This window comes from Jaculus jaculus, chromosome 3, assembly GCF_020740685.1.
Source record: "Jaculus jaculus isolate mJacJac1 chromosome 3, mJacJac1.mat.Y.cur, whole genome shotgun sequence".
In the NCBI taxonomy this organism is placed as follows: Eukaryota; Metazoa; Chordata; class Mammalia; order Rodentia; family Dipodidae; genus Jaculus; species Jaculus jaculus.
The window spans coordinates 172,079,447-172,151,256 of record NC_059104.1 but is presented as its reverse complement, the minus strand read 5'-3'; the positions used below and the strand labels follow the sequence as shown (position 1 = coordinate 172,151,256).

Genomic DNA, 71,810 nt, shown 5'->3' with positions numbered 1-71,810 from the left:
TGCTTAGGCAACAAGAAGACAGGATTCCTTCCAAGAATCTCACATTCACTTATGCTTAACGCCTAAAAGAGACTTGCAGTATAGAGTAGAGACCACAGGGGGGCAGCAAAGTTGTACTTCCTCTAGTTCCAACTACCCCACACACAGCCCTGAGCACTCACTACACTACACTGTAGGGTTTTCATTGATGGTTGTGAATAAAGGGATAAACTGATGATAAGAATGATAGATGATGATGAGATAGATAGATAGATAGATAGGCAGATGTTAAAAGTAAGCCCTGTTTTTTTTAATCATCTCTGTTCCTTCTTTAAAAAAACTTGTTGAAGATCTGAAATACTTGAAAAGTTAATTTATTACTCCTTAAGTGAGATTCTGATGTCAAAGCAGGCAGAAGACATGAAAACAATTTCTGACCCATCATGCTTTGTAAATGGCAGGTCTAAGAGGTTTCATTAGTGTGACGGCAGAACATAGGCAATAATGTCTTCTCTTTTCCCCACATTTGACACCCAAGCTTCTCCATCCTTAGATCCTACTCTCAATATAACAGACCTTGAAAGCAAACAGGGTATTTAAACTTGGCCAATGAGAGAGAAGAGTGTCAACCTCCAACAGTGGAGATCAAAACTTCTCAAGTCTTCAGTTCTGAAGGAAAGCATTGGGTACAGAGCTTTTCTGCTAAGAAGACGGTGATTCTTGGGATGAAATTTACCACCAAGTTGAGTCCACTAGTGCTGCGCAGGACTTCCACGTGGGGGACAGCTGGGCAGTATCCACAGGGCTCTGACCATGTAGTCTCTGCCAAGTCCCACAGTGGGAAAGACCCAAGAATGGTCATCAGATAAGCAAAGCAAAGACATAGAGTGTCTTTTTTCTTTTTGGTTGTGAAAATTAAATTTGGACTACCATTCAACCCATTTCCTAGTCACACTTCTGATATATGAATATTGTGTGATCCACAGTATAATTCCACTCAAGGTGTGCAGGAAATAGCCAATGAAATACTGCAAAGTAGTCATTCATTTAATTAGTTAGTTTAAAAACTGTATTTATTTGAAGAGAGAGAGAGAGGAAATCAGGACCCTCTACTTCTGCAAATGAACTCCAGAAGCATGTGCCACTTTGTGCATTTGGCTTAATAGGCATGAAGGCTTTGCAAGCAAGCATCTTTAATCACTGAACCATTATCCAGTGCTAATTATTTTTTAATATTTCATATTTATTTATTTATTTGACAGAGAAAGAGGGAGAAAGGGAGAGGGAGAGAGAGAGCAAGAGAGAGACAGAGACAATAGGCATGCCAGGGTCTCCAGCCACTACAAATGAACTCCGGATGCTTGTGCCCCCCTTGTGCATCTGGCTGACGTGGGTCCAGGGTAATCGAGCCTGGGTCCTTTGGCTTTGCAAGCAAATGCCTTAACCTCTAGCCTCAGCACTATTTCTTTATTGTTATTTTGAAAATTTCATACACGTACACAATGGATTTTGATTCCACTTCCTCTTTCATCTACCTCCCTTTCCTAGTAACAACCCTCTTCCCAATTAGGCTCCAAATCATATTTTCATTATTTTTTTTTCTTTTTTTTTTTTTGATCCACTGAGTTAATTTAGGGTCACTGGTATGGTCACTGGTGCAAGATTAATGGGCATCCCAGCAGAGGTGAATGAGTGAAGAACATGACTTCATCTCTCCCAGCAATCATCAGCTATTACTGGCTATCTGGAAGATGTGTAACAGGTGAAGTTACCAAGAACAAGCACGGATTGTTGTCTCAGTCATAACCATGACACATCAACTATCCCCCCTGAGGCTTAGATAACTTCTTCAATGAGGAGACAGAAAGGACCTAACAGCATGGAAATAGGGGGCCACAGAATGCTGTCCTTTGGATAAGACATGCCCCTTTCACTCACGAACTCCCAGTGGATATGGTTTCTTGCACAAGATTTTGCCTGTGTACATTTTTTCACTGATGAGATTACAAGATCCCAACCTCCTTTGATTTTTCTAGTATGTATCATGTAGAGGACTGGGCACCTTTTTTCTGTTTTAGGTTTTCCAAGGTAGGGTCTCACTGTAGCCCAGGCTGACCTGGAATTCACTATGTAGTTTCAGGGTGGCCTTGAACTCACTGTGATCCTCCTACCTCTGCCTCCAGAGTGCTAGGATTAAAGGCATGCGCCACCATGCCCGGCTGACTGGGTACTTTATATACAGACTTCATTCACAACCATTGGATTGATTTTATGTTGTTTTAAAAAATATTTTCTAGAAAGTGGAGGCTTGGAGATTATATCTGTTATTCTCTTGATTTGTAATGTTGTTGGATTTTCTTCCCCATAATATGATTTCACAGGGAAATAATTATTAAGTACTGGGGACATATACACATGTATACAAGTTGCTGTGAAATCAAGTCTGTTGTTAATTTTAGGGGTAAAGAGCATAGAAACAGTTAAGTGCTTGCCTGTGAAGCCTAAGGAACCCTGTTCAAGGCTCAATTCCCCAGGACCCACCTTAGGCAGTTGCACAAGGGGGCGCAAACGTCTGGAGTTCGTTTGCAGTGGCTGTAGGCCCTGGCAAGCCCATTTTATCTCTGTCTCTGCCTCTTTCTCTGTCACTTTCAAATAAATAAATTTAAAAAAAAAAAACTAAAAAAAAGAAGAGCATACACTTTCTCCACTGAGCCCTTAAGGGAGGGAAGAAGAACAGGACAAGATTGAAAGAAAACTTTGAAAAAACTTCTTTGTTACAATGTAAAGACAAGTATAAGGAGAAGGGCTATTATTCATACGTGGCATATTTGGGAAGACGAGGTTTTTGGGTACAAGGATATTCAGTGAAGTGACCTAGCCATCACTTTTGTGAGCGAGGGGAGATGGTGTACCAGACTGCCCAGTGTTGTTCTTTTTCTTAGAATAGCCACGTCCTTCATTAGTGGATCATGAGCCCTTTGCTCTGTCTCCTATTCAGCAGCCAGGTCACAATGAGATGGCTTTCCCTGCCACATTGCTTGGCCAACTCCCACCAAGCCACAGCCATGGGAGGGGGCCCTGGCATGCCTCTGATAACATTTATCTGCTATGAGCAGAACCTGGGAGGCGTGGCTCCAGAGCCTTCCTCTCCCCGCCCCTATTAGGCCCCATCATATTTTCATTATTTTTCTTTCTTTCTTTTTTGATCCACTGAATTACATTAGGGTCACTTGTATGGTCATAGGTGTGAGATTTTTAGTAGGCCCCTATTTATACATTTGAATTGAATATTTATTTTGAAAAGCAATAATCAGAAGCCCACTAAGCCCTGGTGGTGCAAGGAGAGTCCTGTGTGATTTCTAGCAGAGTGAGAAGAGTTAGAGGCAGGCGCTCTATACAAGTACACAAGCCAGCAGGTTATAAGATTTTACTCCTTGCCCAGGGATTCACCTGCTCTATCCAGTCATACTAATAAAGTCCTCAATCTTCTGTGAACCTTGGTTTCCTGGTTAAAATATAACAGGCAGAAGTAAATTATTCCCAATGGTCCTTCCTTTAACACAAGTATTCCATCAGTCAAATGTGTGAACTCCCTTAATTTCTAGACTAGGGAGGTCACTAAACTTGACACGTCTTTTCTTCAAGCAGGCCCACTGGGCACCATATGTGTGGCTGATGTCTCTCAGGCAGAAGAAAGAGGCTGCCCCCTCTCATTTCTATTGTTATGTATTTCAAAGAAAAAAACTTGGCATCCTTCCCACATAGCCCTCTCCAATAGGTTATTTCAAGGGTTTAAATTCTTTGCTTCTTAGAACTTAAAAAAAAAAATTTGTTGTTGTTGTTTATCCTTATTTGAGAGTGACATGGAGAGACAGAGGCAGAGAGAGAAAGAGAGAGAGAGAATGGATGCACCAGGGTCTTCAGTCACTGCAAACGAACTCCAGACTCGTGCACCCCCTTGTTCATCTGGTTAATGTGGGTCCTGGGGAATCGAGCCTCGAACTGGGGTCCATAGGCTTCACAGGCAAGCGCTTAACCAGTAAACCATCTTTCCAGCCTCTTAGAACTTTTATGTAGTATAAAACAATAAACGAGATTACAGATTCTGGGGCTGGTCAGACTGCTTGAGTTGTCGTGGAAGACTTAGCATCTCCTCTTAGCTGTGAGTCTCAGTTCTCTGGTCTGTTAAAAGAGCTTTTAGCACTCTCTCCTGCAGGTCATTGGAGTTAATTACGCCCAATTTAAAGCTGAGCCTGGTATAGGTCAATGCTCTAGAAATGCTTGCTGTTGGCATTTGGCCTGGAAGTATTCTCATTCCAGCTACAAACTATTTTGTTCTTTACCTTACCCCAGTTTTTTTTTAATTGTTTAACTCCCCCTTTTAAAATATAAAAAGCTAAATAAATATAGTGTGCAGGGGCAGGGCCTCTTTCTGTTACAAACAAATGCTAGATGCATGCACCACTTTTATGCACCCTGCTTTACATTAGTGCTGGGAAATTGAATCAGAGCTTACAAGGTTTGCAACAAAGCACCTTTAACCACTGTGCAATCTCCCTAACCCCTAGCTTGTTTTTGAACCTAATGAAGGGTAAAGCTAACATTTATTGAAGGCTTGTTATTTGTTGGACAGTATAGTAAGTGTTTTACATAAATTATCTCACTGAATAATTTTGGAATTATTTTAAGTATGTCTTGTTTATATCACCATTTTTTTTTTTTTTTTTGGTTTTTCGAGGTAGGGTCTCACTGTGGTCCAGGCTGACCTAGAATTAACTCTGGCATCTCAGGGTGGCCTTGAACTCATGGCAATCCTCCTACCTCTACCTCCTGAGTGCTGGGATTAAAGGTGTGCGCCACCACGCCCAGCTTATATCACCATTTTATAACAGTTGGTAAAATTGCTTGTTTGTTTATTTATTCAGTTGCAAATAGAGAGAGACAGAGAGAAGAGAGATGAAGAGAGAGAAAAGGGGTGCATCAGGGTCTCTAGCTGTTACAAATGAACTCCAGATGCATGTACCATTTTTTAATTTGTTTATTTGAGAGAGAGGGGGAAGAGAGAGAGAGAGAGAGAGGATGATAATGGGCATGCCAGAGTCTGCAGCCATGCAAATGAACACTCTAGAGGTAGGTACCACCTGTGCACCTGGATTACGTGGGTTGTTGGGAATTGAACCTGAGTCCTTAGGCTTTGCAGGCAAGTGCTTTAACTGCTGAGCCATCTCTCCATCCCAAATACCTTTTTGTTAAGGGTAAGTTAAGCAAGACCTATCTTAATAAAGAAAGTAAAGCAGAATGCTCCTGAGCTGGGATGTGTCTGGAGAAATTGTTTTGATTTTCCCTGGCACACACATAGACTTACACACATGCAAACTTGCCTGAACAAATGGCGGAATTTGAATTTGACCCTAAGCAAATCTTGCCTTATTTTTCTGTGGCTGTTTATTGAAATTGGCTTCATGTTATTCTCTGTGCAGGATTCTGGAATTTAAATATAAGATCCAAATCCCTGCTTTCAAGGTGCTCCTAGACCAAGGCATTCATGGACTATTTTAAACTCTCATCATCCTATTGTCTCAAATTATTATAGAATTACACCATGTTCATCCACAATTTGTTATTCCAACCTAAGCTTAACACCCTGTGGTCAGGAAAGACTGCACAGAGAAGAGAAGTTGTGCTTGTTATGAACTACTGTATTCAGTTAACTTTGTGAATCCAATGACCGTGACTCTCTGGTTCATTGTTAGGTTTCCAGCACTTGCTATGATGCATACTTTTGTGTCTAATGCATGCTGATGCATACTTTTGTGTTTAATGCATGCTTATTTCGATTTATGAAGGTAATCATTCAAGGAACTGAGTTACACTATGTAACATAGAATTAGAAGATTCCCATTTGTGTAAGAAATTATATAAATATTAAGTTGTTTGACAAAAATAAAGGGTCAGTGGAAAATTTATGAGCCTGTCCCCATGTTTGAAGGTATTTCATGCAAGGTGGTATGAAAGCTCCAAGGGTCTGGTCTTGATGACTGCCTACATTTCTACAGCCGGAGAAGGCTCATGCCATATCCTTCATCTTCTCTGTCTTGATATGCACAATGAGGAATATGGGCCTTGGCCTTGGAGAGGGAAGCAATACATGCCACACTGAGGAACATGGTCTAGGAGCAGGAACAGGCTCTTCCCACACTTTTTGATGAGATGAACCAGATTAAGTCGATATTTGAGTCTAATGGAGAAGTTGGATCAGAAATTGTTCTGAATGAAGTGGAAACTGCCATTCTTTCTCCCTGGTCAGGGTCTCTAGCAAATAAGAATTCAGGGCTTGTTGAAGCCTGACCTAAAATCAGAGGCCCTATGCAATGTGAAGAAGAAAGAGACTCAGAACCTACAGCAAGCATTTCTTCTCCCCCAAACAGGTTTCTTTCCTGCCCCAGACTTCCAGAGACCCTCTTCTTCTCAGCCTATCCTATTGGGATTGAACTCCCTCCATAAAGAAATTGTTCATCCACAGTCTTGGGCCTTTTTTGCAGTGAACACAGAGCTTCTCTGGGCACCTACAGGTCTGTGCTGATTGCTAATTTCAGTTCGGGGTGTCCTTGGGTCCAGGTTCCCAATGTTTCCCCTCTAGCTGCTGCCTTTGACCTTGATCCTCTCCAATCTTCCTGAACCTTGGTGAGATGTTCCTTGTGGTGAGTATGGTTTAATCACTAAAGACTTCACTTGTAAATGGCTTACAACTAACTCAACCTTAGTTTTTGGAATGGCTATAAGAAAAGAGCAATACAAGTGATAGCATAGGTAAGTAAGAATGAAAGTTTGTAAAATGATGGAGGGTGAGTAAGGTAGTTGGGAGAAATGAGAAAGAAGATGAACAGATCAGATCAATTGTTTATTGAACCCAATCAATTTAGCCTCTATAAATAGATGCCATAACTGTTTCTATTTTTGTGTGAAAAGACAGCTCAGAAGAGTCATGACAATTGCCCAAGATCAGAATGTCAAAGGCAAGGTCAGATGCAGCTCATAGTAAACCTGGTGCTTGGGAGCCTTTTGTGTACAGGTGTGGATGAGGAAGATTCAGTGGATGGGCTTGAGAAGCTGGGAACCTGGCTGCACATGAAGGCGGCAGCAGCTGAGGCCTGTGATACAACTTCCAGGGTGCAGGACTCTGAGAGCTTTGGATTTCAGGGAACTTTGACTCAGCAAACCTGAGGGCCCCAAGGAGCTTTGAAAACTGATGTGGAAAATGTGTCTATCAGAGGTCACACAGAAGGCAGGGCTAAGGTTTTCTGCTAGCTATCAAAATCCAGGCCTATAGGCCTGCTGGCTCCGATAGGTGGCCAGCTCTGGTTTTCAGCTCTGGGTGGAGTCCACGACTTGCAGGGAAGATATACTATAGACACCAGCACAGCATGAGATAGGGTGGGGGAGCCAGGCCTTGCGGCACTTTTTGTTGTATTACACTAGACTCTCATTCTATAAGCTAGGCACCAAGCAAGCAAACAGAAACCAAATAAACAACTAAACTTTGATTTATATGACATTAGGCCCATCATTACAAAAGTAGAGATGATATTTGTGCATATCCTATGGTATTATTATGAGGATCAAGGAAAACATAAATTCTCTAAAACAGTGGCCAATAACTCAGCACTGAATTATAATCTCCCTCGGTGCTGGCAGTGTCAACATAGCAGGCGTGTTCTAGAAAGTAGCACCAGCACCTCTGAGTTATAGTGACAGCCTCAAAGCCTAATGTTTGCATTATCAATGGATTGCGATGCTATACAAACAGGAGTTACACCTAGCCATTTCAGGACCACCAAACCAGGAGTTTAGTCCAAAGCTACAGGACAAGGTGAGGACCACTGATGGAAACTGTACCAAGAACAGCTCTTGCACAGGGAATATGTAAATGTAAGATTCTAAAGCATGATTCTCAGGAGCCTGAGTGGAAATGGAGAGGAACCCAGCATGATGAAGGATGAAGCCACACGTGGGGTGTTTGAGAAAGAGAGCAATCCTACTAGAGGAAAGGAAAGAGATTAGCACTCAACTGAAATCTTTCTGGATGCCAAATGTTATTCTCTGCTATTTTTTGTTGTACTTTTTTTTTTTTCAAGATAGGGTCTCACTTTAGCTCAGGCTGACCTGGAATTTACTATGTAGCCTCAGGTGGCCTCGAACTCCCGGCGATCCTCCTACCTCTGCCTCCTGAGTGCTGGGATTAAAGGTGTGTGCCACCATGCCCGGCTATTCTATGCTATTTTAAGACTCTCAGGTTAATATTGCAGTTTTGTGAAATTACTGTGATTGATATAATATAGCACCTATCAAATACATAAATGATAAAATTTAAATAAGTCAACTGTACATGTGTGTGTGTGTATGTAGTGCATGTGCCCATGCGATACCTCACACAGGGTATGCTTGTGTATGTGTGTGTGTGTGTATGTGTGTGTGAGTGTGTGTGTGTGTGTGTGTGTATGTGGTATATGTGTGAGTGGTGTATGTGTGTAGGTGTGTGTGTGAGTGTGTGTGAGCAGTGTATGTGTGTGTGCATGTGTGTGTGTGTGTGTGTGTGTGTGTGTGGTGTATGTGCCCACGCGATACCTCACGCAGGGTATGCTTGCCTGTGGTGGCCAAGGCAGAGCCAAGTTGTTCTTGTTTTTCAGCAGGATCCCTTACTGATGCTGGAGCTCGTCGTTTTGTCATGAGCTTCGGGTATTCTCGAGGCTCTGTTCTCTTTTGGGGCTGGGATTCCAGACGTCCTGGGCCATGCCTGGCTGTTACGTGGGTCCTAGAGCTGAACTTTGGGGGTCTCTCAGGGCTATGGCCTGAGAAGAGCCACCTCCGCCGCCCCATGCTTATTGTACTAACACCAACTCTCGGAATTATGCTGCTCTCTCCCTTGGTGTTGAGGAACACAAGGCACCTGAGTGAATTTCTTGAAAGCATAGATAATGTACAGATAATGGTGATTTGAACGCAGATGGACTGTGTTCCTGTACTGTCTGCACTGTATTCAGTCTTACTAAATCTGGAGAAATGAGACCTAAGAGATGATGTTATCTGCCAAAAGTTCCAGAGACCACAAGCAGTGAGACTAGGATAAAGGCTATTTCTGATCCTGCCAAAGAGTACTTTTTTTTCTCAAACAAAAAACCCCAAAAAAACATCTACTCTGAGCTCAAGGAAGTCGAAAAAGGCACTCCTGTTTCCTGATCCCTACTCTTCACTTTAACCTCATGGAGTAAAAGACTGGAGGTCAACCAACACACAATTCAGATCATACCTCCTTAATCATGGCTGCATGTCACAGGAAAAAAAAAAATAAGGAAGAATTAAAGGAATATTTGAAAATTGATTCAGAAGAGAAAGGGACCATGTTGGTTTGATTACAGATATATTCACATAATAAATTATAGGTATATTCATGAGAAACACTGGAGGCCCATGTCTGCCTAAATTGTTTCTTGAACTCTTGGTTAAGCTGCAAGTTTTGTTAAGGATACAGTGAGCATGTATTTTATTCTTTAGTCAATCCTCTGTCCTAACAACTGGCTTTTCATTGGTAGTAAATCGAGGACACGTTGTCTCTAAAATCACATGGATATATCCATTTGGTGTGTGTGTGTGTGTGTATATGTGTGACATTCCACCTAGTATCAAGGCAGATAATTCCAATCCAGGCAAGCCACCAAACTATACTGATGGAATAGGATGGCTCAGCTTGGGAAGCAATGCTGAAAGGCTGTACTTTTTGCAGGGTCTGGCAGTAGAATAGTTCCATGACTTACCAGTATAAATCCTTACTCCATATGCCCATGATTTAAATCATTTTTGTGCTTCATAGTGTCTTTCTGAGAAGGAAAGAACTCAGAAACCTGTAGATGCCCCAGTATCCTTTGTCAGGATGGAGTTCTCAGCTGTTCTCTCTAAAATCAGCTTTCACTGTTTTTCTTCTATGCCATAGCTTACAAACATCACACTGCTTTAGGAAATGCTAATTGGCTGGGGAAGATTAGGGAGACAAGAACTATGAAAGGGCTACATAGCAAAGGAAATGTGTGAATGGAAGAGTAAGAAATAAGAAGGAAGGAAGACCAGCAAATGCAGTATGTTGGTCTATAATTACATATCTCCTCTGAAATTATTTTAGGAGACTGACATAACATTTTAAAATAAACTGAATCTGGGCTGGAGAGATGGCTTAGCAGTTACGCACTTGCCTGTGAAGCCTAAGGACCCAGGTTCAAGGCTCTATTCTCCAGGACCCACGTTAGCCAGATGCACAAGGGGACGCATGCGTTTGGAGTTCGTTTGCAGTGGCTGGAGGCACTGGTGCGCCCATTCTCTCTCTCTCTCTCTCTCTCTCTCTGCCTCTTTCTCTCTGTCTGTCACTCTCAAATAAATAAACAACAACAATAAAATTAAAAAAAAAATAAAATAAACTGGATCTACTTAAATTTTAGAGTTAAGAAATACCTCAAATAGTGCCACCAGCTGGACATCAACAACCCAAGTACTTGATCCTGGAGGGCATGTAATTTACATTTAAGCTATAAAACTCACACTCTCCATTGTATAGCAGAGAATACTGAAGAGGGAAATTGTACATTCGCACTATAACACACACCTCCACATTTTATAGAAGAGAGGACTAGAGGGGCACATTTTGCTTGCAAACGATAGCATACGCTCTCCACTTTACAGGAGAGAACCTGAAGGCTTGAGGAATGAAGTGTGGTCTTTCAGGATCAATGCCTTGAACATGCTGAAACCAAACCTGGGGATTGCAGGTTAATTTTGAAGCCAATGAAATCCTAGCCTTTCTCCTGACCTGTGAAGCTTTAATAACATAATGGAACCTGTGAAGTTTTAATAACATAATGTAATTAAACATACATTTGCAATATATATGCCAATATGTGTCCTCTTCAAAGAGGCACAATATGATGCATATATGCATTTCAAATAAAAAGCTTCAGTTTTGTACATTTTAATAAATACTTTAAAATAAAAACATTTCTAATTATTATTTTAAAGTAATTTGACCTAAGTAGCCATATGTAACTTAGGATAATATTGTAATATATGACATTTACGAATCATATGCTGTGTTCCTAGCTCTGTGCACAAGAAATTGATTGAATCCTTACAACCGTTTCATCTAAACATTTTATCATTCTATATTGCACAGTCAGAAGCTAAGCATCTTGTTCAAGAGTGCATGGGAAGTAAGTGGCAGTCTCAGGATCACTTGCTCTGCACCAATTGTCATGGCAGCATTTACCTAAATTCATAAGGAATGGGATTATACCCATTGTAGACTTTACCTGGCATCCTATTCTCTCAAGTGATCTGCTTGAACTGGGTATGCTTGTGAAATGTGTGGTCCAGCAGAGAAAGGGAGAGCTTGTTGTGCTGAGTGAAGAAGATGCCTTGTCTGTCCCTACCAGTCTCCTGCTAGTAATAAACCACTGAAGTGTCTCAACCTGTTCCACATACCTTACCTGAACAGAGACAGAGCACAGGTATGCTCTAAAGAAAATCCATCCTCATCTCTCAAGGTCCAGCATATAACCCTTATTTTCTAAAAAAAAACCTACACTGAGAAAGGCATTATTACTCTCATTTGTCTCTACTAAGTATGGAAGATATTGCGATGTACTCTTATTCACTGTTAATTTTGGCTAGGACTCCTGACAGACAAGATATCTGTCTTAGTCTTACCTACTCCTCAAGCATTGAGATTAGTGTTCAGCACATAGCTGGTATTCCACAAACAGTTCTTGAATGACTGTTGTGCTTTCTACAAACCCAGGAGCCTCTATTTCCTCCAGCCTTCTCGTCTATGATTTAAACAAATCCCAGTTTTATCTTAGTCCACTATATTTCTATAGGTCTTAATTGTTGGATTCCCGTAGTCCTGATGTGGGCAGGGCTTACTGGGCTCTGCTGAGTCAGTGTGTGGCCCTCACCTCTGGGTGTGTGTGGCCTCCTGGGCCAGCCATCTGTCCTGAGCACAGCAGTGCTGAGTCATGCTGAGTCACGCCGAGGCTTAGGGTGTGTGGCCAGATGTTTTTCAGCCTTGAGTGATGACTGCTATCTGGGCCCCCAGCAAGAAGCTTACAGGGAAGATGGTGAGAAATGGAGAAGCTGACTGACTTAAACTGCCACTACCAGCACTATGAAGAAAATGGGGCCGAGAGACAGAAAGTGACATATCCTTCAATATATTATTCTCTGATTAAAACTTATCTCTCATCATTCTTGTGAGATACCATATAACGATCAGTCATTGAGAATCAAATGTTCATTCTTCAGCTTTCCTCCTCCCATGCCGAGGAGCAACAAAAATCATACTTTTTCAGTATGTGTGCATGAGATTTTAGTTCATAAATATTGTTAATTTCCATCAAAGTAATTAGAAGTAAGTAGAAGTTATGTCAGTGAGTTCTTTGATAAATTCCCATGTACCCTATATTCCAGGGAAGAACCTTAGCTTCTTCCTCGACATAAAAATGTGGCTGGGCTGGATGGCTAAAGCATCTCCCTAGCTCACCTCTTTGTAATCCACAGGCTCTGTCTACTTTGCATAGAATCCTGGCAACAGGGCTTAATGCAAGTGGATAGAAGAGAAAGGCACCAAAAGGGGAAGTGGAGAATATTGCTCACTTTTAGTGTGCCCCTAGCTAGCTCTGTGACCAAGGGCCTGTGCTCTCAGAAGGCACTGACTGGGTAAGATCTGATTGGGGATACCAGTGGAGGTCATTAGTTAAGAATACACCTTAGAATCAGGGTACAAGGGAGATTCATGAAGCTCCACTGGTAGAGTGTTTGCCTAGCAGGTACAAAGCCCTAGGTTCAATCCTCAGCAGTACATAAACTCGGCACAGGAATACCTGTCTGTAATACCAGCACTTAGGTAGTGGAGGAGGGTGGAATAGAAGTTGAAGATTATTCCCTGGCTGCATAGTAACTTTGAGGCCAGTCTGAGCTACCTGAGGCCCTATCTTAACTACTACTGCTGCACTACTAACGCTAATAGCAATGCCACTATTATCATTGCTACTATGGCAACAAAACACAAATATACACATCTCAGGCTACCACTAAAGAAGATGCATGTAATCTTAAACCCAGTAAGGAAGAAGTTTTGGAGGCAGGCTTCACATATGTGGATCAAGTTCTATGTGAGTTGAAAACTTATGACAGGTATGGAGAATTCTTAGGGCAAGAAAAAGGCAAAACAAAGCAAGTAAACACACACACACACACACACACACACACACACACACACATACATGCACCCAAATAAGTTAAAGGGACAGAGAAAGCCTCTAGAAGAATGAGATTAATTAGCTTCTGAAGAGCTAATTGTTACCACAAAGTATTTCAACATTTTTCAGTGACTTGAGGATTTATTCAACAAGAGAAATATAAAGTGAGAGATCACTAATATTCAGCCAGCTCACGGTTAATTTTCAATTTTCAAGTGAATCACTTTTTATTTCATAAGCTTCATGAGGTCATAAACTGTGATGGCTTGGGATGCCCAGAGTATCCTGTGAATAATTAGCATATTTTCCACATTCACTGGCAAATTAATGACCTTCCAGTCTACGGGGCTTTGATAGGAGTACTGGGGAATGAATTAGTGATGCTAAAATTTCCTTCTTGGGTCCAGTATATGTCCATTATCATGATAAAGGCTGGCCACAATATTCACACATAGCATAAATTATAGACATTAACAGGATGGATACATTGCTTAGTAGTTAAGGCACTTGCCTATAATGCTTAATGACCTGGGTTTGATTCCCTAATATCCATTTAAAGTCAGATGCACAAAGTGACACATGTGCCTGGAGTTCGTTTGCAGTGCTTAGAGGACCTGGTGAGCCCATTCTCTCTCTCTCCTCGAAAATAAATAAATAAAATATTTAAGGAAGGAAGTATACGTGCAATGTTTAGAAAGACAATGATAAGAGTGAGATCTATGCATGTACTGGCTGCCAAACCTGGAATACAGTGATTTTTAAATTAGTGAGGGGAAACATCTGGGGATGTATCTAGAAATAGTAGTCCAGTCTGGGAGGAAAAATGGTTAATAGGTGTTATCAGAGTGAACTTAAATTCTATAACTAAAAGACAGAATTATTATTTCATAGCATAAGAAGTAGATACAGTCTAAAGGCCTTTGAACTGGTGTGACAGTTTTCTTGTTGCTGACGTGACATTCTTTTGTTTTTGTTTTTGTTTTTATGAGGTAGAGTCTCACTCTAGCCCAGACTGACCGGGAATTCATTATGTAGTGTTAGGCTAACTCAAATTCATAGCTATCCTCCTACCTCAGGTTCCTGAGTGCATGTGCCACCATTATATGACATTACTAATTTTTTTTTTTTTTTTGCACAATGGGGCTACACATTTTTTATTTTTAGCTCTTACAAAGAGTTTTGATAAGTATATAAACAAAGTTTCAGTCAAGAAAGGGGACATTTCCATCTTTCCAGTTAATTTGCTGTACCTTTGGCAATGGGTCACTTTTCTCCTAATCAAAACAAACTCTGTTATGATTTCTGTGCACATCAGTTAGGTTCCAAAGGCTATGTACTTGATCCCAAGAAAAAGGTTACCACTTGCCTGCTTTTTTATTTAAAATAATCATCAGCACAATTCCTACGACATAGTAAGTACTTGTAACTGCTCATTTAATGGATTTTATCCTTCTTACACTATTCTGCAAATAGAGAATTACTCATCAGGGATGTGGTGCACCGCCCCCTCTGTGGGGGGAAGCAGTCGACATTCTGGATTATGAACAGGCATCTGGAGGGAGCAGAGGCTCACCTGGTGCTCCTTTCTTAGTGCAGATGCCACACTCTCTGCATTAAAATCCTTCATTGCATAGGAATATTTCCTCTGATTATTGTGACACCCACAGTTTTCTTTCTTTAAAAGAAGTGAGCTTTCTTTGGCATGCAGGTTGTGGATCCTAAGACACTGATCAGCACCCAAGGAGATATTGCCTGATTATTATTTTTTAAATTTATTTATTTGAGAGTGACAGAGAGAGAAAGAGGCAGATAGATAGATAGAGAGAGAGAGAGATAGAGAGATAGATAGATAGAGAATGGGCATGCCAGGGCCTCTAGTTGCTGCAAAGGAACTCCAGATGAGTGCGCCCCTTGTGCATCTGGCTAACGTGGGTCCTGGGGCGTTGAGCCTTGAACTGGGGTCCTTATGCCTGACAGGCAAGCGCTTAACCGCTAAGCCATCTCTCCAGCCCCTGATTATTTTTTAGCTGAAGGTCTGATATGTAGACAAACTTCAAAGATGACCTTTGATGTCTCTGTCTACAGTAGAACTGCCCTGGCAATATGAGATCAGGTTGTGATGAGCAAAGTTAAGCAAGGAACTCAACCTAAACACTTTATTCAGTTCACAGTTCTTCACACTGACACATACATACACAGATATAAGAGTAAACATACTCATGCACCAAATTCCGTGCCCCATCTCTGAAGCAACACCTCAAAACACACCCAGAGTCCAATACCTTGCATCACCCTTATGTTAATGTTATCACTTGGTCTCAAATTATAGCTCTAGTCTCACAAGTGGTCTCTGCCAAGCCAAGCAATTTCTTTAAAACACAGCAGTGAAAACAATCTTTCAAAGCACAAGGCAATATGGTTATTTCTTTTTATTATCATTGTATACTAATCGTGTAGATTATGGGCTTCACTGTGACATTATCACATATGCGTAGGACACACTTTGATCAGATCTACTCCCTGGCCGCCATTCCTTCTGATCCCCTCCTTCCTCTGTAAGAGTCTCTCTCTCTCTTATTGTCTGTCTTTCTAAGAGTAAACATTTGTGAGGAATCATGATGCTTTCTTTCTGAGTTTGGCTTAATTAGCTCTTTTCCTGCAAATGACGTGATTTTTGTTCTTTATGGCTGAATAATAACCCCATCGTGTAAGCATTTATGCACCAGCATAAAGCGCTGTGGTGCGGGTAGGTGTTCCCCAACTAGACCGACTTGTTTTACAGACTGCCCTTTGCTCTTAAAAGTTTATTTGGGGCAAAATTAGAGTCAAACGATTAAGATATCAACCAGGATCTGTATTTACATTTACTGTGCATAGAGGCGTACTCATGAATACGTGAACAGTAGGTTCGCTCCTTTTATCAGTGAGGCCGAAGAAACAAGACGTGGATATGTCAAGGCAGGCGTAGTGCATTTGTGTCCCTGAGGTCCACTTCATGCTGATGGCCCATAAGCAGCATATTCATCTTTCTTTAGGGGAGGGGTAGCCAGGGCCTTGGCGTCATGTTTTGTGAGATTCAATCAATCCTAGAGTTTAAGCCTCTGGTGTTGCTCATTGACCATTTCTCTAGTTACTAATGAATGTTTCATATCCATCAGAATTCGGTATGATTGTCGTGAAACATTTCTGGACCAAAGGTCATTTTTAACTCCTTCATAAATCTTTCTTTGGCTCATGTGTTTTGTGTTATTCTTGTTTTTTTTTTTTATTTTTGTTAAATTTATATTTCAGTTGAACTGAAGAATTCAGTCCATTTTTTGCTGGCTTGCTGGGATTTGTAAGTCATATAAGCACTATATCTTTTCCACATTTTGATAATAGCCATATATTTATAACCACACATGAATATATATGACAGAACATAGTTATTAGGCTATTCCAAGCAATTAACCATGCCATATCCTCATACACTGGCCTGTAGTTATTTCTCTCTTCTAGTTTTGAAGGACAACGTTGGGGATGCAGAAGCCAGGGGTCAGAGCACGCCGAACCTCCAGTCATCAGGGCATGGGCCTTTACGCAGCTCTGTGAGCTCTGGGCAGCTCTGGCTCTTATCTGCAGCACTCACAGTCTCTGACCCCACCCAGCCTTGATCAGCTGAAGTTTCCAGAAGAGGAAAACACCAGATCCACCTACCTCTGTTTATTAAAAACAACACAAAATAAACTCCAAGCCCCCAAACCCATGAACAACACATATAGTGATGGAGGGGGAGGGAGAGGAGAAGGGGAAGAATAAAGCAGGTGTAGTGAGAGACTGGTGACCTGGGCCTGAGGGCAGGGAAGGTCTCCCTCAGCACTTCCCGGTAGGTACCTGGGAAAGCCATGCTTCTTCCTTCCCAGACTCCTCCAACTCAATCAGCAGCAGGTTGAGATGACTTCCTCTTAGGGAAGTTCTTCTGGGTCATGAATTTTGGAGAAAGAGACAGAGAGCAATCATTAAGGAACCCCATCCTTGGTCACACCAAAGGGTCATGATTCCCATTGACAGATGTTCTTTCTAATGGGAACTAGCCACTGTCACTGGTTTATCATGAAAGCCCTGCTTCCTTGGCCAGGGCTCAATGTCATCTTTTCCTAGAGAGAAGCCACTTTATACTGTTGCAGTTATCCTATGTGACATTATCAATACAGAATACTCAATATATGGAAGATACATGACTAGGTGAGAAATGATCTTTTTTCCTAACTTTCCTTAGATTTCAAACATCACCCAAGTCAAAGACTTGTCCTATTTATAGTTCTTAAAGATATTATCCAAATCAAAAACTTTTGCCTTTTCTAGCTAGCAGTAGAGAAGGACACTTTGACCCTAGAGGGTTTTTTCCTTCAAAGATCTTCATATAAAATTCTAAGTTCTTTTTTTATCATATAAGAGCAGTATGTGAATCAGCTATATGCAGAAAATATTCAAATATTTATATAATGTATATTTTAGAGATTCTCCATTTGAATAAAATTTTCAGGTTATTATTTAACTGAAGTCTTGGCTAAGAATAGTGAGATTTAGTAATGTGGCATATGCTACATACAGCAGTAAACTGAAAATAATTCACAAAATACTCCAATAATATTGGAAGTCTTTCTGATATGTCAGATTATTTTTATTTCTATGTGGTTCTTAATTCCTAGAATACATTAATATTCTATGAAATTCTATAGAGTAATATTCTTTAACATAAAAGTCAAGAATTTTCCATAAGTTTGAATATGAAAATAGATATCCTTATTTATTCAAAAACCCAGGTGGAAAACATGTAAAAGAAACCAAGAAAGCAAAACCACATGTTGAGGAAAACAGGACATTTGTCACTTTTTTTAAGTTACAAGATTCAAGTTTTATGAAAAGCTCTGGCTTTTCATCTGTCCTCTCAATAAAAACCTTCCCATGGTTAACTAACAGCTGCCTAAACCTCTGGCCATGCTTTGGTCAGCATCACCCCAGGGGTCAACCTACAAGGGTCTGTGCTTAGCTGCCAGGGGAGAGATGTCACTATCAGAATGAGACATGACTGTCTCACCTTCCTCTACAGCCTTGTGAAGCTTAAGATACATCCTTGGGTTGAAGACAAAGTAGGGTCTCATCCTGACCACTCGGCAGTGATGTGGGGTGAAGTTCAGAGGCTTCTCAGAGAGTGGCCACCAGGAGCTCTTGATACTAAAAGTATCCACGTCATTCCTGGCTAGGGCAACTGCTCAGTCCCTTCTATGTCTGTTATGAGACTGTAAGTGTGAACGGATGACTAGAGCAGAATAATTAAGAATGGTAAGGAGCTTTTCTTCCAGTTCAGTATTTCACTACCTTTGCTCACAATTGGTCTCTTTTAAAATTAGTTATAGTAAAGAACACTCATAAAAGGCAGTATTTCTTCTCAGATACTATAAAAAACACATACCCAAGGGTTTATTGGACCATAGAACTTCCTCCGAAACCCAGGGCCTTGGGCATGCTGGGCAAGCACTGGACCACTGAACTTCCTCCAAAACATTGTTTATTTTTATTTATTTATTTTTTAAATTTTTTATTTATTTATTTGAGAGTGACAGACATAGAGAGAAAGACAGATAGAGGGAGAGAGAGAGAATGGGCGCGCCAGGGCTTCCAGCCTCTGCAAACGAACTCCAGACGCGTGCGCCCCCTTGTGCATCTGGCTAACGTGGGACCTGGGGAACCGAGCCTCGAACCGGGGTCCTTAGGCTTCACAGGCAAGCGCTTAACCGCTAAGCCATCTCTCCAGCCCTATTTTTATTTTTTTGTTTTTTGTTTTTCTGTTTGTGTCTTTGGAGAGACACAATAGGCTATCATAGGCTGACCTTAAGCTTATAAGCCTCCCTCTTCTGCTTCCAAAGTGCTGGTGGAATACAGGAATGTGCTAGCATGGCTGGCAATATTTGATTCCTTCAATTAAATACATGTTATAAATTAGGGAAAATATTTAAAGAAACATTAGCTCTTTCCCTGTTAAAAGCGGTGTACTTCTTAAAACCTAGCCCATGTAGGTGTGGTGGCTTATTCCTTGATCTGCCATGAATTTTAGGCCATCTTGGGCCACAGAGTGAAACCCTGTTGAAAAATGAAACAAGCAAAAAATACAGCCTAGAGATATAAAAAGTACAAAGGGAACAATAACTCTGAGGAGTAGAGTTAATGTTTGTTGACCTCTAGAATCTCATTTTAAGTCTTTTTATTTAGATGTCTTGAAACTTATAGAGTTTTTAATTTTATTACTTTATTTTTATTTTTGTAGTCAGTGAATACAGTCAAGTTGGCACCATTGTTAGCCTCCTCCCTGTCCTCCCCCCTCCACAGGGATCCTCCTTGTTGGGGCATATGGGTCATGCATTGTGGGGTTAGTCTTTTGTTTGGGGTAGGAGGAAATGTCTCTGTGTGTCATGACCCATACATGCATGCTCTTATTGATTCTTTTGCTGTAGCCATTTCATTTTTCTCATATATCTTGAGTAGCTTAATTTTACAAATGTTGGTCTTTTCATTAAGAATAGGGAGGGAATGATCACTCATGCAGTTTTATAAGAAAAAGTAGTAATTTTTTTTTTTAAAAAACACTTGGGATAGATAGTCAACAAATAATAAGCAGTAATGAGAATGACCTCAGCCTACCTGAGTAGTCATGCTGCCTTTCAGTGCTATGTCTTTTCTTGCAATCCTTCCCATAGCCGTTAGCAATGAGAAGAGAGCACAGATGGACCAGGCACTTGGATGCAGGCCAGGTCTGGCTGTGTAGACCATGAGCAGAAGAAGAGATTAGATACTGGTAATTAGGTCTGGTGAAGAAGGAGGGCCAACCTCATACTCTGAATCTAAGGGAAGACCAATGTTCATGCTGGGCTGGGAGGAAGTAAGGATGGAATGTTCCCAGAAGGCTTATTTCAGGGGGAAGTCAGTTTCTTCAGTTCTTGGAGTTGAGTGGACTGGTTTGGGCAGTCTTTGATTCCCACACCAGAGTTCCGATGAGAACGCCAACCATTATTGTGTGCATCTGTAGAAAACGGGCCTTTGACTACAGATTTAACTTCATTATTTACCCGAGTTGATGGCTGCTTCCTGTGTGCTCTTCTCCCTGACCGTCAAATGTCCTCCCTCTCCACCTGGGAGCCCATCTGTCTATTCTGTACACTCTAGGCCAGGAAGCCAAACTGGGACCACAGGTGGTCACAGTTTTCATATTTCACTTGAATTGCTGCAGGCATCTTTAACATGAAGGTGCATCCCTGGGTGTTCCAGTCATGATGGGCCCACCACTAGAACTAATACATTCATCGAGAAATGCATATAACACGATACCCAAATTCGGCAATTGATAAAGAAATTGTAATATAATTGATATGCTTGAGAATTTCGTGTATGCAATTTTATGAATAAAAACACATTATTAGTCAGCAGTTTGCTCAACTCATCTATAGCACAACAACATAAAGCTAGGACTTCCTAGTTATGTCAAGGTCAGCCATTGCTCATAATATGCGCACTTGGGAGGCAGAGGTAGGAGGATCATCGTGAGTTAGAGGCCACCCTGAGACTACATAGTGAATTCCTGGTGAGCCTACTGGCCTAGAGTGAAACCTTACCTCAAAAAAAAAAAAAAAAAAAAAAAAAAAAAAAAGCAGGATGTGGTGGCACACACCTTTAATCCCAGCACTAGGGAGGCAGAGGTAGGAGGATTGCCTTGAGTTCAAAGCCACCCTGAGACTCCATAGTGAATTCCAGGTCAGCCTGTACTAGAGTGAGACCCTACCTCGAAAAAGCAAAATAAATAAATAAATAAAAATAAACCAAAATAAATGAATATAAATAAAACTAGAGTTGGAGTTCATTGTTTTGGATGATTTCTAGTTTGGAAACAATCATTAAATTAGATAAGATAATCTAAAATCACTGGCAATGTTTGTGTTATACCAACAGGAAATGACCATGAAAACCAAGTCAGGCTAAAACCACCTGGGGAAACTTGGAATACAGAGACTTGAGAAATAAAATCTGCTCTGACAAGTGACCGCTTAGACATCAGAATGCAAACAGAGCAAAACATGAACTATGCGGAGAAGCACTCGTGTATGTCAGGAACAAAGAGATTGATAGAAGACAGGGAGCGCTGAAACGGACGCAGAACTGGCTGAGCAGCAGGAACTGGGTGAGGCAACCAGAATCCAGCAATTCCAGGAAAGTTCTGCAAGTCCAAGTCTGGAATTTGTGCCAAGCTGCTTGCCCTTCTCCTTCCATTATCAGTTTTGTCATCTTGCCAGTTATGTCACTTCTGTGACCTTATTCATTTATTTAAATAAATGTAGATAATTAAAATTATGTGGCTATATGCAAATTCAGTAAAACAAAATAGATTGTCCTTTATGCATAAGGATGGAATTGAATGTAAGCTTCCACATCCTTAAGTCCCAACATGGAAAGAGCTAAAAATTCACCCCAAGAGGTCCATAAAAGCTAAAACAACCAGACAAACAAACAAGAAGAAATTTGAACCTAACTTTCCTTAAATCCCCAGTTTGACTAACACTTCAATTCACTTTTCTTCAGTTGGATGAGAAGAAGGACGCTTGTTCTGTCTTCTCTGACCTTGATGCTGTCCTTTGCAATTGAGGTTTTGGTTCCTGTGTTCAGCCCTGACTACTGCATTCAGCTCATAGAAGCAACCATGTGTATCCCTTGTCTCCCTGGAAAACAAAGATTTTAGAGGTCTAGTTACAACAATCCATCCACTTCTCACTAGACAATGATGAGAGCTGGGGGTTAGGTAGGTGGCTTAGTGATTAAGGCTCATACTTGCAAAGCCTGATGGCTAAGGTTCAAATCTCACTACTCACATAAAGCCAGATGCCTAACGTGGCACTACGTATTTGGAGTTCACTTGCGGTAGCAGGAGGTTCCAGAATGCCCATTTTCTCCCTCTCTTTCATCATTGCTCTCTCTTTCTTTGCTTACAAATAAAGAAGTAAATAAAAAAAATGAGAGCTTGATGAAGTTTTATGTTTTCATTCTTTTTCTCTTTGGCTTTGTTCTTATCACTCTAGTTATTCTTTACCCAAAAGTTAAACTTTTTTTGTACTAATATTTCTTTTTTCTATTAGGCTTAGAAAGTCTCTGTATGCCTTGTTTGGAAGTAAAAGACATGGTTGTATTTTGGAAGATTACATAAAGAGAGAAGAGAATGAAAGAATATGTAAAAATGTGTTATGTTTGACGGAGGAGCAGGAAAGTAAGGCGATCTCATTATCTTACGTATGGTATCATGAACCCAGTGTACATTCTTCTCTGCTGACCCTTCCTTACCCGGCTCCACCCATGAGGGACACAGCTCAGCTTGACCAATGGCTTGCAAGTACTGTAGAGAACAAGGGGCCGTATCTCCACCCACCCAGGAAGAATAAAAAGCCTCCGCTTGTAGCAGTAGCTCACACCTGCTTCTGAAACTTCTGTGGTCACCAAGAAGTTCCCAGACCTGTCAACATGGTGCACTTTACTGCGGAGGAGAAGGCCATCATCACTAACATTTGGAGTAAAGTGAACGTTGAAGAGACCGGAGGCGAAGCCTTGGGAAGGTAAGTATTGATACCCTATTCACAGGGGAGAAAGGAGTATGGGATCTTTCTAAAGATTTATGAAACCTCTGATTTCCCATTGAATTTTTTTTTTTTTAATCCCAACTCATAGGCTCCTCGTCGTCTACCCCTGGACTCAGAGGTTCTTTGACAGTTTTGGAAACCTGTCGTCTCCTTGTGCCATCATGGGCAACCCCAGGGTCAAAGCCCATGGCAAGAAGGTTCTCACCTCCTTTGGAGAAGCTGTTAAGAACATGGACCACCTCAAAGAGGCCTTCGCCAAGCTGAGCGAGCTGCACTGTGACAAACTTCACGTGGACCCCGAGAACTTCAGGGTGAGTGCTGGAGATGCTCCTGACTTAGAGTTGGGCACAATAACGGAAGTTGAGAGTTTGATTTGAAATGCCAACACAGATCTCAGAATTCAGTGGTCCAGAATGGGTAACAGTTAATGTTCAAACTAAGCCTAGCTTGGCTCATGTCTAACTATTCAAAAGACTGTCAAAATAGAATTTTAGATTTTTTATGGTATTTGATCTAAAAAAAAACAATATATCTATAACAGAAGAAATGGAATTTGGAAACGAATATTAAAAACAATATATGAGATCTTGACATTTAGGAAAACAATTGAGAGAAAATTTAAAGAGAGTTTTTTTCCTAAATAATGCGAAAAACTCTCTACTATTAATTTCCCATTGAGGATTGTTACAAATAGAGGCCTGTTCCTATATTGGTTGGAGACTTTAAACTCCACTGAGCTTGTAGTATTGAACTCTTGTGTTTATAGAAATTAGGAAATTGGTGAGTGATATATGAATGAAGATAGGCAAATAAAAATGGTGGAATGAGTAAAGAGTGTGAAGATACAGGCAGAGGAAAGTTGGATGGGAAGGGGAGATCATAACATGAAATTGAAGCTGAGCCCATCAGAGACAACTGGTAAACATTCAATGTGAGGGCAGTTGTCCAGCAGTAAGGTCCAGAGCCTTATTGCCTCATTCATATTCTGTGCGCAACACTTCTTAACATGCCTGTGCGTCTTTTTCTCTTTCATTCCACAGCTCTTGGGCAATGTGCTGGTGATAGTTCTGGCTATGCACTTTGGCAAGGAATTCACTCCTGAAGTGCAGGGTGCCTGGCAGAAGCTAGTGTCTGCTGTTGCCATGGCTCTGGCCCACAAATATCACTGAACCCTCTTTGCAGTCGGCCAGCGCTTCTGGGCTTCCCCTGTAATTCCCCTCTGCACAAGAGTCCCAGAATGGGCCCTGAAATCCCAGCTTCTGTTTAATAAAGTCCATTGTCTTCAGTAATCAACAATTGGTACTTTGTCTTCTGTTTTTCATATTTGCCTTAACAAAGAAATGTTGATGGGTTGAGGGGAGAGCAGAGACATGGGAATAAACCAGAAATTCTGTGTAAAATGTTTGGGTGTTCATAATCGGAAGACAGGTATTATGGGAGGACTCTGTAGGAGAAGAGAGGAAGAGACAATGGGGAAGAAGTTTCACTTACAGGGATTAAATTAAATAAACTAGCATGTGTGCCATAAAACTTATTCTAGGCCCCAGCTGAAACTAAGGAAAATTGGCAAAACAAGCAAGGGTGCTGTTTTCCTAATGAACCAGATACCAGCAAAAGGGGGAAGGAGACCAACACAGAGAAAAATAAACTCCTACCAAATCAGAGAACCAGAGCCTCTGAGGCCCCCAACACCTCATCACTGAAGCAGACCAAAAATGAACCCAACATGGCTCAGGGCAATTTTGTGGAAGAGGGTTCAGAAAGTCAGAGCCACATGTTGGGTCATGATATGCAGAGACATTTATCATACCAATAACTGTGGGCTAACTCCACAATGCACGACCCATATACCTCAACAAGGAGGGGCCAATGGGGAGGGAGTAGGTCACGGATGAGTCTAATAATGGCACCAAACTGCCTGTATTTGCTGAATAGAAAACTAATAAAAAAATAAAATAAAATAAACTTATTCTAAGAAGGGAAAAAGGAGGTCAAAGTAGAACCTGAAAATATAATTGTGATATATATCAAAGGTCTATTTGAAAAGTCTCCATAGAGATCTAAGATGTAGGCTAGAATTATTATTTTAATTTAATTGAGCATACACTTTTAGACAACTAGATGATCAGGCATGTGGTGTGAGTTATTTTAAAATCAAAGGAGGAGTTGAGTGATATCTGGGAACATTACAGAAAAAAGTTCCTGTTAGTGATAGCTGCACTTAAAAAAATTCTTTTAAAAAATATTTACTTGTTCCAATGAGGAAGCAAAGCAAATCCATACCATCACTGTGCAATATATTTGTTTAGAATGTAATGCAACAGAATGGAAATAGAATTAGTATATCAGTGGTTTTTTGCAATGGGGATGATCAAGACTGCATATAAATGAATTATAAAAGTCTTATAGTTTGGAGCTGGAGAGATGGCTTAGCAGTTGAGCGCTGGCCTGTGAAGCCTAAGGGCCCCAGTTCGAGGCTTGATTCCCTAGGACCCACGCTAGCCAGATGCATAAGGGGGTGCATGCATCTGGAGTTCGTTTGCAGAGGCTGGAGGCCCTGGTGCGCCCTTTGTCTCTCTCTCTGCCTCTTTCTCTCTCTGTCACTCTCAAATAAAAAATATTTCAAAGAAAATTCTTATAGTTTGAAATTAGTGACTTATGCCTTGGTGATTTACATGAAAATGAGCCTCTCAAACAATAGGGCAGCTTAAATATAGGCATAATATTTGCAAAGATAAGATGTAACACTATCTTGCTACTAAAATATTTTTTTAAATTAAGAACATACTTTTTATGGATAGATTAATTGTTAGAACCGTCTTTTCCCTCCTCCCTGCTCCCACTCTTCAGGATGCCCTCCTCAGTGGGGTTGCTGGTATTCCCCATGGGATTGTGGGCTATGCACTTCGGGAGCAGCAGTCAGTTATTGGGGGGGGGGAGGCAATGTCTCTGGGCATGACATCCCTGTCTGTAGCTCTTACAATCTTTCCAAGCCCTCTTCTGCAAAATTCCCTGAGCCTTGGTGGGTATGTTTTAAGTCTACTTCAGCAATGAGCTCTTAGGAGCCTCTGAATTTCTGTTTTGGTAGGTGTTGAGTATCCTCACTGTCTGTCTCCTTCACCCTGGCGCAGGTTGTCAGGCTCACCATGGAAGCAGCACTCTTGCTCATCTCCCTTCTTCGTCTGGGGTTTCACCTGGGCCTTGACGAAGATGTGAAGGGTGGTTTATCTCCTCAGGCCTCACCACCTTTTGCAAAAGAAAGACAGATTCTCCAGTGGAGAGTGAAAACAGCATAGTTTAAACTGGATAAGCATTACTAATTTAGGGAGAGTTTGATGGATGTAGCCCTTCTTTTAGTCAAAAACTAGTGGGAGCTTGATACTAGAGAGCATGATCTTTGTCTTCATAGGATTCAGACCAGGTTCTCAGTTCCCGATACAGGTCCCTTTCCACTGAGAAGATCTCTTAGTCCATCAGAAAGTCATTGGTTACCCACCAAAGCTGTGTGCCAGGCCTGGTAGCACACATCTATAATTCCAGCTACTCAGAAGACTAAGCAAAAACGTTAAAGACCTGCCTGGGCTACTACATGAGTTTCGTGCCAGCCTGAATAACTTAGTGAGATGCTATCTCAAAAACTAAAACCTGGGTTGAGGATGTTACACACTATAGAGTACTTCTCTGCTATGTAGAATATCTTTGGCTCAAGCCTCAGTACCACAATTTTTTTTTTTTTTCGAGATAGGCTCTCACTCTAGCCCAGGCTGACCTGGAATTCACTATGGAGCCTCAGGGTGGCCTTGAACTCATGGCCTTGATCCTCCTACCTCTGCCTCCTGAGTGCTGGGATTAAAGGCATGCACCACCACACCAGGTTATAATTTTTTTTAAGAATGTAAATTTATAGTTAAAAATGAATATAACAGGGAAAATTGATTGTAGAAATATGATTATTGGGAAAAGGAATTTCATTTCCTTATCCATACCCAATATATTCCAATTTGAGAAACTGGGCATCAAAATAATATAGCGATTTAAACTGCAGTGATGAGATGACACACTCAAGTGAAGGATGAGCCAAGGTAGAACAATGAAGGCATGCTGACTGATTACTGGAGTGAAGGAGAAGACAGAGCAGGCACGGGGGGTTGAAAATCACCCAAAGGCCATGCTATGATCTGGATACCTCCATGCAGGTGAATTCTGCTTGAAACACTACCAGGCTGCTCAAGGTTTCTTTGACCTTCAAGTTCTGAGACAAATTTCCTATCAAAGCTGGAGATCTTTCAACATTACAATTTACAGTACCATATTAATATTATTTATTTCTTTGCAAGCATAGATAGATAAAGAGAAGAGAGATAGAGACAATGGGCATGCCAGGGACTCTAGCCACTGCAAATGAACTCCAGATACATGTGCCACCTTGTGCATCTGGCTGATGTGGGTTCTGGGGAACTGATCCTGGGTTTTTGGGCTTCATAGGCAAACAAACACTTTAACCACTAAGCTATCTTTCCAACCCCAAGTTACAGCTCATTTGTTGGCAGTCATACTTGTACTAATAACTTCCTTTTCCCCATATATTGGTCAGGATTGTGAATTCTATTCTAATTTGTGTCTGTCTCCACAAGAAGGAAAGGGGGAGAGGGTCTAATGATTCTTGTAGTTTCAGACTATTAGCACACTGGTCTTTCTGAGCCTTCTGGCCTTTCAGTATAACTAAGCAGAAGGAAACAGACTTTCCTCATGACAGTCATTTGTTAACCTAGTAAGTATATCAATACAAGATAATAACTTTTATTTATTTTTATTTATTTAATTATTTTTTTTTGGTTTTTCGAGGTAGGGTCTCACTCTGGTCCAGGCTGACATGGAATTAACTCTGTCATCTCAGGGTGGCCTTGAACTCATGGCAATCCTCCTACCTCTGCCTCCCGAGTGCTGGGATTAAAGGCGTGCACCACCACACCCAGCATAACTTTTATTTTTAATAAATTTATTTTTTTCTTCCTCTAACTCTACTGTTATCCTGGCTAGGTATATAAGGGCATCAAGGATGGTGATGATAGAGTGGTAGGCAGAAAGTGTCCTCTACTCTTTAAGTAGCTAGGCCTTCCTTTGCAAACCCAAAGTCCAAGAGAATATAACTGAGAACTAATTCATAAGTTATACACACATAGTCCTAGAAGACTCAATGTTTTTAAAAAGTGATGAAATTCCTTTAATAGTCATTATAAGCTGCCTGAATAATATAGTGCTTAGATAAGCAGTGTATACTTAAGTAGTATTTAAAGAGTACAAAGGTTTAGAGTTTAAGTAATTTCTAGGATTAAATTTTGTGAGAACTTCTCATCCTATACTGAAGATAAATTCTATGTTATTAGGCTTAAAATTCTTTCTCAAAAATATGTCCTGCTATCTTCTATAATTTATGTATCCATCTCACTGGTACAATATTAATCTTTCTATTGGACCAGGAGTTTTTGTCCTGCTTCAGAATGTTGAATTTATTATTCTAACTTTTAGTTATTTTCCCCAATAGCTTCTCATGGCAGCTTACTTCTAGTCATTCTAATACCAACTAAGATCTAATAGATCTTATTAATAATCAACTAATAGAGAGGCTGATCCTAATGTAAACATCCCCCATTCTTATCAAGACCAGACACTAATTTTCTTCCTAGTAAATAATATTTGTCATTTTATTGATTGATTTTCTCCGTCATTTCCTCTATCTCCCATCCTTGAATCTATAATCCTTCAAATTAACTTTTTATTCTGTATGTCATTTATCATAAACTTCTGTGACCGACAGCCAGTCATTCAATGAATAGTTGTTGAATGAATGCTTGGAAAGCACATGGGATAGTTGTGTCAGAGACACTGCTTCATAAATGAGGGTGTGAGCAGTGCCAGAGCAGTGGCCTGAGACATGGGAAGTACAATAACTCTGGGGATAGTGTAACTACCAAACATTTGCAAAATACTACCACAAGCATAAGAGGGAATTAATGTTTAGAAATGACATCTACCTCACCATGTAGGTTTCAGGAAAAATGGGGATGTTGTCACGTAGACACGTAGCACTGCAAATAAACTTAATCTGAGGCACAGTCAGTAAGACTGCATAGACTGCATTTTTTCTATTGTAGGAAGCTCAAACATCAGTCTCTCAGTTATTGTTCAAGGCAGATCCTGTTAACTGAACCCAGTAAAATTATTAGATCTCTATAGAGTGCAGCCATTTCACAGATTTCCTACCATAACTAGAATCTACTCTAGGTTCCTGTACTCTAAACTGGCTCTATACTGTAAAACTTCACACCAATAAAACATTATCTACCAGCCCCTATGTCAAGAAACATCAAAAATTATTATAACTCTCAGTACAAAATCTATGCTGATATCTTTATTTATTTACTTGAGAGAAAGAGAGAGAGAGAGCGAGAGAGAGAGAGCGAGAGAGAGAGAGAGAGAGAGAGAGAGAGAGAGAGAGAGAGAAAGAATGGGCACACCAGGGCCTCCAGCCACTGCAAACAAACTCCAGGTATATGTGCCCCTTTGTGCATCTGGCTTATGTGGGTCCTGGGGAATCGAACCAGGGTCTTTTGGCTTTGCAGGCAAACACCTTAACCACTAAGCAATCTCTCCAGCCCTGTGCTAATATCTTAACATCTCATTTTACTTGGTAGTTTAAGTATGACCAAGTGTGAAAAATTTTAAATTTTATAATATGTATTAAAGACAGATAATTTAACTACATTATTATAATCTATACATTATTTATTAATTATATAATCATTTATACATTATTATTATGATGATGATGTTTCCTGAGTCTGGGTCTCATGTAGCTCAGGTTAACCTTGAATTCACTATGTAGCTGAGGATAACTTGAGCTCCTAATAATCTTGCCTCCACCCCCCAACTGCTGGGATTAAAGGTATGTGCCACCAAATCAGGCATAACTAGCATTATTAATTTTAGATATTTTAAAAAGTTAGTCCATAAACGAATTTGATTTTAAATTTATAACTAAATTCATAGATAATTTTCCCGTGTCTTTTTTTAAATTAACACAATGTTCTTTTAACTTTTATTTCAGAGAGAGAATGTTAGCGACACAGGTAGAGAGAGAATGGACATGTCAAGGCCTTAGCCACTGAAAATGAACTACAGACACTTGTGTCATCCTGTGCATCTGGGTTGACATGGGCACTGGGAATTGATCATGGGCCCTTTGGGACTTTGTAAGCAAGTACTTAAACTGCTGAGCCATCTATCCAGCACTCAAGAGTCTTAATGTAATTTATCATTTCTGGAAATAAGGTCTCCTAATCAAAGCTGATTTCTAGAGCTTCAGACATCATGATCCAGCAAGATCACATTCAGGAAAACATGGAGGTATGGCCTCTTTCTGCCACACTGAGTGACACCTCGGAAACAGACCTGAATTTCAGGTCACATTTCTAATGTACAGTTATGTCCCAGATATCATGGTGTGTTTGAGTTGTTATTCAATGGGAATGCCTCCTTCCACTTTAAACTTGTTTTACAAACATACTAAACAGCAAAAAAATGTCATTCTCAATGCATATTAGAATAAAATTGGTTTAATGAGGTGAAAGTCCAATTGTTCACATCCCTAGTACTGACCAAGGAACTTTACAAGGCTTTCATGAACACATGTACGGCTGCACTCAAACCCTGCATTGTGATTCACCCTTATCCAATGGAAAAGTACATTGTCTAGTGCCCACAAAAGCATTTTGAAGTGGAAGCAAATACTTTATTTGGACTAACTACACATTTGTTATCTCAAAGCATGTCTCTGGGAAGGCTTAAGACCTATATTAAATCACACCACATAGATATATTTCCTATACTGAAAAACTGATATATTCAGGGAATTATTTTCACTTCACTATTGTGAAGTAGGAAAATCATGGCCCGTAACTATAGAAAATATGTTTAAGGATCATCCTGACACGTGTCCTTAGAAACTACTTCTGAGTAAGATTCAAACTTGACCCATCCAGAAAACCTGAATCCAATGCCTAAAAAGAACATCATAATAACAGAACTTTTTTAAAATACATATTTGCCTCTGCCTTAGCTTTAGTCTCTTGTCCTGCTTGCTAAACAAAGGAAGAACTGGGTGAGAAATGCCCCCAAAATACTCTAGTGGAAACAGAACATATCAAGTTGAAGGGGAGCGTGAAAGAAAGAGGGAAAAAGCTATCAAAAACTGCTACAGCAGGGTCTCTAACAGGGGGCCTACTTGACACTATCTCATCATGAATGGCTATCTAAACCTGCCTCACCAGAACCCCACCCTGGCCTTCTCAGCCTCCCTTGACCAATAGCCACCCAGCATGGTGGGGGGGGGGAAGGGGACAGAGTGACCAGCTTGAGGAATAAAAGGACACATCTTACAGCTGTTGCACATACTTGCTTCTGAACATCTGCGGTTACTACCCAGCCTCTAGACCAGACACCATGGTTCACTTCACAGCTGAGGAGAAGGCTGCCATCACAAACATATGGAAGAAGGTGAATGTGGAAGAGATTGGAGCCGAAACCCTGGGAAGGTAAGCTCTGGACTATGAGAGTGGAGTGAGGAAGGAAAGCCTGCCTGGCAGAAAGCCTGCTCTCTTTCTGGGATCTGAGACATTCTGACTTTAACTGTTATTTCCTAGGCTCCTGATCGTCTACCCCTGGACCCAGAGGTTCTTTGACACTTTTGGAAACCTTTCCTCTCCCTGTGCTGTCATGGGCAACCCCAGGGTCAAAGCTCATGGCAAGAAGGTTCTCACCTCCTTTGGAGAAGCTGTTAAGAACATGGACCACCTCAAAGAGGCCTTTGCAAAGCTGAGCGAATTGCACTGTGACAAGCTACATGTAGACCCCGAGAACTTCAGGGTGAGTTCAGGAGATGCTCATGTGTTTTTTTCTTTTTTTATATTTCAACTGGGGGACAAGAAAGAATATGACTGGATATGCCAACACAGATCTTAGAAAAAGTCAGTCAAGAATTAGAGACAATATATGTCTTCCAAAAGTATTTGTTTTACAAATATTTAGGAATTTTTAAGGATAGAATGTTAGACATCTTTATCTTACAGAATAATGTTAGGAAAAAATGCTATCTTATGGAATTATGTTAGAGCCAATGTGAACAGGAGGATTGGAATTTGAAAATGGTGGCTAGTATCATGGAAGGTGCCATGCTATTGAAGTAAGCCTAATGATTTGTTCAGCATTAGGAAAAGATGTGAAGGAAACATTAGCAGGCTTTTCTTTTTTTTTTTTTTTTTTGGTTTTTCGAGGTAGGGTCTCACTCTGGTCCAGGCTGACCTGGAATTAACTCTGTGGTCTCAGGGTGGCCTTGAACTCATGGTGATCCTCCTACCTCTGCCTCCCGAGTGCTGGGATTAAAGGTGTGTGCCACCACGCCTGGCTCAGACTTTTCTTATTAATTTCACAAGCCTCCTAAAATATATTAGATTCCTATAAGGTGTTATGACATCTACAGATATCATTGAAATCTAGTGCTTACAGTAATGAGACAATTGTAAATTGAGGAAGAGAAGACAGGTAATTAAAATGGTGGAATGAAGAGAGATGAGGGTAGAGGAAGGAGATTGGTGAAAGCCAGGAGGGGCTCATCAAAATAAAATTTACCCTGAGTTTACCAGAGATAATTGGATAGGCATTCTGAAAGTGGAGTCATCAGGGAGTATAGGATCAAATTCTTATTTTTTTTTTTTCATGTTCTTTTTTGGAAATCCATTTCATATTCCTACCTGTCATTTTGTCTTTCATTTAATAGCTCCTGGGCAACATGCTGGTGATAGTTCTGGCTGGTCACTATGGCAAGGAATTCACCCCTGACGTGCAGGCTGCCTGGCAGAAGCTGGTGGCTGGTGTGGCCGTTGCTCTGGGCAACAAGTACCACTGAGCCATTTTTCCGGTTCTCCACCTCCCTTGCGTGTCGCCTACCCTCCTCCTAGACATGAGTCTTGGACCGCTCCCTGAGAATACTGCTTTTGATCAATAAAGTCCATTCTCTTCAGCAATCGAAACTTGAAATTTTCCTTTTGTTTGTTTGTTTCTTTTCTTTTCTTTTTTCTCTTACTCACAAAGAAAAGTTGATGGGCTGAGGAAAGGTGTAGACATAAGGACGAACCAGAACTTCTCTGCAAAGTTCTCATTAAAGGAAGGCGGGTGTCCTGGGAAAGTTTGCAGGTCAGGATGATGGGGAAGAAGTTTCACTGAGAATGAGAAATGGTTAGTTAAGTGAGGAAAGACATGTGTGGCAAAACCTTACTGGGGAAAGGAAAAAAGGAACTTTCCAGTACTACCTGAGAATGCACAATTGTGACACATGCCAAATTTCTATTTAGAGATGGTGTTATAAAGATTTGAGTTCTTGGCTAAGATTGCTTTTTTTTTTTTTTTTAAAGGTATGCACCACCATGCCTGGCTATTTAATTTAAAATGTTCTATTTATTTATTTGAGAGAGAGGCAGATAGAGAAAGAGGAAGAGAGAGAGAGAGAGAATGGGTGTGCCAGGGCTTCTAGCCACTGCAAACAAACCCCAGTCTGGCTTATGTAAGACGTAGAGAATCTAACCTGGGTCTTTAGGCTTTGTAAACAAGCTAAATTACATGTTCATTTGGATTAACTAGCTTCTCCGGCATCCTGCAACTCTTACTTTGCTTTAAGGGAACTAGTTGGATGGTATCTGGGAACTCTGTATAATAATTTCCACTTAAATAAAGTTCGTTGTTTTAAAAAGGGCTTCTGAGGAACTACAGCTAAGTTCAGGAATCACCCTGCCTCATCTTTTGTTAGAATTCAATGTGTCTCCAAACTGTATAGAGTTAGAAAGTTTTTGCAGGTCATATGGATAATGGTTTAGATTTCACACATGAGAAACTAAGTCAAAACTACCTATACTTGCAGACCTCAACTAGGAAGATAGAATTTGGTGATTTACATGAAACCAACTCTGAAATGAGAGAGCAGCTATACAGAAGTAGAATACTGGTAAAGATAAGAGACTCGAGTATAAAAATTCAAGCTAGTACTCTGCTCTTAGAAATTCTGAGGAATAGGCCAGACCTGGTGCCACATGCCTGTAATTTTTGCTACTCTGTATTACCAACGGTAGAATGAAAAGAAAAATGGCATTTGATTCACTAGAGTGCATGCAAAGAAAAATAGAGGTAATAGATGTCCAACATAATCTGATCTTAAGGAATATAACCTGAAGAGGCTGTGTATTGACCTAAAATTTCCATATAGTTCATCACATATGAGAGAATGCAGGATTACTCAGGGAGTATTGAGGTTTGAGTCCCACATGAAACTCACACATAAAGAGTTGAGATCTTTGAACATTATAAGCTAGAGTGCTTTATACTGACAAATATAACTATACTCGTCACTTTATTGACTTCATATATTGTCCATAATTTGACTTGTGAATTATGTTTTAATTTATTTCTATGTACACTAGAAATATGAAGAGTGAGTGATTCTTGTAATTCTTAGATGGTCCATACTTTTGCTCTTTCAGATATAGAACTAGGGGGAAAAAGTGTTTTAATGCTATTCGTTTTTTTTTTGTAACTGGTCTGTCAGTAAATGACAGCAATGTGCTTTTTTTAAATAAATGTATTTTGTTATTCTGAATTTGGTCGTCAGCAGGTGGAGGACAGCAAAGATGTACTGTTGAATAGAAACTATACACATAAAGAGTTCATGTAAGAGTTAGACAGCAAGTCCAAATTCAAAGTTAGCACAATGGAAATATAATTCACAATTTAAATATTTTATTTTTATTTATTTATTTAGAGAGAAATAGGCAGAGAGAGGGAGAAATACTGGGAGCACCAGGGCCTCCAGCTGCTGCAAACAAACACCAGATGCATCTGGCCCCTTGTGCATCTGGCTTATGTGGGTCCTGGGGAATTGAACCTGGATCCTTTGGCTTTGCAGGCAAGTGCCTTAACTGCTAAGCCATCTCTTCAGCCCTATAATTCACAATTTAAATATAGACCCACACAGAGGTATGTGTGATTTTATATTTTTAACCAGCAGATGTTTGCTTTTGGTTGTGTTGATAATATAAGCTGTCTGAATGCCTAATCTTGTGAAAATCAGTACCTATGATTGATAATAATGTCAATATTAATAATCCATGAGCACAAAGGCTTTGAATGTTACATTCTTACTAGGATTAAGGTCTTATAACTATTTCTCACTATTTACCATTTTAAAAAAAGGTATGTGATTGTATGTTAGTTTTTTTCTTTTTGCCTCAGAATATTGAATTTGTTATTCTAAATTGAAAAAAAAAATAATTTCCACAAGAGATTCCCTCCACCGTCATTACTAGTCATTTTGGTCTCACCTGAAATACTTTCTCCTCAGAGAAGGACTAGTGCTGATATAAGTAGAAAGTAATGCTTGACATCTCTGTACATGATTTCACATGTATGTGTTGTATGAGCCTGTGGGATGTGTGTGTGGTGTATGCATAGGTGTGTGCAGATAACGTCTTTATAAAAGATTATGTGGGTGGGTTATGATATTGTGGGATGTGTGTATGGTGCGTGCATAGGTGTGTGCAGATTCAATATCCCCTTAATTTACATCTAGAGATGAAAAGGTCATGTTGGCTGTCCTCCTTATTTTTTCTTTGCCTTTGTTACCCTGTATCAGAGGTTCTAGCTGAAAGAGAGGCTGTTCTGTTTTTCTTTTTGGTTGGTTTGTTTTGGGTTTTTATTTTTGGTTGTTGTTCAACTGGTTGACCAGTGAGCCTCAGTGATACTCTTGTCTCTAACTCCTCCAACCCTAGAGATATAAGAATTGGAATGAGTGGTCAAGGCCTGCTTATTATTTGGCTATTGAAGATCAAACTCAGGTCTGTGCACTGGCACAGCAAGGGTGCTTACCAGCTGAGCTATCTGTTCAACCTCTAGCTACAGATATCTCCAAGTTTCATCTACTTGGACATTTAACTTTCCCTGTCTATGATTTACAAGAAAATACACAGACTGAAACCAATTCATCACCATTAGTAATACTCATTTTGGTTTTGAATACTGTTCTCACATGTCCTAGTATGACATTGAACTCACTAGGAAGCTTATTATCACCACAGATTATTGATACTTTTCTCTCTATTTTCTAAGACCTTGGATTACAGGTACATACCACCACACATGGCGTCTTCTACAATATTAATTTCCAGCAGTCTGACAGGTTAGGTAATGAAGTAATTTGAAGGTAGATATTTCTTCAAATTAAGAATCAGTAACTACTTTTTGTGTCCTTTAATATAATTGTTAATTTTGGCCTCAAGTCACATAATCAAAGCCAGGTTTCCAGAGATTTAGGCATCTATCAAGCAAGGTGACATTTATGATATAAAAATGTGGCTTCTTCCTGTCATGTTCACTGTGCTATCTTAGAAGCAGACCTAAACTACTACTAACATTTCCAATGCGCAGGTATACCCCAGCTATGAGAGTGTGAGTAAGTAATTACTCAATAAAAATGATGCGTACTGCTGGGCATGGTGGCACATGCCATTAATCCCAGCACTTGGGAGGCAGAGGTAGGAGGATCACTGAGAGTTTGAGGTCACCCTGACATGACATAGTGAATTCCAGGTTAGCCTGTGCTACAGTGAGACCCTACCTCAACCAAACAAAACAAAACAAAAAAAGATGCCTACCATTTTACAGGTGCTTTCCAAACACACTGTAGTAAAGAAGATAATTTGATAATTACTACTGAGAATAAAATGGGTCTTACTTATTTTAAGGTCCGGTTGTTCACATCCCCTGTACCTAACAAGGAACGTTCAGTTATTTACATGACCCTATATAAGGCAACATCAAACCCTGCATTGTGAATCAACACATCTTAATCCAATGAGAATGTACAGCTTCTGGTTACTACAAAACCACATTGACACAATAAGACTTAAGACATATATCATATCTCTAATTTCTTGCCTATAACAAAACTGTTCTTTTAGGGGAATTATTTTTCCTACACTATTGTGAACTGGGAAAATCATGGCTTAAAGACACTGAGAATGTGTTCAAAGATCAGCCTAACATGTGCCCTAAGAAAATTCCTTCTGAGCAAGATTCACAATGGTTCACACAGGAAGCCAGAGTCTTATGGATAAAATAATCCCAGAACATTTCCCATATGTGATTTAGCTTTAACCTCTCCTGTTTTAAAGCTAGCAACATAATGTAAGAAACACAGGGAAAGCAATCCTGAAAAGTCCTCTGTTGTGATGAAAAGGAAGCAAGCTTAAGGGAAGAACATAGGAGGCGAAAGGCTATCAACTGCTGTAGCAACAGGGTGTCCATGAGGGGGCCTACTTGACACTCTCTCATTAGGAATGTCTATCTAAGCCTACCCCACCAGAATGCCACCCTGGCTTGTCCATCCTTCTCTTGACCAATAGCTTCCCAGGATTGGGGAGGGGGGAAGGTATCTGCATGAGCAATAAAAGGACATGCCCTCCTGCACTTAATGCATACTTGCTCTGAAACCTCTGAGAATATCACTCAGCTCCTCGACCAGACCAGTTGTTCACGTCACAGCTGAGGAGAAGGCTACCATCACCAGCATGTGGGTGAAGGTGCATGTGGACCAGGCTGGAGGAGAAACCGTGGGCAGGTGGACTCTGGACTGGGCAAGAGAGGGAGGAAGGACAGTCCGCCTGGCCGAAAGCTGGGTCTCTTGCTGGGATTTGTGGTACACTCTGATTTTCACTACTTGCTCTTGGCCCATCTCCTGGGTTCCTAGTTGTCTACCCTTGGACCCAGAGGTTGTCCGGAAGCCTTGGATGCCTGTCCTCTGCCTGTGAAATCATGGCAAACCCCAAAGTCAAAGCTCATGGCAAGAAGGTGCTGACTTCCATAGGAGAAGCCATTAAGGACATGGACCACCTTAAAGACAACTGCTAAGCTGAGCTAGCTGCACTGTAGCCCAGAGAACTTCAAGGTGAGCTCAGGAGATGTTCATGGGTGCTCATTGGACTTCCCTTGGAGACAAGTAATACTGTGACTGCACACGCCAACACAGATCTTAAAATAAATCAGTCCAGAATTGGTGACAATGACTGTCTATAAAAACCATAAATAGTTTTACAACTATTCAGGAAATTTTATTAGAATGGTGTGTTGGGTATTTGTGTGTGTGTGTGTGTGTAGAGCTATGTTAGAGAACATCAAATCTGAAGAGAAGGAATAGAATTTGGAAGTGATGGCTAGTGCCACGGGAGGTGCAGCACCCCTTCTTCTCCTTCTTCTTCTTCTTCTTCTTCTTCTTCTTCTTCTTCTTCTTCTTCTTCTTCTTCTTCTTCCTCTTCTTCTCCTCCTCCTCCTCCTCCTCCTCCTCCTCCTCCTCCTCCTCCTCCTCCTCCTCCTCCTCCTTCTTCTTCTTCTTCTCCTTCTTTTTCTTCTTCTTCTTCTTCTTCTTCTTCTTCTTCTTCTTCTTCTTCTTCTTCTTCTTATTATTATTATTATTTTGAGTCAGAGTCTTTCTCTAACCCAGACTGACTTGAAGTTCACTATTTAGTCTTAGGCTGGCCTAAGTTTATTTCTTTGGAAAATTAATTATGATTTAAATATTTAAATTTCAATCTTTGTATCTTCTTACTAATCATAACCCCATAATATGTGGGCTGGCCATCTCCTGAAATTATGGGAGGTAAGTTTGCCAATAAAATCGTTGATACAAGTTTCCAGCCATTACAGGGAGTAGCCTGGGCAGTCTGGTCAGGTAAGTATGTTGTACTGAGTATGCCAGAGTATAACTTGTTGGCCATTTCTTCTCTGCCTACATCAGGGGTTCATTTTTCAAGAGGAAGATGACTTTGAAATGTCTTCATGAACTTCTCTTGTGTAATAGCATTCTTTCTACAAATGTGTAATTTCATAGATGGAAAGAACTAAATGTCCCAGATGGGGGTGACAAAGATGTCGGTAGTTGGGGGTTGAATGAAAGCACGTGCTATATATGCATAAGGAACTTAGTTCTTCCAAAGAAATAAACTACCTATGAACAATAGAAAATCAAAAACTCTGGGAAAGTAATTTTCTAAAGAGGTTAAGAAAATGCAGAGGTGACAATAGCTCCAAGTATAATTGTCTGCATTTATGGAGAGTTTAAATATCCTCAAGTCAGGATAGTTAGCAAGTAATTTGCTAAGATACTATGGAAAAAAGAATTCTTTTAAAAAATATTTTCATTTATTTATTTCAGAAAGAGAGAGAGAAAGAGACAGAGAGAGACAGAGAGACAATGGGTACACCAGGGCCTCCATCCACTGCCAACTGAACTCCAGATTCCTGCACCACCTACCACCTTGTGCATCTGGCTTACATGGGTCCTGGGGAATTGAATCTGGGTCCTTTGCCTTTGCAGGCCAGCGCCTTAATCACTAAGCCATCTCTCCAGTGCAGAAAATAGAATTCTAAGAAAAGTGCACCCAGATTAAATTATTTACAAAGAATACTAGCATTGAAGAAATTGAGTTTAAAAAGTAATATCATCTACTGAGTCTTATATTGAGACCCCTATACATTGTGTTATGTGTATAAAAATAATATCTCAATATTAATCATTTAGATATTATCAATTAAGTTCATTTGCTCCTTTGTATATCAACTAAGTAGCATCATTATACTTAATTCTTCTAGTCATATAATAGATATAAATGAACTGAGGTTAGTTATTAAATTTACTTTCTATTTATTAATGTTTCAATAATTAGGCAGTTTGTAGTGGATATAAGGTAAATTGCAAGAAAAATTTAAACTTGTTTGTAAAATCCTTGAATTCCTAGAATGTTTATCATTCCATGTGGGTCACTTTTCTTGCATACATTTTCCTTTTTTCACCAGTCCTTTCATTTTTTTCCTTTTAATCTCTGTTTGTGGTTTAGTTGAACAAATGTATATGTTATAGGGTATGATAAGACAAAACTTTGCTGTCCATATCAAGAACCTTACCACCTATCTACTCTGAAATAAAAAAAAATAACTTGAATCTCATCCCTACCAAAGTTGGCATTACTTTAAAGTCATTGCTAAGTTTGATAACCATTGGTCCCATTTTTTCAATTAAAATTTTTTTGACAGGAGTGCTCCTTCTTGGTGAACCTGGTACCAGCACAAGGGTAAAGGAGATAGACACAGAGAGCATTCAACTCCTTCAAAACCAGATATCCAGAGACACAGAGGCTCCCAAGACCTCATCACTGAAGTAGACCTAAAAGGAACCCAACATGGCTCAGGGAAATTTGAGGAAGAGGTGGCGGAAGGAATGTTAGAGCCACACGTCAGGTCCTTATGCAACTAGACATTGCCTCTTCCCCATGACTGATCACTAACCCCACAATGCATGAACCAAATTCCCCAATGAGGAGGACCCCTGTGGAGGGGGGTAGGACAGGGAGGAAGCTAACAATGGTACCAACATGACTGTATCCACTGTGTACATAACTAATGAAATTTTTTTGACAATTTCATACATGTACGACATATACTTTGATCACATTTACCCTTATCTTTCTTTAACTCTCACCGAATCCTTTCTTCTTCTCAACTTGTGTGTGTCTACTACTTTCAGGTCAGTTTTCTTCTTTTAGTGACATACTGGATTTAATTAAAGGTTGTTGGCATGAGCATGGGTTGAGAGGTTATTTTTATGGAAAATGGGCAACTTGCTGGTGGCTATACCCCGGAGAACATGACTCTCCAAACCCTAGCAACTACTTTAATTTTTTGTTTGGTTTTTGAGGTATGGTCTCACTCAACTCAAGGTGACCTGGAATTCACTATGTAGTCTCAGGGTGGCCTCAAACTCATGGCTATCCTCCTACCTCTGAATGCTGGGATTAAAGGCATGCACCACCACGCCCAGAAAATTTCTTTGAAAAATTTAATATACACACATACAAGAATTTGATCGTGTTCCTGTTCCATATACTCTTAAAAACTTGTCTTGATTATTTATTTGCAAGGAGAGAGAGAAAGAGAAAGAAGAAAAAGAATTAATGGGTTTCTCAGGCCTCCTTCCACTGTGAATAGCTCCAGAAACAAGAGTTACTTTGAGCATTTGCCTTTATGTGGCTCTTGGGGAATCAAACCCAGGTTATCTGGTTTTGTAAGCAAGTACCTTTAACCACTGTGCAATCTCTCAAGCCCACATCATATTTTTTTGTCCCTTTTTCCCTGATCCCATGGACTGAAGACCATATTCTTTCCATGTAGTTCTTCCTGTTTTTTTTTTTGTGGTTTTTGTTTTTGTTTTTTGTTTTTTGTTTTTTTGAGGTAGAGTTTCACTCTAGCCCAGGCTGACCTGGAGTTCACTATGTAGTCTCAGAGTGGCCTTGAACTCATGGCCATCCTCCTACTTCTGCCTCCCAGGTGCTGGGATTAAAGGTGTGCATCACCATGCTGGCTCCTCTGTATTTTTTGTTGTTGTTGTTGTTACTGTTCTTATTATTGCTTCATTCACTGTGTTCTCTCCCTTTCTCCCATATCAAAATGCCAATGGCCTCAGAACTGCGCTGGTCTTGTGGGAAGACAGTGCCCCACATTCTTGTGGCTCTTACATTCTCTGCGTCTCTTTATTTCTATCCTTCTTTTCTTTGTTTTTCTTGCCTTCTGTCTCCTTCCCTTTCTTCCCCTTTCCTTTGATTTCTTTTTCTTCCCCTTCTTCCTCTCATCCTTGTTTCTTTTGTCCCTCTGTCTTCCTCCTCTCCTTATCTTCCTCCCTACTTTCCTCCTTTGTTTGATAAACTTCCCTCCTTTATTCTTCCATTGCTTTCCCATACCTTCACTTTCTCTAATTCCCTCCCCTACCCTTCTCTCCTCTTCCCTTCCCTTCCCTTTCTGTAAAGCTGGTGGGTAAAAAAATTGTCTCTTATTTTAAAATGATGCAAAAAAAGAGATCAAAACATCTTTTGAATATTCTTCTTTAGGGTGGGTAAACTCCAATTATTTTTGAGAATAATTTTTGAAAGTTTGGATTACTCATTCCCCACTCCCCAAGCCCTGCCAGGCTTAATCAAGATGAATAAAATAAAAATATTTTGTACATTCTCTGTTTTTTTTCTTTAGTCATGTCATGATTTGTAATAGCTTTGTAAAAGACATTTTATTTTTATTTATTTACTTGACAGGTAGAGATAAAAAGGGAGGGAGGGAATGGTCATGCCAGGGCTTCCAGCCACTGCAAGCAAACTCCAGATGCAAGCGCCACCTTGTGCGTCTGGCTTACATGGGTCCTGGAGAATTGAACCTGGGTACTTCATCATTGCAGACAACTACCTTAAGTGCTAAGCCATTGTGGTGGTTTGAATAGAATAGGTGGCCCCCAATATATTCAATTGTTTGCTTGTAGTTTGCATCTGTAGCCACGTGGCTGGAGGCAATGTCACTGGGTGGATCTTAAGTTGTGGTGGTGGGTTTCAGATTTCAATCTAAAGATATGCAAAGTGTGCCTAGCAGGAGTTCCTGAAGTGTGCTGTGGCTTTTGACCTTTAGGCTTGTGCTTCTCTCTCTCTGTTTGAGCCTGTGAAGGCAGGCCAAGCTTCTTCTGCCTTTATGTAACTTCCCCTGGATCTGTAAGCTTCAATAAATATCTCTTCCTCCATCACTGTGCCTGGTCTGGAAGTTCATCTCAGTGAACCTGAGTCTGTCTAATGCAGCCATCTCTCCAGAATCTGCCTTTTGTCTTTATGTCTTATTGATCTTTCCAGTTGTTCATGTTCCTGAAATCATTTTAGTAGTAGGAAGGAACACTATCCATATTTAAAAATATGTTATTGGGCTTTTATTTCAATGAAGTCATATAAAATATGTACTTGGTAAGAGATTGCCCAAGGGTAAGGAAAAATGATAAAACTATTGCAAAATACGTATCCATTCCCACATTCATGAGATTATAGGACAAAAGTATGTAGAAGCAAAGAACTGAGCAGAGTCTATCTGGTAAAATTCCTGCTTTGTACACCCATTTCACCTTTTCTCTTACGTCACAAAGTGACTGAATTGGAAAACTTACATGCTATATCAGACTAAAACATACGTATGAATGAAGCGGGTACAAGTCTTGAAGCAACAGTTGAATGAGATGAGGTCAGCAGATAAACAAAGGGAGAGCAAGGTTTCTGAGTCAGGACACAAAGGATCAAGAATAATTAGCCTCGGGGACAGGTGACGTGAACAGGAGAAGGTGGGTATATACTATAAGCACAGGCCGGTGAACTTCTGTCACATCATGTGATAAAGCTGTCGGGCAGGGAGGGCAGGAGCCAGGGCTGGACACAACAGGCAGAGCAAATCCAGCTCAGTCTCCACTTGCTTCCGGCACAGTCATGCTCATTTTGCATCTGCTCAAGGAGATACTATGCTGCAGTTTGCTGTGAGCAGCCTGTAGGTAGAGGTAAATGTGGTAGCAATTAGCCATGAACCCCTGGTCAGGTTGGTATCATACCACCCAAAGTTACACAGAGAAGGAAGCTGGGCCTGCAGAGACAGAATGTCTAAGAGAGGCTGACAGGCCATGTCTTTCTCTGCCCTCTGTGCTGTCTTTACGCTCTAGGTCTACTGATGGCTCACCTGCGGACCCAGGGGTTGGGAACTTTGATACCTTTCCTCTACTTCTGCCATTACGGGCAACCCCAAGGCACCTGACAAGAGTACCTTCCCCCTTCAGGGAAGCTCTGAAGCACCAGGACAACCTTAGGGCCCCTTCCTCAGCCTGCATCGTATTCACCATGACGAGCTGCACGTGCATCCTGGGAACTGCAGGTGAGTAGGGAGGTGCTCCACCTACTTGCTCCTTTTAACACTCTTCCTCTTTCTTTCATTTTGTTTCTGTTCCCTCCTGTGAGATTTCCCCCACATTTTCTTAGATTTCATCATTTAATGCTTTTCATTTTGCCAATTTTCTTTCAGTGTTCTCCATTTTCCTTCCTCACAGCTATGATTTTTAAAATTTTATATCATTTTTATCTTTTGCCACTCTTTCCATTTATTCTAAAATCCCCTAGTGGCCATTACTAAAATTATACATACCATTATCTGCTGTAATACCTGCGAATTCAAAATTTGGAAAACAAAACCAAAACAATTCTTCATCCCCTCCTCCATGAGGCTTAGAGAAGCTCCTCATGGAAGAGAGACACAACATACTCTAGACACTATCCATGGTTTCCAAAACGAATAATTGGATTTTTATGAATGCAAGAGCAAATAAGAAGATGAGAAAAGGAAAATGAATATCTGAGTATGAAAGACCAGAACGTTTTACTGGAGTTGGAGTAGCAGTAGTTGCTAAGAGACAGCCCATCATCACATGAATCCAAAAAGAAATTAGCAAGCATATGCATATCATGCACATAAATGTGTGTACACACATGCGCGCGTGCGCACGTGCGCGCACGCACACACACACACACACACACACACATCCATACATATAATTGCATTTTGCTTTGGAAGAAATTGAGTGGAGACCCATTTGGGATAGGATGTGAGCGCAAACCCATGGTGATGGTGCAGTTTTTTAGAAGCCAAGCTTGGCCTTCAGCTAACCGTGCTTGTCTGTCTTCTTTTTCTCCACAGCTCCTGGGCCATGCTATAGTGATTGTGGCAGGGCCCTGGGTTAAAGCAAACCTCAGCTGTCTGACACAAAGGCCCCAGGCTACGGAGGTGTCGCAGCAGCCTGACCTGCTGGTCATATCTCAGGGACCAGCCGGGCAGGGGAGCTCCTCGCCTATTTTAGGGGATTGTAGTGAGCCAGGATCCTCCCCTTTCCTAGGCATCACAGTGAGCCTGGACACCTGGACAAATTCTCAGACCCCAAGATTGGCAGGAAGTAGGGCCACTCCCTCTCCAAGCACAGGATACTTGGACATTCTGATAAGACTTAGGCTTTGCTCATAACACTGTGGCCTATGGCCAGTTGCCCAGGAAACTCCTTATATGGTATCAGCACCTTTGCACAGCCCCTCCCCCTGCCATTGCCTACATGCTGGAAGGAAGGTTCCCGTATGCTAATTAGGCATCAGCAAGCAACCTTGTACATTCAATCCCCTTAGGACCCTCAACTGCTTATAAACCCATAGAAACTGTCTCCTGAGAGTGATTCTCAGGTTCTCACCACCATGGTTGCCTGGGACGCCTTGGGGGACTACCGCTGGTCCAAGGACTCAGGATCTTACAATTGTGCTATCCTCTAACTTTGGCAAGGAACTTATCCCTCATGTGCAGGCTGCCTTTCAGAAGGTGGTGGCCCATGTGGCTAACGCTTTGGTTCACAAGTAGCATTGAGATCCTGGACTGTTTCCTCATGACCACTGGAAGACTAATTCCTAGAGTTTTGACTTCTGAACTTGAGGAAATTATACACACTTTCAAGAGCTTAATTCTGTTTAATTAAATAAAAAAAGTTAATTTTGTGATTCATTTCACTTCTTTTGCAACACTCCCATCCCATGAAAGTTCCCAGCGTGTTTACAAGTAGAGATCTTTTGTGTGTTATCCAAGAAGGTCAAGATAAATCACTGAAAAGTGGGCCATATACAGATAGAAATGACGGATAGAGATCTTTCTCTAAAACTTAGGAATTGTCATAAATGTTTCACATGGTGAGAAGGTCCTAGCACCCTAAGGGATCGGTGAGAAACTTCAAACTTATGACTCAGCCTCAAGGCTAGATAGCTACTGCTATGATCTACTCTCAACAATTATTGTGAAAATCATATGAGTCTGAATGTAATGGTGGCCTGATGGATGCTGTGTTTCCTTTCCCTTAACTGTAGACTTTAGCCCAGAATATATCCATCAAGTGATCCTGCTGTGACGAATTATCTTCTTGTTTTACTTTCCGTAAAATATCTCCAATCGATAAAATCCCTGCCTATGGGGCTGGAGAGATGGCTTAGCGGTTAAGTGCTTGCCTGTGAAACCTAAGGTCCCCGGTTCAGGCTCGATTCCCCAGGTCCCACGTTAGCCAGGCGCACAAGGGGGCGCACGCGTCTGGAGTTCGTTTGCAGAGGCTGGAGGACCTGGCGCACCCGTTCTCTCTCTTTCCCCCTCTATCTGTCTTTCTCTCTGTGTCTGTCGCTCTCAAATAAATAAATAAATAATTTAAAAAAATCCCTGCCTATGACTCCCATTTCATTCCAGGCAGAATTCAATATTCAAATTTCACTTGTGATTTACTTTGATCCCAGAGTCAAAGAACTTCCCAATACTACCTAAGAAAATCTTTCCACACCCTACGATTGTACCAACTCTTCAGATTTCTTCTTATCTAAGACACACAAACACACATGCAATGCTTTGTAAACTTCTGCTCCTACATTAAGATGTTTATGTTGTGTTGTGTTTTACACACATGCTGTGCTTTTCACTAAGTGTTTTCCACTGGCAGTAAGTGAATTTGTATTCAATGAAATCGTCAATGCATAATTATGAGTCATTATTCCCTGCTCAAAGCTTCTGTGTGTGGAGGCCAATAAGCCCATCTCATAGAGCTCCATAGCCAAAGGGAAATGCACAGGAAACTAAAACAATCTATAGTAGCTAGCAAAATTTCTTCCTTTAAGGGCTTTTTTTTTTTTTTTTTTTTGGCCAATGCTGAAATTAGCAGGATTTTCAGATCTTTCTAACTTGTACAGCCTTTTTTATTTTAAAAAATCTATATGATGTTCCTGTTGGCTATTTTTATAATGACTTGCTAACCAGAACCTGGCTTCTCCTGTTTAAAAGCACTTTTACTAGTACCTCTGGTTATACCATGTGGACAGGGTGGCAAGCTTCGTGGTTTGTGTTCATCCTGCCTGAGGGCAGAGCCTCTCTTGTGTCTATTCATGTTATCTTTTTCAGGGCATTGGGCCTGGTGGACATTTAGAATTGCTGTTTATCATGTTAACCTTCTATTTACATATATAAATATATACATTTTACATATATCATAGTCTTGTATCCCTTCACCCCCAGTCCCCATTTTCCTGAGGGCCCTCCTCAGTGGAGTTCACTGTGGGTCCCTGTTAATTTTTTTTTTTTTTTGGAGGGGCAGTGGGCTGTACCTCGGAATATTTCTTAAAAGCTGAAAAGAATCTTAAGCTCATATCTCAAAAGTAGAGCTATGCTGGGCGTGATGGCACATGCCTTTTATCCCAGCACTTGAGAGGGAGAGGTAGGAGGATCAATGTGAGTTCAAATCCAGTTTGGCACTACAGAGTGAGTCTCAGGTCAGGCTGGGCTACAGTGAGACCTTCACCTCAAAAAAAAAAAAAAAAAAAAAAAAGTAGAGCTACTTGAGTGTCATTGTGGGAAGCTCAATTTCACACTCCTGTGCATAGTAAAGTCTTCATAAGAATCCATTATTGACAGAAGAGATTTTGGAGAATGTGTACGAAGATAGGAGCGACTGTGGCCTCCCTTATCTTGAAAGGGGAAATGACTTATTCCCTTTCCTTCAAAATTTAAAGGAAACACACAAGAAGTTTATTGCACTTTTTCCTAGTTCTCCGCATTTGGAAACAGATGGTGAATTTTCACCATTTTCAAAAAATATTAATGTTCACATATATAAAATGTATTTTTATTAAAAACACCTCCCATTACTTCCTTTTTTTCCCTGTGTCACCCAGCTTCTTTTCACTAACCCCTTTCTTTAGGTACTAGTCCCCCTTTTGTCTTGAGGTCACTTTTTTGTCCCCTTCCTTAATCCAATTCAACATGTTGATGGGTCCAATAGTACGCAGGTCTTGTAACAATAACTGCTGTGTGGTCTTTTTGTTGTTGTTGTTGACTCTTTTTTTTGTTTTGCTGTGTGATCTTAAATGCATCTACCAGTTTTTGTCAGAAGACAGTGATTCACAGGACTTCTCTCCAATCTTTGGCAATTGCTTTCTTTCTGCCACCTCTTCCTCAATGGTCCCTCAGCTTTGGAGACTATGATACTTAATTTGGTGCTGAACACTCAACTGTCACCTCTTCTTGCTTATTGATGAGTTTTGCATTTTCCCAGGAGTTATATCCATCTGAGAAGAAAATCTTCTCTAACCAAACACAAGGGCAGCACTAATATACAGAGATAAACTTCAATATTTAGAGGTCATTTTCTTTGGTCATTTTCAAGGCAGGGTCTCACTCTAGCCAAGGCTGACCTAGAAATCACTCTAGCCCCAGGCTGGCCTCAAACTCACTGTGATTCTCCTACCTTTGCCTCCTGAGGGTTGGGATTAAAGAAATGTGCCACCATGCCCAGTGAGAGGACATTTTTGATAGGCAAAACACAACCATTTAACCAAGCATCATTCTTTTCTTTTTTTTTTTTTTTTTTTTTTAATTTTTTATTTCTTTATTTGAGAGTGACAGACACAAAGAGAAAGACAGATAGAGGGAGAGGGAGAGAATGGGCGCGCCAGGGCTTCCAGCCTCTGCAAACGAACTCCAGAAGCGTGCGCCCCCTTGTGCATCTGGCTAACGTGGGACCTGGGGAACCGAGCCTCGAACCGGGGTCCTTAGGCTTCACAGGCAAGCGCTTAACCGCTAAGCCATCTCTCCAGCCCTCATTCTTTTCTTTATACTAATTCTAGTGTAGAACATTAGGAGTTCAGAAAGCTTGACTTGGCTGTGCACCTGTCGTGTGTGTGTGAGTAAGCTCTCTCTCTCTCTCTCTCTCTCTCTGTCTGTGTGCGTGTGTGTGTGTGTGTGTGTGTGTGTGTGTGTGTGTGTGTGCGTACACATGTTTGGTAATCAGTGTGGCTGACATCAAACTGGAGTGGACATGCAGTGTGACCCTGGACACCATGAAAGTAAGCTCACAGCTGTGAAGAGAGCATAGAGCCCATGGAGCTGCCTTAGACATAGGAATGGTACAGATTTGAGCTTGAAGTTCTGAGTATCGATATTTGCCCCTTTGTATAATTTCTGTTTGCAGGGTGTGTCTGAAGTTTTCCCAGATAACTTGCAGCTTTGCTTCTACAGGGATATGGGCAACAGAAGGAAAAGACTTTCGATGCTCTAGATGAGATATTGCTTCAAAGTTTTAGTGATCTACTCAGAAAACATACTAAATTTCTACCTCTTTACCAGTATAATCATATATAAGTGTGTATTTCCTATCTAAGCTTTGACCAACTTTAGAAGAGCCCACAAATTCTTACATGGTCAATAAGAATCAAAGTGAATTTTATTTTTCACATGTACCTGCTGGGGCTTGGGACAAGTAAAAATAAAGAACTCTATTAAGCAACGAAGAAGGAATTACTTGAGAGAAGAAAGCAATGGAAATTAATTTAATGGGAACATCTAGTAATATAAAATTCCTTGTTTGTCAGATAATTCAAAAATATTACTATTAAAATTGCTGAGTGTTAGAACTAAAATGATGAGAGATCACTACTGATATATTATATATATATATATGATATATTTATTTGTGGTTGTTGGTAACAAGGAGAGAGAAAAAATGAGTCTAGACACAGGAGAATCTGAATCAGATTATAAAGTAGGAGAAACATGGTAATTGCAGAACTATGTTAGCCAGGCGTGGCAATGCACACTTTTAATCCCAGCACTTTGGAGGTACAGTTTGGAGGATTGTCATGAGTTCAAGGCCATCGTGACACTACATAGTAAATTCCAGGTCAGCCTAGGCTAGATTAAGCTAGAGTGAAACCCTACCTCAAAAACAAAACCAAAAAAACTAAGTCCCTTTAAGTTCTGAAAACAAGTGTGAATTTAGGCAGAGGACAAAGTTCAGGAGGGAGAGGTGACAGAGTGACAGAATGATAAGCAGGGCCCCAGGGAAGTGATGAGACCCAATATTATGCTCAGAGATGCTATTGCCAAAAATGCAACTATTTACCATCAGGAAACCAAATAAGCTTCAGACATACTTCTCAGCCTGAGAAGTCACCAATTTACTATATGGAAGGAGGGGGGGATAGGAAGGTATTATAAAAGCTATAGAGATCAAGGAATAGATTTTAACAAAAGAAACAAGTCCAAATATATAGATACAGATATGACAAGGACAAGAATTTCAGTCAATAAATGATTCGATCCCTTGGATACAAGGCTGTTTCACTCATGAACCTATGGCAGCTCTAGTTGCCTGCACAAGGCCTATATAAGATCTGCCCCCTTAATATTCCCTCGTGGATGAGAAAAGGGCCCATAAGGTCTTAACCCACCTACAAGGAGTTATGAGCAGTCAATAAAAACTTGGAGGCAGGGGATATTATTTTCTTCAATGGTATAGCCATAAGTAAATTCTTTATTCTCCAATACCTCCCCCACCCATGCTCATGCAAGCAACTCTAATAAAACATATTGTGTCACCAAAACATAGACATGTAGGAGAGGGATATTTTGTACAGTGGACAGGGTTCAGTGGCGTGGAAAGGGGATAAAAGAGGATTGTGGCTGAGAATATGAATAAAATACTTAATATATATGAATTTGTTAGATAAATAAAATACAACTGCCTCTGAAATAGCACTGATTGGCCAACAGATACCAAATAATAATACTATTATTACTTTATTATCATTGTTATTATTATTAAATGTATTAGTCAATCGATGTGAGGCATATGTACAATGCCTTTCCATCTTCCTGCTATTAGTTTCAAATGACACTAGGTTTAAGTGATGAGAAACTCTACTGTGTCTCATCACTTAAACCCAAATTCTTTCCTGAATGTGTAGTTAGTCTTCTATTTGGGACAACTAGTTTCCCTAATGTCTTTTAAAACTTTGGTTTTAAATAGCTCTGTATTTATTTTTCCTTTTTCCTGAATAGAGTGATCTCTATGTTTCCATCTCTGGATCCCCCCTCCCCAAACCTGTGGGCATACCACATGCTCAATTCAAATTTAGCCTATTTCTCAAACATGATTTATTTGTCTGGGTGAAAAATATTAAAGAAACACTTCATATGCACACACACACACACACACACACACACACACACACAGAGAGAGAGAGAGAGAGAGAGAGAGAGAGAGAGAGAGAACCAACTGTAAATAAATGAATGAATATTTATTTTCTTACCACAATATTTAATCCTTGCATGAAAGAACACCCACTTAGACTGTGATCGAAGTACCATCCAATTTGTTCTCATAATTATTTTACATATTCTGGAGGCACGGGGTGAATTCTACCCACAGGAAATTCCCTTTTGCTGCTGTGCCCCCCGTTTCCCACTTGTATAATAAAAAAGTTGGAGAAATAATCGCTAACTGAAAAAAACAGATGAAAAAAAACTACAAAAACAGCATTGCCGAAGAGGATGTTTTTAGGGGCAGTTTGTGCTACAGGAATGGGACCAGGAGATAAGTAGGAAGAAGCCCCAGAGCCCAACTTTCTATGCCAGTGCAAGAGCTGCCACAAACGGGTCCCTGAGCCTCACCCTGCAGAGCCACACCCTCGCCTTGGCCAATCCGCTTGCACAGGCAGGGAGGGCAGAGGGTAAAGCTAGGCATAAAAGGCAGAGCAGAGCCAGACGTTTCTTACATTTGCTTCTGACACACTTGTGTTTAGTAGCAACCCAAGAAACAGACACCATGGTGCACCTGAATGCTGATGAGAAGTCCATGATCTCCACCCTCTGGGGCAAGGTGAACGCCGATGAAGTTGGTGGTGAGGCCCTGGGCAGGTTGGTATCCAAGTTATAATGCAGCTCAGAAGGAGGGAAGGGGAAGCTGGGTCCATGGAGATAGGGAAGTCTCCCAGGTCCTGACTGGTACTAATGTCCTCTGTTTTCACCCTCTCAGGCTGCTGGTGGTGTACCCCTGGACCCAGAGGTTTTTTGGCAGCTTTGGCGATCTGTCCTCTGCCTCTGCCATTATGGGCAATGCCAAGGTGAAGGCCCATGGCAAGAAAGTGATCCACTCCTTCAGTGAGGGCCTGAAAAACCTGGACAACCTCAAGGGCACCTTCGCCAGCCTGAGTGAGCTGCACTGTGACAAGCTGCACGTGGACCCCGAGAACTTCAGGGTGAGTTGACAGCATCCTCCTTACTGTTTCCTTCCTCTTTCTTTTCTGCGGTCAACTTCACCATGGGAGGAACTGGATTAGATACTAGGGACCAGGCGAGAATGGGGAAGGTGATGGTGTCACTGTGGAACTCTGAGGAGCATCTCGTTTCTTTTATTCTCTCTTCATAACTGTCGCTTTCCTGTCATTTCATTCTTGTGTTCTGGGATTTCCCCTTATTTTCACTAATCTTTTACAATTCTTTCATGATTCATATAATCTTTCTTCTTTTAGTCTAGTTCTTTTGTCCTTCTTTGAAGACAAGAGGCATTAAAACACATAGTGCTTCTTTGCACAGTTAAGATGACAGGGAAAATATTTTGCACACTAACTCTGGATAATTTAAAAGAATTCTTATTAGTGCTAGCCAATAAGATCCAGCTATCGTTCTGATTATGAGGATGTACTTATAACCAGAGCTTGAAAGGAAGTTGGAACATTCTATACACATGCTCTGGTCATCAAGTTAATACTTCTCTCTTCCCCACAGCTCCTGGGTAATGTGATCGTGATTGTGCTGGCCCACCACCTGGGCAAGGAGTTCACCCCCGCTGTGCAGGCTGCCTTCCAGAAGGTGGTGGCTGGCGTGGCTAATGCCCTGGCTCACAAGTACCACTAATGTCCCTTTCCTAATATTGTCTTTGCACAAAGGCCCCTTTCTCCCCAAAGAACAACTATCAAATTCAGGGGAAACGATGAAGGCCTTTGAGCAACTGGATTCTGTCTAATAAACTGACATTCACTTTCACTGCAATGGCGTATCTAAATTATTTTCGTGTCTCTCAGAATGGCTCATGGGAAGGCAAGGCATTTAAGATACAAAGATTTGAGGGTTCTCTTTGGATAATTTGGAAAATAAATCAATGTTTAGGACACCGTGATAGGAGGGGAGGCTGCAAGCAATTCATGTGTGTGGGAAACAGCCCTGCTCTCTATTCCCTACTCATCACTTGGGGCACAATTTTCCCATGGTTTGTTTAGTATGGCTTGCTCTCTCTAACCTTCCTCATAAGTGTCCCTTGTCTTTCCACTTGGTTGCCAAGCACTCACCTTACTGAGTCCAGTAAGTTCTTGTGCCTAAAGATGCCCCTACCCCCTGGAGCTTTCCCTCTATGCTCCACTGGTCACGGGGCTCCTCCTTCCCTGACACCTCTTAGACCTTCGTACTTTCTTAGTCTTCCCTGGAGGAAGTTAGTTGTCAATAGTGGGATAAACGTGGGACAGGGAGAAAACGTGGTTCTTGTAGGTTATCACCACTGATCCATTATCAACTCACCATAGACCACCATTAAGTGGAAGTCCCATTCTTTCTCATACTTTGAGTATCCTACAAGGGGTTGGACATCAGTCCTCTTCTTTCTCCTGATTCTGGTAGCTATTCTGTCTCTGTAATTACTATTGCTACCATCAGCAGTATGCTGTAGCTTCATTTTTCCCCACACAGTCACTGCTTAAGTGTATGTTAGGTTCACAAAACAAAATATTATTCTCAAGTGGTCCCTTTCCCCTCTTCTAGTGCAGTTCTGTCAAGATTCTGAAAAGGGTGCATAAAATAAGTAACCGTTATAGAATAATTTGCATATGGCTTTGTGGACTGGAAGGGTAAAAATATCAAGATGACAGGAATTGAGCCATTGTCTTAAGCTATAAAAGGGAAAGTCAAAAAAGGCTTCAAGTAAGATGGGAAAGTATATTAAAAAAAAAAACTTCTAGAAGAAAGAATAGGGTGAAACACATTAGTACTGATGTATAGATCACCTGTAATCTCTGCACTCAGGAAGTTGAGTTGGGATCATAAATGGTAAGACCCTGTCACAAAACAAGTACAAAACAAACAAACGAACAAACAGAAAGCATCAGTCTTGACAACAGCTTTTGAATATGTCACTCAAAGCACAGACAAGAAAGCAAAAACAACTAAGAGAACTTATGTCAAACTACAGCTGCTTCTTTAGAGCAAAGAGAACAATCAACAAAACAAAAGCATCTATACAGTGTGAGAGCATAGGGAAAAGACATGACTAAATACCAAAAGGTCCACCTGTAACAATTCTTTCCTTTTTTTTGTTTTTCCTTTTCCCTCTTTCCACCTGTCTTTTATGCATCTTTCTTTTAAAAGAAAATTACAATCAGTTCACTTCATATAAGTATGAAAATATAAAATTGTGGGAATAAATTGCTGGTATTTTATCTTTGCTTCTTTGGGGTTTAATTTTATTCAATATTTACTATATTGAACATAAAATCACTAGTTATGAGTAAAAAACAGCGTTGTGCGTGTGTGTGTGTGTGCGTGTGCGTGTGCGTGTGTGTGTGTGTGTGAGTGCACACTCCTGTGGATGTTAGAGGACAACCTTACATGTCAGTTCTTTTCCTTCATCCTTCTTTTGTGACAGTCTCCCTTGTTTGGGGCTGGATAGCTGGCCTCAGGGCTTCTGGTTCCTTCTGGTTCTGCCTCCCATAGCTATAGGTGTGTTGTGGTTACAAACACCTGCACCACTTTGTGGGTGCTGAGGAATCCAACTCAGGGCAACAGGCTTGCAAAACAGGTGCCTTAAAAAAAAAACAGGTGCCTTTAAAACAAATTAAGCTTCCCCCAGCCTCTGCCTGTTTTAGCTGATAATTTTTGTCCAGTTATGTAATGTATTTTTTATCACTGTGGTGGTTTGAGTCGTCAGATGTTCCCTATAAACTCATGTGTTCTGAATGCTTGGTGTCCACCTGAGAGCAAGTTGGGAGGTGGCACCTTGCTGAAAGCTGTGTGTTGTTGGGGCCAGGATGAGGGATATTACAGCAGATGCCCCTGGCCAGAACTTGGCTCATTCTCCAGTTGCTGTATTTCACCTGCTGTGGCAAAACTCACGTCCAGACCCTGCTCATGTCATGCCATATTTTCACTGCTATCACGGTGCCTCCTCTCAAGTCTGAAAACCAAGCTAAAATCTTTCCTGCCATCGGCTGCTGTTAGTCAGGTGCTTTGTCAGAGCAATCAGACTCCTCCCATTACCTTCCCTTGGCAATCCTCCCTGCCTGCCTTCCACTGAGCCTCTTCTTCCTGTGTGTGTGTGTGTGTGTGTGTGTGTGTGTGTGTGTGTGTGTGTGTGTCCTGTTAAACTTGGGGATGCCTGCCTAGGCACAGGTGGAGGATTGTTTACCAGAGCATGTGAGTGTTACCAGTGACAACACTGCTGCAGAAGATGTTTCCCGCCCCCTCCCCTCCCCCAGCCACCATTTACTGCCTATAGTTCCTCAAGGAGGGAAGGGAAGGAGAGAGCCTGCTGTCCTCCGCCATCATCCATAACAGAATGTCCATGCGCCAGTGATGTCGACTCTTTCAAAACTGTGTCCAATGACCTCTTTGTCTTGTACTCCTCGGATGGATATGATGAGTAGGAGGTTTCTGCTCACGTTGGTGATTCTGCCATTGGTTCCCACTGCCCTCCCGAATTGTTAGCAAGGATTTCTAATTCTGAGGGGAAGTCAAGATCTTCAAACCCCCAAATCTAGCTTTGCCTTGTTGATTAGGGACTGAACAGCATAAAGCAGCTGATTTTGTCAGATAGGGAGCTCTTCTGCCATTGAGCAGATCAAGAATGAGGAGACTGTATCTATGTCATGTTTGATTCTGTTCCTTTTTCCTTCTCTTTTCTGTCATCTGCCTGTTCAGTGCACATGGTATGGTAATGGGAGCATTTAGGTCTCAGCTTATGCACCTGTCACTTAAAACATTCTCCCTGGGGAGGCACAAAGACAGGTACATTCAATGCAAGGCAGGGCAGACAATTGACTAAAGAAGCACTATTGCACTAAAGCCAGTTTTTACAAACCAGTGAGTGTACTGGAGTTACTTACAGGAGCATGGGTGACTCAAAGGCATCCGCATCACAGGGAAGTATAACTCTGTCCTGGAGGTGATCTCATGGAAGCTGTACCATGGAGTCCCACTTCTAGTTCATATTCTACCTCCTATGTTATTTAGCTTCCTCTGGGGCCAGGATAATGGACGAAACGTTAAGGAGAGATGTTGATGCCATGGAACAGACTTTGTGTTGGAGTAGAGAGGTATATTCAGTCATCATCTGCACTGCATTGTGACTACAGTTAACATTAATGTATTAGGGCTGGGAGAAGGTTCAGCAGATAAAAGCACTTGCCACAGAAACATGAGGGCCCGAGTGGGCCTTGTTTGCCTTGATTTCAATTCCTGAACATCCCCCTAAAGAGCAAGGTGTGGCTAAATATACCTATAACCCCAGACCTGTGAGACTGGAGAACCCCAGCATCTCGAGAAAACATGGGGGTGAGCGATAGAGGAGGAAACCTGACATTCTCCTCTGCCTCCACCTGTGCGCAAGTGGATCTCATACAACTGCATGTATGGGCATACTCCCCCTGCCATGCCCACGCAGATGGCATCATAATACCACACCTACACAAAAAATTAATACACAGACTATTTCAAGTGTTTGAAAGACTAGATTTATGTATTTTCTGCTTTGTTATCTTTATGGCTATATTAATTGAACAAAATAATTGGTTTCATTATGCCATCTTTATATATGTATGCAAGATACTCTGATCATATTTATCACCGTGTATCCTGTGTGGGTTGAACCAGATATCTCCCATATGCGCATGTGCTTAGAATGCTTTGTTCCCAGCTGCTGTGTTGTCAATAGTTCTCTCTGATATCAGTATATTTAGGGCCTTTAAGACACTAGTTTTTTGTTTGTTTGTTTGTTTGTTTGTTTGTTTTTGGTAACCCTAGTTCTTTTGATAAGCCTTATAGTAGGTTCTTATCTCTTTAGTCATGCCAAGAGCCAAGAGGGCTTACCTCAATTATATTTATCCAGCTAAAAACCATCTGTTTCATGTATCCTTGAAGAAAGGAGAAGAAAAGAAATCTATGAACCACTTCTGACCCCTACTGGTGTGCACAGGGATCTTTGGGTGAATGATGTTCAGAGATGGGGAAGTATCGAAGGTGGTTATCTATGGTAAACAGTCTAGCGTATGTGAGTACTATCAAATATACTGAAGACTACTGTAGACTCAACTTTATTGCTATTTGGATAATCAGTTGACTTTATGCTAGGCATTGTTTTGGTTTATGGGACTTCAATAAGAAATGTCATTCACACTGACTTTGAGATGACAGAAACTGTAAACATTTAACAATTATAAATTAATTTTCAATAACCTAGGTGTACCATTTGGTACAGTTGACATTTCTAACTACTGGGGAGCTCTACAGTCTATGAATCAAGGGAAATGACTGAATACATCTCTGTTTTTAGGCACCTATCAGTTCTAGTATTCACCTCTTGGATTTTCCTGTTTATTCCTATAGCAGAATGAAGACTTTGACTTGATGTGATATTTAACTTTTAGAAGTGAAGATAGTTACTTAAGACTGTTTTCCCCATAAAACATCCTTTAAAGATTATTTCCAATTGTGGTAGTTTGAAGGCATGTCCCCCATAGACTCAGGCGGTAATTTGGGTCTCCAGCTGCCTGTCTGGAGGAAGTGTCCCTAGCGGGCAGATCTGAGGTCCAGTGCAGAGGTGTGGAGAGCAGTATGAGCCAGGAAGGTTCTGCTTGCTGCCCTTTTGCACTTGTTGCTTTTTGGTGTTGCTGGCTGTTTCTCTCTCTTCTCCTTGGATTTATGGAGGAGATCTAGCTTCTTCCACCATTGATAGAACTTCCCTGGATCTGTAAGCTGAAATAAACCTCTTTCTCCTATAAACTGTATCTGGTTTGGATGGTCATCTCAGCAAGGTGCAGCTGTCTACAACAGAGATAACCTTACACGGTGAAGCAGTAATAGAACTAAATCTGGACCAGGTTAGTATCATTAATTTACAAAAAACAAACAACAAAAAAACAGATGCCTAAGGAATTCTTACCACTATTTGAGTTAACAAGGCCATCATTTCTAATCTATTTTATTGGAAGGCCTAAAAATTTTGAAAAAGTGAGGCTTTTGGTGATGTTATCTAACCTAAATATTGGTCAGTTGAGACATGACCTTATTGAAAGTCATTGATAGTCTGTATTCCACATCTTTAAATGTTCATATGTGTGTGTGTGTGTGTGTGTGTGTGTGTGTATACACAATTAAAAGGTACAATCCAAGACTCCAGTGACATAATTACTTAATATCAATGATATTATCTGAGTTTTCTAAAACTGGGAAATTACTTTTTCAGAATATATTGTCCAAGGACCTTAGAGAATTGTGTGTAGGCTTCTATAAGGAAGGTCTTGAAGAATGACTCTCATATCACATAGGATCTTATTGGGAGTAGAGTTTTAAACTAGAAACAGATTTGACATTTTTCTTATTATATGCCTCATTATATGTATCAGAACTTTTTTTCACCATTTTCAATTTCTTATGTTTGTGTGCATGTGTGGTATGGTGTGTTACAGGTATATACACATGCGTGTGCACATGTGAATACCCTGCATGTGCGTGTGTAGATCAGAGAGAACACTGGGGGCCCTTCTCTGTCACTCTTCCGTATATTTCCTTGACACAGTCTCTCGTTGAATGCAGAGCAGTAGTTTTCACCAACCCCAGTGATCCTCAGGTATGTATGATGCACAGGATGAGATGAGTTGTCATGCCAATTGTTCATGTTGGTGGGTTCTACTGAATTGAGCTCAAGTGGTCTCAAGCCTTCTCAGGCCCACATGCTTATGTGGCAAGTACTCTTTACTGCTGAGCCATTTCCCTAGCCCCAAATTTACTTTTTTGGTGAGGATAGAAAAAAACATGCTTCATTGTGATATTTTCACACATATGGATTAAGCTGTTTTCTTATTTCACCAGATATTCCCTTCTTTCCCTCTTCTCTTCTCTGCTTGGTAGTGCCCATCTTCCCTCATTTAGTGTCTCTTGCTTTCATATGACACATTTTCCTTTAATCTTTCTTATTTCTATTCTTCCTCCCTTTATCCCTCTTCCTCTTTTACAAGTCCTCATACTTATTTTATGTCATGTATATATATATTATATATATACATGTATATATATATTATATATATATTATATATATATACATGATGTTAACATATTTGAGAAGACATTATACTTATAATTCTAAACCTGTCCAATTTTGTTTACCATAATGGCCTTCAATTTCACCCATTTTCTTGCCACTGTCATGATTCAATTCATCTTTGAAATAGAATAAAATTTAATTGTATAGAGCTGGGCACGAGGCTCAGAGGATAAAGGCGTTTGCTTACAAAGTTTGCCATTTCAGGCTCCATTCCCCCCAGTACCCCCGTAAACTTAGATACAAAAAAGCAGTGTATGCATCTGACATTTGTTTGCAGAAGCAAGAGGTACTGGCATACCTATACACACAGAAACGTGAAAATAAATAAAAATATTGAAAAAGCTGCATATATATAATCACATACATGTATCTAATAGGTACATTCATAATATTTTCATTATCCATTTTTTCTATTGATGGGTATCTAGTACATTTCATTTTCTTGGCCATTTTTAATAGTGCAGCAGTACATGTAGATGACACTTAATCTTTTTGATTCAAACAAAGTTTATGACTCTCCAAAGGAATGGAGCAGCCAAAGCTATTTGTAGCAAAATTTGGGAGCGTTACAGGTAAGTTATAACATGACTTAGAGCGCTCACCGCTGGGTCACCATCCAACAAGCAGATGAAAAGGATAATTTTTTTTTTCGTATAGAATCTCCCTGTCCCTCAACAATCTCTTTTTCTCTAATTGCCTTCTTTCTAAGAATAGATTGGAAGATGAATACTGTCCTATGGTCACACCCAAAGCATCAGGGAGAAGTTATGGTTTGTTTTTTTTTTAAATTTGAGAGCAACAGACACAGAGAAAGACAGATAGAGGGAGAGAGAGAGAATGGGCGCGCCAGGGCTTCCAGCCTCCGCAAACGAACTCCAGACGCGTGTGCCCCCTTGTGCATCTGGCTAACGTGGGACCTGGGGAACCGAGCCTCGAACTGGGGTCCTTAGGCTTCACAGGCAAGCACTTAACCGCTAAGCCATCTCTCCAGCCCAAGTTATGGTTTTAAGACTGCTGGATGGAAAGCATCTGAAACGTGAAGAATAGTTACTGGTTAGTGGCTACTCTAAGCCAGAGAGCACAGGTGGTCACATGACTGGGAGATTTGGGCACATTAGGCATCTGATCAAGGTCAGCAGATAGGCAGACGTCTGAATCATTTAGAAAGTCTACTACTGTAGGTGAAAAAATATTTCAGGTAGACCTTTATAGCTAATAGAAAATAGGGGATATTTGAATAATATCACTTTAGGGACCTTAATGAGAAAATACCTTCCTACATAAATCTTGCATCTGCATGAAGCCTATTTTGAATTTCACTAGTACAATGAAATGTAGTTTTTCTTTTATCATTAAAGTGTCTTTCAACAGCCAATAGTGATTTCAGCAGTAGCTGATGGCATATCCAGACTGTTCCAATCATGACTAGTCTTATCATGCGGCCAACAGAAAAGAGAACACAAGGACCCTTAATATTTCTAGGGAACTAAAGAGGATTCATTGCAGTTGATGACTTTTAAGAAACTTAAAATTCTTCTTCAACATGTGGTATTTACAATTTTATTCCTTCAGACTTCCCCAAGGGGCTGTGGCTATGTTGGGACAGTTTCTGACATGTATATGCAATTCAACTAATTGTATGTGTTAAGTTGGTGTCTGAGAATGTGAACCAGAAGGAAAGTTAAACAGTGTAGAGAAAGAAAGGGCAGGAGATCACCCTCAGGAGAAAAATAAGCTCAGAACACTCTTCCAAGACAGAAGCAAACCTCAATTCTCTGGGGCTGGAAATCTGGGGCCTGGGAGATATGTAAAATATGTATAAATAGACTTCTAGATTTTCTGTCTGTGCTTTTGGCATCTCAAAGTTTTTGTTGCTTCTCTTTCCAGCCTGTTAAATACCTTCAGTCTTCTAGCAGATACAAGTAAGTAAACTGAGTTATGCTCAGTGGGCACTTATAGAAAACGACATGAGACATAAAAATCAGGAAATTACAAAAGCTCTTCATTATTTCAAAAATTTAGCTATTCCACATTTTCTGCAATACTAACTCAGGACTGATGCACTTTAGTTAGAGTCAATCTGCAATTGTGGTATATTTCTATCTTTTCTTTTTATTTATAAAATGGATATGAGTTGTTGTTTTTTTGGCCAACAAGTCCTGGATGTTTTCTTTAGATCCAATAGACATTCAGTGATTTCAAACAAGGCTTAATGTTTTTAAAAGTTCAGGAAAGATAGTATCTATCATCTATGTATATATGCATAAATGCATGCACACATTTTTCTACAAAATTTACTGAGTGCCATATATTAATTTGAAAATCAACATGTCCCTCTTTATGCTTTCCAATAACTTACAAAAATAGTGACAAGTTTCAACTAAAGTTACAAACTGACATAGTACAGCCAGTATAAGAAAATGCATCTTGGTTTTTAGGGTATACTAGACAATTTCAATCTTAGTTTACTGGACCATGAGATTGAAGTCCTAAAGGTTAAACATTGCTCTTGAACTTTTTTGTTAGTTTTTAAAAAATATTTTCATTTATTTAATTGCAGACAGAGAGAATGGGCATGCCAGAGCCTCCAGCCACTACAAACAAATTCCAGATGTATGTGCCACTTTTAGCCTTTGGCTTTACATGGGTATTGGGGAATCAAATCAGGATTGTTAAGATTTTCAGGCAAGTACCTTAACCATTAAGCCATCTCTCCAGCCCAGTTCTTAAACATTTTTTTTTTTTTGGTGGGGGGTTTCAAAGTAGGGTCTCACTCTCACCCAGGCTGACTAGGCATTTTTTATGTAGTCTCAAGGTGGCCTCAAACTCACAGCAATATTCCTACCTCTGCCTCCTCTGATTGATAATCTTCAGTTGTGTAGATAATGTGTTTTGATCACAGTCCCATTCCATTTGCTTCTCTGGTCACTGTTCCTTTTCTCCTCTCCCTTCCACTAAGTAATCTATTTCTAGCCAGTCTCTCCTTTATCTATTTTTTTAAAATTAGTTTTCTATTCAGCAAATACAGGCAGTTTGGTACCATTATTAGGCTCATCTGTGACCTACCCCCTCCCCATTGGCCCCTCCTTGTTGAGGTATATGGGTCATGCATTGTGGAGTTAGCCCACAGTTATGGGTAAGATAAATATCTCTGCATTTCATGACCCAACATGTGGCTCTGACATTCTTTCCACCCCCTCTTCTGAAAAACTTCCCTGAGCCATGTTGGGTTCAGTTTTGGTCTGCTTCAGTGATGAGGTGTTGGGGGCCTCTGAGGCTCTGGCTCTCTGATTTGGTAGGAGTTGATTTTTCTCTGTGTTGGTCTCCTTCCCCCTTGTGCTGGTATCTGGTTCATCAGGAAAACAGCACCCTTGCTTGTTTCACCAATTTTCCTTAGTTTCAGGCAGGGGCCCTTTTGAGGTATGATGGGGTGGCTCTCTCCTTAGGATCTGCATCTATCTGAAAAAGAGAAGCAGATTCTCCAATAGAGAGTAAGTTAGCACCAGGTCAAATGAGATAACCCTTACTTTTTTTTATAGAGATTTTAATAGGTGTATGCCCTCTTGTAGCCCATGATTGATGGTAGCTTGATATTGGAGAGTGGGCTTGTGTTTGGATATGGTTCTGACTTGTTTCCCAGCTCCAGCTATTGGTCCCGTACCACTGAGGGGATCAGTTAGCCAAATCAAGAGCAGTTGGTTCCCCACCATGGCTGTGTGCAACTATTGCACTTGTGTGGGTATCACAACAGGTTATTTGCTGCTAAGTAGGTTTGACCATGAGTTGCTTGGAGAGATATTGGTCATTTCTCCCAGTTGCCCATGTAGCACCTTCTGGCCCTAGACACACTGACTGGGGACTGACTCTCTCCTGGCTTCCAGTCATGCCGGTTCCATTTTATGTGTCAGCTGCATATGGTGTCTTCAGCAATAGGGTCTTACCACTAACCTTTGGTGGGTCATCAAGTACTCTGACAGAAATCTGTCATTCTTTTAAGAAACATTGTAGGTTTCTTTGATCAAAAGCTCATTGTGGATAATAGCCCCATGCTGGTACTGGGAGTTACAGGTCTCAAACTCACTATGTATCCAAATTTTGCTTTGGATTCTTCATAGCCCTGCCTCTGCCTCCTACATGCTCTGATTAAGTTACATACCTCCATGATTGGCTTTGTAAGCTTAGTTTTGACTTTTTGAAGAAAATCCATCATAAGTTTGATAGCAGCTAGGTCAATCAATTTACATTTCTACCAACAGTGAATCATGATTACACAGTCCTTGTTTCCTCATCGGCATGTAGTGACTTTTTTTTCTTGATGAAAGACATTCTGACTGAGGTGCAATGGGCTCTCAAGGCAGTTTTATTTTGCATTCTCTGACAGCTAAGGATGCTGCGCACTTTTTCAAATATTTATTGGTCATCTGTATTTTACCGCTGATCACTTTCTACTCAATTCATTAGCCCACTTACTGAGTGGATGGCACTCTTTTGTGGCAGTTCATGTTTTGGTTGTTTATATGTTTTAGATATCATTTCCCTTTTGGATGTATTGTGGGCAAAGATTTTTCTCCCATTTAATAAACTGAGAAATATTAATTTCTTAGAGACTATTGCATCACCTCACTAAATAAGGGCTTTAGCCACTTTTTTATTCAAGAATGGGACTGAGGGAGGACAGGACTGTCTATCAGTCACAACCTTTATGTCTATAACAAGACCCAAGCATTTATCTATGAACACAACACACACACACACACACACACACACACACATAAACACCCTAAGATTGAAATCTGCCATCTTGCCTGAACTCAATGTTACCCTTGCTTATTTCCTCCATATTCATTTAGTAATAACCTCTCTCCTTTTTTTTTTCAAGGATAATGTATATTTTATAGTGTGTAAAAATTTAACTACTTGTAAGTGTTATGTACTTGATAATGCAAAGTGCTAGTTTCAATCAGAGACTAGAGTGGATGGAATAATTTCTCATCATTTACTAGATATGTACATATAAAAGTTAAGCTAAGTTTGGTATCAAAAATAGTTTAGATCATTGTTTCTCATACACTTTTGCAGAGATCAATGCATTTCACTTTTGTGTCATCAGTGGTTAGCACACATCTTGACATCATTTCCTCATTCAATCAACATAGAAAAAAGTGGATATATGCCATATGGCTGGAAATCTGCTTTTTAATTTTTATTTTTTACTTTTTGGGTTTTTTTTTTTGAGGTAGGTTCTCACTCTAGCCCAGGCTGACCTGGAATTCACTATGGAGTCTCAGGGTGGCCTCGAACTCACGGCAATCCTCCTACCTCTGCTTCCCAAGTGCAGGGATTAAAGGTGTGCGCCACCACGCCCAGCTAAAATCTACTTTTTGATACCAGCTTGCCTGGGAAGAAAAACACAATTTCAAGTCTATTTGTCTTAGTGAAAAGCTTGATGGTATAATTTTGCCTCCAAGTTTATTTTGATAAGCAATAGAAGATGGTGATTAAAACCAGAGCTTTCATATTTGCTCTGTCTGAAGGTAGTGGGTTTTGGAGTAAGAAACAGAAAATCTATGGCTCTTTCCATTTCTGGCTGCAGGAATATTGGTGTCTAGGTTATGGATTATTGTAGAGATCTTTTCTATAAGTCATTTTATAATTTAGTTAATTCACATAGGTCAAGTATTGTGAAACATATTAAACCATTATTTATGATTAGCATTTCTTTCAAGATGCCAGACTGGATTCGACAGAAGCCATGCACGTTTAGGCTAATCCTTCTAACTGTTATTTCACATAGATGAATATACTTGGGAAAATAGGCCCTGACCTCATTCAGACTTGATGGTTCACTTCAACCTTGTGGTCTCTATTAAATAGCTGTTGGCTCAACAGGAAGCACAGATGGCTCTTTCCTTTCACAACTACACCAGTCCTCAGAATGTGTGGTATGTTCTGGTTGGAATCCCAGGACTGGAAGATTTGCATACCTGGATCGCCATCCCCATCTGTTCTATGTACATCGTGGCTGCCATGGGCAACATCTTCCTAATCGTGCTGATCATGTCGGAGCGCAGTCTGCATGAGCCAATGTACCTCTTCCTCACAATGCTGGCCTTCACAGACGTGCTGCTCTCCACCGCCACGGCACCCAAGATGCTGGCCATCTTCTGGTTCCATTCTAAGGACATATCCTTTGGTAGCTGTGTGGCCCAGATGTTCTTCATACATTTCATCTTTGTGGCCGAATCTGCTATTCTCTTGGCCATGGCATTTGACCGCTATGTAGCTATCTGTCACCCGCTGAGATACACCACAATCCTCACCTCCCCAGTCATTGGGAAGATTGGTTTAGCAGCTGTGGTCCGGAGCTTTTTAGTCTGCTGTCCATTCATCTTCCTAGTATACCGGCTTTCCAACTGTGGGAGAAGCACAATTCCCCATTCCTACTGTGAGCACATGGGCATTGCCGGACTGGCATGCGATAATATCAAGGTCAACATCATCTATGGCCTGACCGTGGCCCTCTTGTCTACAGGGCTAGATATTATATTCATCATTATTTCATACACAATGATCCTTCGTACGGTTTTTCGGATTCCTTCCTGGGCTGCGAGGTATAAGGCCCTGAACACATGTGGTTCCCACATCTGTGTTATTCTGATGTTCTATACACCAGCATTCTTTTCGTTTTTCGCCCATCGCTTTGGAGGCAAAACCATCCCTCGGCACATCCACATCCTGGTTGCCAACCTCTATGTGATGGTGCCTCCTATGCTCAACCCCATCGTTTATGGAGTGAAGACCAAGCAAATACAAGATCGAGTGGTTTTGCTTTTCTCCCCTATGAATACATGTTGTTAACTTGAAAACTACTACCAAATACTGGTTTGTTTTTTTTTGTATAAAACTCTCTCTCTTTAAGCATCTATTTCTGTGAAGAATAAGCAATAAATATACACTTCTAACACTTTCAAAAGTTAACATCTGCAAATGTCTTCATCATATATACATACTCCGAGACTTCAAAAGTTTTACTTTAATGACATTTCATTAGCATGGATTTCAACTCATTTTATGGTTATGTAAACATTCAGAGAAAAGACAAATGGGTTTTCCCATGTGTTACTGAAAAATTTTATAGTCAATCTCAATTCCTGCAGAAATGTAAGATATTTCCATGTCTGATAGTAAATACATGGAACATTAATATGAATCTGCTAAATTATGTTTAGTCTGTCAGCACAGATTTCTTTTTCCTTTTCTTATGTGGAAGCCAGGTCTGATAATGCACATCTTTTATTTATTTACTTATTTATTTATTTATTTATTTATTTATTTATTTATTTATGTTCAGAGGCAGAAAGAGATAGAGAATGAGTATGGGCATGCCAGGGCCTCTAGCCACTGCAAATGAACTCCAGATGCATGGCCACCATGTGCCTCTGACTTACATGGGACCTGGAGAATTGAACCTGGGTCCTTAGGCTTCATAGGCATGTGCCTTAACTGCAAAGCCATATCTCCAGCCCATGTGAGCACAGATTTCTTAACTGGAAACACCACATCTAAGATTATACATTTTCTGATTCACTTACATCTTACAACTTAAGATAAGCAATTTGATATGCACATTAAATGAATTGCTTTTAATATATTAAAAATATTCTCAAAGATTAATTCACAATATTACCTGGGATATTTAAAATTAATTTTTCTGGGCTGGAGAGATGGCTCAGCTATTAAAGAATCTTGCTTGCAAAACCCACTTGCTCACATTTGAGTCCCCGGGACCCAAGTAAAGCCAGATGCACAAATTGGCATATGCATCTGGAGGCTCTGGTATTACAATTCTCATTTTCAATCTCTCTCTCTCTCTCTCTGTCTCTCTCTCTCTCTGCTTGCAAATTATATATTTGACAGAAAAAGGAGAGGGAGAGAGAATGGGCATGCCAGGGCCTCCAGCCACTGCAAATGAACTCCAGATGTATGTGCCACTTTGTGCATCTGGCATATGTGGGTACTGGGGAGTTGATCCTTGAACTGGCCTTTAATCCTGGCACTTGGGAGGCAGAGGTAGGAGGATCACCTTGAGTTTGAGGCCACCCTGAGACTACATAGTGAATTACAGATCAGCTTGGGCTAGAGTGAGAGCCTACTTCAAAAAAAAAAATCCCACAAACATACACACACACACACACACACACACACACACACACTCACACAAAATAAATAAATAAATAGGGGCTGCAGGGATGGCTTAGTGGTTAAGGCATTTGCCTGCAAAGTCAAAGGAACCAGGTCCGATTACCCAGGACCCACCTTAGTCAGATATACAAGGGGTGACATGCTTCTGGAGTTCATTCACAGTGGCCTCGAACTCAAAGGCATGGACCACCATGCTTGGCTAAAATATATTTTAAAAATGAAATTAATATTTTTTTATTTTTAAATTTAATTTTGCGTGTTTACTTTCTGTGTTTGGCATATGTGTGCTGTGTGATGGGATGTGGGCATGTAGCATGTGCATGAGTGTGTCTGCGCGTGGAGGCCAGAGAAGAGCATCAGGCGTCCTTCCCTTTCTGTTCATCTATTTCTTTAAAAGAGTTTCTCACTCCTTCCAGAGCTGCCATTGCACCATTATTTTTCAGGCAGCAATCCTCAGCAATTCTTCGGTTTCTTCTCTCCCCTAAAGACTGGTTACAGATGCGTGTGGCCACAGAGGTACTATCGAGTCAAATTCTGGCAGGTTCAGGTCCTCTCAGGCTCTCATGGTCGTGCAGCAAGTAGTCTGAACTGCTGAGCCATCTCCCAGCCCCTAATTTTATTTTTAACAATTCTATACATGTATATACTGCACTTTGATAACATTCATCCCTATTAATCTCTCTTGCCCACCTCCCATTCCCACTAAACCTTTTCTCCTCCCCAACTAATTCCACTCCTTTTTTCACAGTTTTTTTGTGTGTGATCCAATGAGTTAACTTAGGTATGTTTGCATAAGCAGAGGTGGGGGTGGCTTACTGAAATGTAGCTAATTTACTAGTAGCTAGACCATTGAGAAACATGAATTTCCCTCTCCCAGAAACAACGAGGTGCCAATAGTTACTTTAGTGGGAGCGGGACTTCAGGAGCTCCTCCCTTATCCATGGTTGAATGCTGCCCGGCTCGGGGCTCAGGTTGGGCAGGAAACCACAGCTGCTCGTGAGCGCGTGAGCAGAACAGCCGTGCTGGTTCAGAAGACGGTGGTCCACGGCGCCTCTCCCCACCCTGCGGCCCCTGTTCTCCCAGCCCCCTCCTCAGGGTTTCATGTGCATTGGAGGGGTGGCATAGATGTCCTGTTTAGGGCTAAGTACACAATAATCACTTGTCCTCTGCACTATTGCAGGTGTCTATCTCTACACTGATGTTTGCCCATTGCAAAAAGCAACCTCAGTGATCCAGGCTGAGAGCAGCAGTAATCTATATGCATAAACATAAATACTCGAAGGCAGTTTGAGAACCTTCCATTTAGCATATCAACATTAGTGCCCCTCTAAGGCCTATGTCCTCGCCAGACATGGGCTTTAGCCAGGTTCCTGCTATCAGCCATGTGCCCTCAAATCCAATCTGAAAGGGGCTGGTTGTGGTGAGGAGCTATAAGAACAAATTGTGGGAACAAACTATGGGAATAAACTGTGGGAAAGAACTAGGAATAAATATTTTTATGGAGTTTTACAGAGAGCTTTTGTGATATGGTTGCTCTGAAAGGCTAAATTCCTTATTTTTGAAGTTGATTTAAAGTTATTCCTATAGCTAGGCAATGCACTCCCCTAATGTAACGTGACGAGGTTTCCTCTGCCTTGGAGAACCTTTGGCCTGAACAACGTAGCTGGCCAATGTTGACAAGCAGTGTTTAGAGATGCTGACTGATGCTAGATAAGCTCTGTGCTCATGTCCTCAGAGGTCTGCCCGGACTCTCCACTCAGAGCACACATGCATGTGTAAGACGTGCTGGTCACAGCATTGAAGACAACAAAGTCAGTAAATATAGCCCCGCAGATCTGTTGAGGGCAACAGGTGGACTTGGTGTGAGGATTGCTCTTGGGATCAGAGTGTGTGGGTGTTCTGATCAGCCCAGTCCAGCAGGCCATACCCTCAATCCCTTCCTGTAGCAAATGCTTAAGGATGATCCAAAGTTGAAAGTTGCTTGCCCTTTGCTCATGCCATGTGCTCCTTATTCAAGTTTTACGCTACTCAATCAAAGCGCGTGCGAATGCCTTCACGCAGGGGAAGCCACAGCCGCAGGCACATCAGAGCTCTGGTGGCAGCTGGTTTGCGACTGGCTACGCGAAAGCTGTCTTCAGCTTCTGCTTTCCTCCAGGTGCTGCTCCAGGCAGGTAGCCCACTCCTGACATAGGGGGAGCAGGAGTTAGCTCTCTCACCTCCCAGGCTCTGCTCTAAGAAGCATTTTGCCCACTTCTGCATAGGAAAGTTCTAGAAGTTAGTCTTTCCTAAATCAGGGCTGTGCCTCCTCCCCCGCTGCCAATAAAGTGGTTTGTTACTCTATGACAGTCACGTCACTATTGCGCCAGTGGGTGCGTCTTGCCTGATCTTGCCTGGCAGGTGGGTTTGGGGTTCACAGTTGGAGAAGATTGTTGATGACATGCCTCTTATAGTACTTCCTACTATGGGAATACTATAAAAGCTAATTTTCTTCACATATTCGGGATTTTAGGTCCAAGTCATCAATGGAACATCCTGGTGTTAAAAGAAGCTTTACTAGAGTAAATGACAGGGGAATTCCATGCCCAGTAATGCCCCCTCCAAAACAAAACAGCTAACAGAAGCTTAACCAGAACATTTACACAGAAACTTACACTGAATAGAACTATAGTCACATCAGACCTAATTGTCTATGAATTTTTCTACATGCTATAGAGTAGTTCAAACTTTTCCATACTTTTACAATCATTTTTTTCTTTAAAACATAGCACAATTGGTACCAGCACAAGGGTGAAGGAGATAGACACAGAGAACACTCAACGCCCACCAAACCGTATACCCAGAGACACAGAGGCTCCCAAGACCTCACCACTGCAGTAGTCTTAAAATGAACTCAACATGGCTCAGGGAAATTTGCAGAAGAAGGGGCGGGAAGATTCTTAGAGACACATGTTGGGACATTATGCATAGAGGCATTGCCTCTTCCCCATAACTGATGGCTGCCGCACAGCGCAAGACCCATATTCCCCAACGAGGAGGGTCCCTGCAGAGGGGGGGGAGGACAGGGAGGAGGCGAAGGATGGTACCAACATGGCTGTTTACACACTGTGCACATAACTAATAATAATAATAAAACATAACACAATTCCAAGAAAATGTAAAATAGGAACAAAATTTATACTCAAATACAAAACATTGTTCTAGGTATTTAGGGTGGACATTTTAACATTTACAACTAATTCACAATTAGGTCTCTAGTGATTTCTCTCTCTCTCTGTATATGTATGCATATGTATGTGTGTGTTTATATATGGACACACATTGCTACATCCCTGTATAAACATATGTATACATACATACACACACATGCAATTGTACTCACACCACAGACACCAAATGATTTAAAACTCATAAAATGAACTTTCATACATTATATGCATTGTAGAAAGGGAGAAGACATGTAGCTTTAAATTCTATTTTGATTAAATGTTTTGAATTAAAATATTTTCAAAGTGTCTTAATTTCATACCATATTTTTCTAATTTCAATGTTTTTATAAAAAATTTCTTCTTGCCGGGCATGGTGGTGCACGCCTTTAATCCCAGCACTCGGGAGGCAGAGGTAAGAGGATCGCCATGAGTTCAAGGCCACCCTGAGATGACAGAGTTAATTCCAAGTCAGCTTGGACCAGAGTGAGACCCTACCTCGCAAAACCCAAAAAAAAAAAAAAATTCTTCTGTTGTGCCGTGGACATTTTGCTGTGACATTGAAGCCTTATCAGGAAGCAAAAACGCTGTGGCTTTCATGTCATTTTCTTATCTCTCAAGCAGAAAGGCCGGTTTATGAAACTTGTTCCCTATATTTCCCAGAGCCTAGAAATGTTCTTCCTCCTGCCTCCTGAAACCAAATCTTTTAATCTCTGTTTGTCTAATTGACTTGCAAACATGAACACATATATGACCTATCACATCCTACCTTGGTCTTTGTAAATATGATATAGAATTAAGATATTTAGCACACATGTTACTTTATGTTTTGTTTCAAGCTTAAAATCCAACTGTTTATCATTTCTTGAATATAGTGTATTGTTCTTAGCTATAGTCACCGTGAACTTATTATGCCTGTTAAGCTTAAATTTTGTGTTCATTTTGACCTAAACCTCATCAGTCCCTCCCCTCAACCTCCCTGTATCTGTTAATAAATATTTTACTCTTTGTGAATTCAGCCTTTAAAAATCTGTTTTTGTTTTTGTAAACACAAACCCTTTTTAGATGAAGTAAATATAGGACACAATGTTACTCTGAGCTTATAGTTATTATAAATTAGCATATAATTTGTGGAAATAATATTAACAGGTCAAAAGTTCAGTAAGAACAAGATGTAGAGAGCTGGCATGGTTATAGAAAAGTTTAATATTATAGAAGTTCAAGTAGAAGGATTTAATGGACTGAAAGTCCTGAGCCTAAAAGGAAATCACCTTTTTTTTTT

General features: G+C 40.7%; 4 protein-coding genes and 1 pseudogene across 4 annotated transcripts; all 5 read left to right on the top strand.

Moving 5' to 3' along the window:
- Window positions 1–22,782: 22,782 nt before the first annotated feature.
- Hbe1 (hemoglobin subunit epsilon 1) lies at window positions 22,783–24,226 on the top strand. Its single transcript, XM_004650953.2, has 3 exons — window positions 22,783–22,909; window positions 23,022–23,244; window positions 23,974–24,226. Exons 1-3 carry the CDS (start codon window positions 22,818–22,820, stop codon window positions 24,100–24,102), a joined length of 444 nt encoding a protein of 147 aa, XP_004651010.1. The 5' UTR covers window positions 22,783–22,817; the 3' UTR covers window positions 24,103–24,226.
- A 7,209-nt stretch (window positions 24,227–31,435) lies between these two features.
- On the top strand, window positions 31,436–32,897 carry LOC101596272 (hemoglobin subunit epsilon-like). Its single transcript, XM_004650954.1, has 3 exons — window positions 31,436–31,527; window positions 31,636–31,858; window positions 32,769–32,897. Exons 1-3 carry the CDS (start codon window positions 31,436–31,438, stop codon window positions 32,895–32,897), a joined length of 444 nt encoding a protein of 147 aa, XP_004651011.1.
- Window positions 32,898–36,452: 3,555 nt separating this feature from the next.
- Window positions 36,453–45,234, top strand: LOC123459489 (annotated as a pseudogene).
- Window positions 45,235–51,519: 6,285 nt separating this feature from the next.
- Window positions 51,520–52,810, top strand: LOC101596570 (hemoglobin subunit beta). Its single transcript, XM_004650955.3, has 3 exons — window positions 51,520–51,676; window positions 51,795–52,017; window positions 52,547–52,810. The coding sequence occupies exons 1-3, from the start codon at window positions 51,585–51,587 to the stop codon at window positions 52,673–52,675; spliced, it is 444 nt and encodes a 147-aa protein (XP_004651012.1). The 5' UTR covers window positions 51,520–51,584; the 3' UTR covers window positions 52,676–52,810.
- Window positions 52,811–65,021: 12,211 nt separating this feature from the next.
- Window positions 65,022–65,981, top strand: LOC101596862 (olfactory receptor 52Z1-like). The gene has a single exon (XM_004650956.2). The coding sequence runs from the start codon at window positions 65,022–65,024 to the stop codon at window positions 65,979–65,981; it is 960 nt and encodes a 319-aa protein (XP_004651013.2).
- Window positions 65,982–71,810: the final 5,829 nt, after the last annotated feature.

Coding starts and splice junctions, on each gene's coding strand:
- Hbe1 (XM_004650953.2), top strand. CDS start 22,818: ATGGTGCACTTTACTGCGGAGGAGAAGGCCATCATCACTAACATTTGG. Junction 22,910..23,021: donor GGAGGCGAAGCCTTGGGAAG/GTAAGTATTGAT, acceptor CCCAACTCATAG/GCTCCTCGTCGTCTACCCCT. Junction 23,245..23,973: donor TGGACCCCGAGAACTTCAGG/GTGAGTGCTGGA, acceptor TTCATTCCACAG/CTCTTGGGCAATGTGCTGGT.
- LOC101596272 (XM_004650954.1), top strand. CDS start 31,436: ATGGTTCACTTCACAGCTGAGGAGAAGGCTGCCATCACAAACATATGG. Junction 31,528..31,635: donor GGAGCCGAAACCCTGGGAAG/GTAAGCTCTGGA, acceptor GTTATTTCCTAG/GCTCCTGATCGTCTACCCCT. Junction 31,859..32,768: donor TAGACCCCGAGAACTTCAGG/GTGAGTTCAGGA, acceptor TTCATTTAATAG/CTCCTGGGCAACATGCTGGT.
- LOC101596570 (XM_004650955.3), top strand. CDS start 51,585: ATGGTGCACCTGAATGCTGATGAGAAGTCCATGATCTCCACCCTCTGG. Junction 51,677..51,794: donor GGTGGTGAGGCCCTGGGCAG/GTTGGTATCCAA, acceptor TCACCCTCTCAG/GCTGCTGGTGGTGTACCCCT. Junction 52,018..52,546: donor TGGACCCCGAGAACTTCAGG/GTGAGTTGACAG, acceptor TCTTCCCCACAG/CTCCTGGGTAATGTGATCGT.
- LOC101596862 (XM_004650956.2), top strand. CDS start 65,022: ATGGCTCTTTCCTTTCACAACTACACCAGTCCTCAGAATGTGTGGTAT.